Consider the following 69,027-nt stretch of genomic DNA (forward strand, 5'->3'; position numbering starts at 1 on the left):
TAGCAGATCTACGTATCTGCAAGTGGTATTTTCAAAGGACCAAGCGTCAAAGAAAAATCATGTTTTCTAAAAATAGATCTTACATTAACAAGCATGAATTTTTTTTATAAACCACAAGTGTGTAAACACTTGTGAAATGAAAAGTTTCGACAAAATAACAATCTTTGAAAAAGATGACGGGAAGTTGTAAAGACGGATTTACTTTAAAAACGAGGTTTTTACGAGATCAAATTACTTTATATAAAGATCCACAAAATATAATGGGAGTTACACTATAGTTTCGGAAAAACTACAAGTTCATGTACTTATGCGATTTACATACTTGTCGACTAGTTGATGTGTCGGAAATTGTTTGATTGAATAAAGAAGTTGTCTATCACCCGCGTCAACCCAACAAATCGATGATCGACATTTGCGTCCATAAAGCGCTTCGAACGGTGCGGCTTGAATACTTGCATGATAATTATTGTATGAAAATTCAACCAATGGTAGGTGAGTGTCCCAACTTCCACCTAAATCCATTACGCAAGCTCGCAGCATGTCTTCTAATGTCTGAATTTTTCGTTCACTCTGTCCATCAGTTTGCGGGTGAAATGTTGTACTTAGATTCAACTGAGAACCAAATGCTTCCTGAAAGGATTGCCAAATCCTTGACACAAATCTTCCATCTCTATCAGAGATGATTGAGAGAGGCACTCCATGTCGTGCAACGATCTCTCTCATGTATATCTCAGCTAGTTTACTCGTGTTGTCTTTTTCCCTGATTGGCAAGAAATGCGCAGATTTCGTTAAACGGTCTACTATTACCCAAATTGTATCGTGACCTTTGGGAGTCCTTGGCAGTTTCGTTATGAAATCCATTGAAATCTGTTCCCATTTCCATTTGGGTATTTCAGGTTGCTGTAGAAGACCTGAAGGCTTCTGGTATTCGACTTTCACCTTGGCGCAAGTTAAACATTTGCTAACATATACCGCAACATCGCCTTTTATCCTCGGCCACCAATAGAAATCCTTAAGATCTTGGTACATCTTATCCGCTCCTGGATGAATCGAGTACCGTGACTTGTGAGCCTCATCGAAAATAACATTTCTCAATCCACCAAACAGAGGAACCCAAATTCGTCTCATGAAGCATAAGGTTCCTTCCTCGTTTAGAACCAACCGCTTCTCCATCCCACGGAGATACTCGTCCTCAATATTCCTTTCTTTCAGAGCTTCTCTCTGCGCGGCACGAATGCGCAAGGAGAGGTCTGTCTGGACAATCATTTCCAAAGTCCTAACACTTATGGGCTTGATCCTTTCTTTCCGACTTAGGGCATCGACGACCACATTCGCCTTCCCTGGATGATACTTGATCTCACAATCATAGTCGTTCAACAGTTCAACCCAGCGTCTTTGTCTCATGTTAAGCTCCTTTTGGTCGAATATGTGCTGCAGGCTCTTATGATCAGTGTAGATGGTGCATCGCGTGCCATACAAATAATGTCGCCAGATCTTCAACGCAAATACCACCGCGCCTAATTCCAAGTCATGCGTGGTATAATTGTTCTCGTGGACCTTCAACTGGCGAGAAGCATATGCTATAACTTTTTGTCGCTGCATCAACACGTAACCCAAACCTTGACGCGAGGCGTCACAATATACCACGAAGTCATCCATTCCTTCGGGTAGTGATAAGATCGGAGCATTACAAAGCTTGTTCTTCAACAACTAAAACACTTCTTCTTGTTTGACTCCCCAATCAAACTTCTTGTCTTTCTGGGTAAGGGAAGTCAAAGGTTGAGCGATTTTTGAGAAATCCTCAATGAACCTTCGATAATAACCAGCTAAACCTAAGAACTGTCGGATCTCGGTTGGCGTCTTTGGAGTTTCCCAGTTCTTTATTGCTTCGATCTTTGCGGGATCCACATGGATTCCATTTCCATTAACCACATGTCCAAGAAATTGGACTTCGCGTAACCAGAACTCGCACTTCGAGAACTTGGCATACAATTTCTCCTTTTTAAGTAGCTCCAAAATGGCTCTTAAATGCTGTTCGTGCTCATCCTTCGTCTTCGAGTAAATCAGAATGTCATCGATGAACACAATCACGAACTTGTCGAGGTACAGCTTACAAACTCTGTTCATTAAATCCATAGAAACTGCCGGTGCGTTTGTCAACCCAAACGACATTACCAGAAACTCGTAATGTCCATATCGAGTTCTAAAAGCAGTCTTGGGAATACTTTCCTCTTGAATTCTCAACTGATGATATCCTGATCGCAAATCGATCTTTGAGTAGAAGCTTGAACCTTGCAGCTGATTGAATAGGTCATCAATTCTCGGCAGAGGATATCTATTCTTGATTGTCAACTTGTTCAGTTCTCGGTAGTCGATACACATGCGGAAACTACCATCCTTCTTCTTAACAAACAAAACTGGAGCTCCCCAAGGTGAGAAGCTTGGCCTGATAAATCCTTTGTCTAACAGCTCCTGGAGTTGCGTTGACAACTCCTGCATCTCCGAAGGCGTAAGTCGGTAGGGTGCCTTAGCCACAGGCGCTGCGCCTGGGACTAAGTCTATATGGAACTCGACTTGTCTTTGCAGCGGTAATCCTGGCAAGACTTCTGGAAAGACTTGAGGATATTCTTTTACGACTGGAATGTCTTCGATCTTTGGCTCAGCAGCTTCTTTATCCACGATGTGTGCCAAGAAGGTAACACATCCCTTCTGTAAACACTTTCTAGCTTTCAGACAGCTAATGATTCTCAGAGGCATATTGCGCTTTTCTCCACGGACTACGATCGTCTCTCCATCTTCCATTGGGATGCGGATGGTCTTCTCGTGGCAAACAATCTCGGCTTTGTTGCTTGACAACCAATCCATCCCTACTACCACGTCGAAGCTTCCCAACTTGACTGGTAGTAGATCCAAAGTGAACTCGCGTTCTCCCAGCTCAATTACACATCCTCTGATGACTTCATTGGTTTCAACTAGCTTTCCATTAGCCAGTTCAATTGAGTACGGGATATCTAACTTACTAGCAGTTAACCCAAGCATATCCTTAAATTCTAACGATACAAAGATATAGTCGGCACCAGCATCAAACAGAACAGATGCAAAGCATTGGTTTATAGGGAACGTACCAGTGACAACGTTTAGATCCTGGCGCGCTTCCCTTGCGCCAATGTTGAATACCCTCCCACCAGCTTGATTCAGTTTTGGGCATTCCCTCTTAAATTGCCCAACGTCTCCACAATTGAAGCATCCCGGTCCCCGACCATTACCATTTCCATTTCCACCTCGAGTGTTGTTTTGGTTGCGATTTCCACTCCCAGCTTGGTTCACAACATTCCCACGGTTTCCATTTCCGCCATTTCCTCCTTGTTGGCGGTTTCCATTACCATTCCCATAACATTGATTACCACCATGCCCAGCACCAGTTCCGTCCCAACACGTATCCTTCGAGTGGCCGTTCTTCCCACATGACTCGTATTTCCTCAATCTGCATTAGCCAGAATGATGGCGCTGGCACGTATCACACTTGGGCAGAGTGCCCATGTAACCCTTTCCTTTGTTTTCGACACCGGTTGTGGCTCTGGCCGGTATGCTTGACTCACCCTTCTTGCTCACATTGCTGGTACCTTGCTTGAAGTTGGAAAATTTCCGTTTGTTTTCACCAGACGACTCCACATGAGTCTCTTTCTTCTTCGGTTCAGATACTGAAAACTTGTTCAATCTAATAGCTTCCTCAGTAAGTGCCACACTGAGATCGATGGCTTCCGTGATCGTTGCAGGCTTGGACGTGGTAACCATGCTCATGATCTGGGGTGCCAATCCCCAGATGAAGCGCTCGACGCGTTTAAATTGTCACACCCTGACTTTTGCGGAAGCATGATTACGGTGTGACTTACTTGTTATCATTGCATTCAACCACAACAAACAACTACATGATAAACCATAGATTTTCCATCCATTAATTTCGTTTAAAACATAGCAACATTGATTAAATCGTAGACTTCAATTTCAAGTTTTACAAATTGTACAAATTGTTTATGAGTTCATAAGGACTCGTCAAAAGATTTTGAACAATACCAAGGTTTGGAAGACGTGACTCGTCCAGGAATAAGACACGCTAACCAAACCCAAAGACCATGGATGACATCTTTATTCTTAACGCAGCATAAACCTCCAACGCCCGCCAGATCCACTTATAAATTCCCTGAAATACATGCAGTTTGAAAAACATCAACAAAAGTTGAGCGAGTTCATGTGTTCGTTTGTGTGTATGTATAAGCCTTTGAAAAATTGAAAGTCTGTACGTAAGTCCCTGGTATGTAGCAATAAGGAAAAAGAGATCACCAATGCTTTGCAAGGCCATTGATATGTGTGAAGTGATGCAGCAAGACTCAAACCTAGCAGATTTCGCACCGGGCTTCCGGCTGTAAGACATAGTCACCACATGGTCCACTTAGCGGACTCAGGAGTGGGGCTCGCTACACCCAAATAGATCTATCACTCATGCCCCTCGGTCCTACAACGAGGATTGATGGCCTTAATCGCCCTACCCATTCACATGATCTAGTAGTAAACCCTCCTTAAGCTAACCATACCATGTATAAAATGTCTGTAATAATTGTAACATGTATTTCACCCCCGAAGTATAAAACTAAAAACAGTTAAGAGAAAAGGGGGACAGGAACTCACAATATTGCATCTTCTATGCTCGTAACTCGAAGCTTCCTCTAGAACGCACGACTACCTACATGCGTACTATGGTCTGTTAGACGAGTGGGTTGTGCCTTGTCTTAGTATTGACTAGTGCCTTTGAGTTACGTTTTTAAAGTGTTTTTAATATATTGTAATAATACTTCTCAAGTATTGTTATTTGCATTTCCTTCCCAAGGATGGGAGTATCTCCTACTTGTGTATTCATATTATTGCATTGGTATATCTTGCCATGTATTGGCGTCGTATTCCGGTGTATCATTCCAAATAAAAATACGTCAATATACTCCCAATATATATTTCCAAAATACTTATATTTTCAAGTCCTACTTAAGAAAATATATAATAACTTATTTTGTCCCAAAAATAATGTATCGTCCAGAAAATATATATTTTCCCAAAATCATATATATTCTAATATGCTAAGAAAATATATTTTATCTTCTTTCATTTCCAAAATAGTATTTACCAAAAATATATATTAACGGTGTCTACCGGAATATTTCATAAGTTACGTTTTGCGTTCGTTTTCACATTGACAAGTGTGTAACTTAAATATTTATTCCTTGTAATTTTTGGTATAATTTTGGAGTTGTAATTGTCATGGAAATTTGTAAATTATATTATTTTACCCTAAAATAATATAACTATTCCACAAAATAACAAATATTCACGCAAGTGTCTTAGTGTAAAATATATATTCTAAATATATATATTTAACCATTTTCATGTATAAACCAACCTCCGATACTTTGTATTTTGTTACAAAAATTATGGCGAGTTTTATGTTTGAAAAACATAGTCTAAAATATACTAGTAAACACTTGTCTAGAAAATATTTACTAAGTGTTAGGATTTTCGGATAATTTCGCCATAGTCTCTTTTCTAGATGGAGGTGTCCATGCTGAATAGCATATCATTCTCTTTAACATAAATCACGTTAGATCGTTCTCAAACAACCAACCCGACATTTAGACATGCAAAATACTACTTATGTCATTTCAGCTTTAATATACAAAACTGGGCTGTTTTTGGGCATTTTAATAAAATAGTTAACCTTCTCCAAAAATTACCAAATTTTTACAAGATGTCTTGTAAATTTTATTGTGTAAAAATATCGGGGTCCAGTTCATTACCAATATTTTATAGAAATTCATTTACCGGACTGCAAGCAGATTTGTCACTTTCTGACCGCAGTCTACGGAATAATTCGTTTAAAATTCATCGTAAGTCCGATTGATGAAATTCCAGTTGGAGGGTCACCGAGACAGCAGTGACCATCTACAGTATAAAGTCCATGAGCTAATTCTACTCAGGTTTCAAGTTATGGTGAAGAACACAACACACATTTTCTGCAGTAAAAACGCAGCTTGAGCTGCTGTCCAAAAACAGACCCTTAAAAAGGGTAAACGACCTCGAAAAATTACGATTCCAGTGCCATTTGATCTGTTTTTCGAAAATACATAAATTAGGCTTCAGAAAATCAGTTTTTCGATTTATAATGATCTAGTTACAGCCAGTTGAAGTTGGATAAAAATGCTAATCAGCATGCTTTTTAGAGTGTAAACGTTACTAAAACACGTCAACAATTGTTCTAACAACGGGTTTATCGAGAAATCAATGATCAAACAACATGCATGCTTATACCAACTTAATCCAACCAGATTTTATGTAAGTTTATGTCCATTTTCTACTTCATTCTCTTTTATGTTCTTGTGTTAAACATTAACTACAATATTTCGAATAATCAACGTAGAAGTGATTCAAGAGTTAAATCGAAGACTTACAACTAGCACAAAGGCTAGGGATGAACTTGTGAACAAAGAATGATGATGAAAATGGCGTGAGAATGCAAGGTGTGATGTTTCTTCAAGACTCCAAGCTCCAAGCTTCACAAGACTTTTTCTAGCACTTGTTTTGGACTTGAAAATGGATCAAATGAGTGAGTGTTGAAGTGATGGTGGTGGTGGCGGATATATGCAGCCGAGAGGGAGAGAGGGAGTGAGAAAATGGGGGGAGTGAACTTGTTGGTGAAGGTGAAATGATGAGATTAAGCTCTAGCCCAACCTATTTGTAATGATTGTGATATCTTGGCAATTGTAGTAAATAAAAGAGGTCCAATCAAAAATAGAAGGAATATTTGGTAGGGGATTTGTAATGATTAAGGGTGGGTCCCCTTGCTTGAGCTGAAAATTAGAGAGAGGGGGGGGGGGAGGGGTTAATTGTAAGTTTTTATTATAAGTAGGTGATTATTTAGAAGGTTTAGGGTATTTTCTAAAGTAGTAAGTGTATAACATATTTTTATAGTGTGTTGGGATTTTTGGAACCATAATTAGTTACAAATCATATAGTAATGTTTCTGACCAAATTTTTGGTGTCCCGGGTAGTGTCCGGTTGTTCGGTTAAGTATCGTTCCGTTAAAGTGTTAAATTGTACCGCATAGTGTCTTTTATGCATCTTTTTGTAACGAATTTAATTCCAACACTTAGGAAAGTGTTCAGGACCATTTAGTCAATTCTATGTATAATACGAGTATGTTAAAAGCTGAATTTTTGCTGAAAATGCAGAATTCTGCACTTAAAATGAGTTTTAGGCACTTTCCGGCACTCAAACTATCACCTAGTGACACAGTCTTATGGTCCTCACTTCCCTACACCCATACTAGTGTAGTACCTTGTCCCTGGCCCATACTGGGTCTCAAAACACTGTCTGTCTATGTACTTGCACTGTCAGTATATTTCTGAGTTATCCGTTAACTGTGCTAACTGTGCTTTGTGCATCAAGTATGTCACTAAAGTTTGATGTAATGAGTGGAGTGACAGTATGCAATGTGATGCATGTGTATGTAAGTGATGGAAATCAGAAAGCAGTTTACGTCATCAGTGGTAATCAAGCACAATCATTAAGCACGTAATTAAGATTAATTAATTGTACGGATACCTGGTTTAGTAAGGGTTGTCACATAAATTCGGGCGTGACCATGTACGGCACCACATGGGACAAATCGTGAAACCTTTGAACATATTCTGCAATCTTAGAACCTTCCATCCTTAGGTGCCAGAACTCATTCTCTAGCTTCTATATTTCAGCTCGCGAGCAGTACTTCTTCCTTATTAGCTCTTTCAGCTCATTCCAGGTTAACGCATAAGCCGCCGCTTCTCCCAATGTTTGCACTTGCAGATTCCACCACGATTGGGCACCATCCAGAAACAGCCCTGAGATGTAGGTCACTTGTTGCTCGGGAGCACACTTGCTCATCCTTAGGACATAGTCTGTCTTTTCAGCTCACCTGACAAACGCAACAGCACCTCCAGTGCCGTTGAAATTCACGGGCTTATAGTCGAGGAATTGCTTGTAGGTGCACCCTGCACATACGTTAGAATTTACAAATGGTATTAGCGGACGTGCTAGAAATATCCAAATGTATCGTAATATATCTCAAGCAACTTAACATTACCATTGGGTGGATTGTTATTTCCGTTGTTGTTCGAGATATTTCCGCTTGTTTCTGCATGGGAGGCCGCATACTGGGCTATAGCCGCGGAAATTATCCCTTGGAGTTGCGCCTCAGTAGTGGGCATGCGCGCGTCGTGTCGTGGAGGCATCTTCTAAAAGGTGATCATATTGGTCAGGTCATAGTAAGTAAATAATATGCGTACGTAATAACATTCATCAACCACATAACATCCCATGTTATAACATAAAATAAATAATTCAACAAAGCATGTAGTGAGAACGTTGCCATTGAGCTTTCATTAATCACGACCACGATATTGTTTTACATGTTTTATAGTACATCATACATCCAAACGATATTATAGGGTCACATCACCCTAAAAATACAAGTCAAACTACACATATCATATACAAAAAGTGTGGTCTCTCAAAAGTCTTCGTATGCTGGCTCAATTGCGACTTTCTCACCAAAATGATCTACCTGCATCAAACCAAAAATATCTGTGCTGATGGCGGAGGAGGAGGAGGAGGAGGAGGAGGAAAATAAGAGAAAAGCAAGCGACGCATGTGCATCCAGTCCTCCTCAAGTGCACGGCAGACGCGTAGCAAATAGGCAATCTGCTGCTCAGATGTAAGGAAACGAACATCCGAATCAGGGGAAAGCGGATGGGGAGTGTGTAGTACGGCGAAAGGGGTCTGACAGTGACATGGAGGACATGGTGTCCTCTCTAACTCCTGAATGCAATGACTAAGCGCGTCCTGCTGTAGCTGAAGAGAGATGAGTATATCCTCTGTCGTGTACCCCACGTGAAACGGGTGGTACGGGTCCGATAATGGCATAACATTGGGCGAAGCCCACAGAAACGGCTCGCCCGACGGTACGAATGATGGTGCAGTATGAGGGAACTGGGACATGAACGGTACTGATGACGGTACAGGTGGAACAAAAACAGGCGGCTACCTCGATGAACCCTCCCTAGGACGAGGTGGCGGTATGTCCTGGAGGAATGTGATGGGAAGAACAGTGTGATGGACGTCAGAGGTGTGTGGGTGGAACAATGGAATCTCAGTAAGTGCGGAAACAGGTGCTACGGGAGGAGTGACGGGTAGTACAAATGGTGGGTAGTCATTATCCTCGATCCACTCATTACGGGTGTTAGCATAACGAGGATCAATGTGAGAAGCAAACGGTGCATGGTCAGCATGCACAGGGGCTGAAACAGGTACTACAGGTGCAACAATGGGTGCATCAATAACAGGGGCATCAGGAATCGGTGGTAACTCGACGGGCGCAACAATGATAGGTGGTGCTATATCTGGTATATCGACATGACCAGGCTCAGGTAAAGGGTCTGGTAAATGTGCATCAGCTGGGGCCTCAATGGGGTCATAAGCAACGACCGGCTCCGGACCAACAGGAGCAGGCTCATCAGGCAAAAACTCGACCTCTGGCTCTGGGTCAACGTCGAGAAAAACGAGAGGCGCAGCCGACATCGCCATGTCTGAGTCAGAATCAGAGGAATAGAGCTGTACGCCCTGGGCGTGCGGTGAAGCAGACGCTACAGACTCGAATGAGTAAGCACCAAACAGATCAAAAGGAACCTCCTTAATGGGAGCCTCGACTGGAATGACAGGATCAGCAATGGGCACATTAGCAGGAATCTCAGCCAAGGGAACAACAGGGTCGACAGCAGGATCATCAGCAAAAGGGACATCGGCATCCATGAGGGCCTCTCCATCTTGGTCACCCTCCGGGGGACCCTCTAGGAACAAATCGATGTCATCATCGGCGAACTCATCAGGAGGCAGACCCTTGAGAGGAACTGCGGTAAGCGGTAGAGGAGCAGGGACTTGAAGAAGAGGTAGGTCCCCACCGAAAGGGCCATCAGCGATAGGAATATCATCTCCAAAATCGGGAAGAGCAAACGGCTGGAAATCATCCTCATCCGTGCTAGTAGTATCTGATGTGTAGACCTCACTCTCTGACGGGATCTCGTCGTCCGACACGATCGCTATGGGATCCAAGGTATCCGATACTCCAGTATCTGAAGATGATGGCATGGTGTCTGTAACACAACCACATATATGCATATATATCAACATAAAATCAAATAAACATGTAAGTCACATTAATGCAAGCAAGTAATCCTCCTAGTCTCCCCAGACTACCCCTCCCAGCCTCTCAGACTGAACTTCCTAGCCTCTCAGACTAATTCCCTGGTCTCTAAGACCAACCTCCCAGTCTCTAAGACTAAACCTCCCCAATCTCTAAGATTGAATCCCCTCAGTCTCTAAGACTGAACCTCCCTTAGTCTCTAAGAATGAACCTCCCTCAGTCTCTAAGACTGAACTCCCTCAGTCTCTAAAACTGAAATATAAATTTTTGAAAAAGTGTATTTGTGCCTTTTTGTTTGTAAAAATGTTTTTGTGCTCTGGATCTGGACGTTTTAGTGTATGCAATGTAAAAATGTTTTTGTGAGAGCCCTAGTGATCATAGTCTAGACTCGAGAAAGAATCCTAGTTCGCTATGACCCGGGCTCTGATACCAAGCTGTCACACCCTGGCTTTTGCGGAAGCGTGGGTTTATTTGGTGTGACTTCTTAACACCATAGCAACAATCATAACAATGCTATATGAAAATAAAACACATGATGATCATCCATTCATTTAATTTAAAGTTACCACAACACCATTGTTTAAAATATCGACACATAAAACAAGTTACAACATGACATGATTAAAACTTGTTCACATGACACAACAAAAGACTTGAATGAAAACATGGTTTAAGGACATGTAACCCGTCCAGGTAAGGGTTACACCCCCTAAACCTGGATGACATCATTATTCCCTACGCAGCTTGACACGATTGCGCACTTCGCCAGATCCATTAATTTCCTGAAATACATGTAGTTTGAAAAATCAACAAAAGTTGAGCGACTTCATGTAAAAGTGAGTATGTATAAACCTTTCATGTATGAATAAAAGTCCCTGGTATGTAGCAATAAGGAAAAAGAGATCACCAATGGGTTGCAAAGCCACTGGTATGTGTGAAAAGGTGCAGGAAGACTCAAACCTAGCAAATTTGTTACCGGGCTTCGGCTTTAAGACACAGTCACCTCTATGGGCCGCCCCGGCCTCACAGGTGTGGGCTCGCTACACCCAAATAGATCTATCACTCTTGTGTCCCTCGGTCCTAACAACGAGGATTGATGGCCTTATGTGTTGTACCCACCCCTCACAAGATCTAGTAGTAAACCCTCCCTACGCTAACCATACCATGTAAATAAATGTTTGTAAGAATTGTCGCATGTATTTCACCCCCGAAGTATAAAACTGAAAACAGTAAAGAGAAAAGGGGGACATGAACTCACAGAACTGCGTCTCCTTAAATAGTCGCCAATCCAAACTCGGTCTGCTACGTGACGACCTACACGTACTAATGCCTATTAGACGAATGGGCCGTGCCTTGGCTTAGGGTTTCATGTTCTGGGTAGCGTTACTTTGACATTATCCCAAGTTTGTGACTACTAGTTAAAATAATATTAATTACTTTTACTTAACTTTTGTTTTTAGGAAGAATAGTTAGGCAACTATTCCGTACCCACACTTCTCAAGTATTTTATATGTGTATTTCCTTCCCAAGGATGGGGGTATTTATACATGTACACTTGTAATTCCGAAAAATATATTATAAGTCCCACTTAGAAAAATATATTTAAATTATTTGTCTAAAACATCTTAATTCAAAATATGTATATTTTTCTCAAAAATATTATATTTTATTTCATAAATTTCCCAAAATAATAATTTACCAAAAATATACGTGTAAAAGTGTTTTCTGAAATATTACATAAGTTACGTTTTAGAGTGACGTATCGCATTAATAATTGCGTAACTTAAATATTTATTTTGTGAGAGTTTTGATGTTATTTTGGAGTCGTAATTTCATGGTATATATATAAGTTATATTATTTTACCCTAAAAATAATATAACTAGTTTACGAAATAAACAAATAATCACACAAGAGTTTCAGTATAAAATATATATTCTAGATATATATCTATCAAATTTTATTTACGAAAATCAACCTCCGGCACTTAGTATTTTCGTAATAAAAATCATGGCGAAGTTTATTTTGAAAACAAGGTTAAAAATATAATTGTAAATACTTACTAGAAAAATTATTTTCTAAGTGTTGAATTTTTAGAAAAATTTCGCCAGAGTTTCCTTTGTAAATGGAGGCGTCCATGCTTACTAGCATATCTTTTTCTTTTCAAAAATTCATTCAATCAATCATCAACCAACAATATGCAACTTCTACTTACCAGACTTGTCAAGAACAAGCATAACTATAAACTCATGAACTTGAATATTTATGAAAACATGTAGTAACTTACTAGCACACTTAGTAAGTCTTGTTACCTTCCAAAACACGATTAGTTCTTTAAAAACTTTATTTTTAAAGAGTTTAAATGTTCACAACTTCTAATCATATTTTCCAAAAATATTTCTTTGTGAAATTTTCTTATTACACAAGCGTTTCTACACTTGTTCATCCACTAAAAATGTGTTAAGTTTATGTAAGATCCAAGTTGTAACGAAACTCATACTTTTCACTTGGTTCTTTCGAAAAACCACTCATGGATCTTTAGATCTACAAGATTATAAGCTACTTTGATCTTTATTTTTCAAGAAAACATTCATTTATTCAAGTTCATAGTTTAGGTGTGGATGATTCCATCATCCTACAACTTTTTATCTTTCTCATCTTGCTAGATCATGTTTTTAATCATGATCTAGCAAGACCATATGATGATCCATATCAACTACATGAGCAAACAATAACCAACAAGCATAACAACACATGAATATCATGATTTCTTCATCTTTTAACCATACTCTATTACTAGGTTAGTTTATATTCAAGACTTCTTCATAAGATTCATTAAAGTTCTTATCATTTTGATCTTTAAACATCATTAACCACTTAAACAACATGTAAAATGCAAGGATCAAAGTTCTTACCAGTAGCACAAGGCTAGGGGAGTTCAAGAGTAGAAAAGTGGTGGATAAAAGAAGATGAGAGTGGTCCTTGAGCTTCCGAACACACCGAGCTTCGTTGTATGATCTCTAACACCCTTGGATGCCCTTGGAATGATTGAAGAAACTTGAATGATGGTGGTGGTGGTTATGCTTGTGTTCGGTCGAGACAAGGAAGAGGGAGAGAGGAGTTTGAATGTGTTGTGATGGTGGTGATGAGTGTAGTCAAGTCCCTTTGGTCATTCTTATAATCCCCCAACACCTCTTTGTCTAATGGATATTGTGTTTCAAGAGTACACAGCATATCCAATTAAATAATCAAGAAAATCATGGGGTGTGAGACCCATGTAACCGTCCCAGGGGGGGGTGCTTGGTTGAGTTTCAAATATTTAGTTAGTGATTTGGTTGAAGATCAAATGTTTAGTTAGTGTGTTATGGTGTGTTATCAATTATATAGCGTGTTAGGGTGTTCGGGGACCCTAACTACCTTAGAAAAATAAAAACAATGTGTTTGACAATATTTTTGTGTTCCAGGTAAAGTCCGGTTGTTTGGTTGGGTGTTGTCCGTTAAAGGGCTTAATTAATCCATAAGGTGTCTTTTATAATACTTTTAGTGACACTTTTAATTCCCGACACTTTGGAAAGTATCTAGGACCATTTTGTCAAGTTTTTGCATATTACTAGCATAATTAAATGCTGAATTTTTGTTATTAAGTGCAGAATTCTGCATTTAGAGTGTGTTTTAGGCACTTCCCGACACTATAACTATCACCTTGTGACGCAGTTTTATGGTCCTCACTTCCCTACACTCCCTACTAGTGTAGTACCCCGTCTCTGGCTCATACTGGCCTCAGAAACATTGTCTGTCTAGGTGCTGGCATTGTCAGCATGTTTTCTGGGTTATCCGCTCACTGTGCTAACTGTGCTTTGTGCATCAAGTTTGTCACTAAGGTTTGTGTGAAATAAATAGAGTGACAGTATGAAATGTGATGCATATGTATGTATGTAACAGAAAACAGAAAGCAATTTAATCACACTTGTAATCAAGCACAGTCATTAAGCACAAATTAGATATTAATTAATTGTACGGATACCTGTAATTGTGAGGGTTGTCACATTAAACACTAAAATCGATAACAAACCCCATTAACAACGAAGTAGAGTATAAGGAATTATCAAAGACACAACACGCTACTTTTCTAAAGGTTAGACATTTAATTCATACCAAGCTTCATCTACAACCCAAGCAACAGAAAAGGTTTAGCCAAGAACGGCCATAATAACTTGTCCTACAAGCAATGATCATAGGATGGATCATGGTGGATCAAATGTAAGATCCAACAACAAAAGGAAGGTTGTTGATTACAAGTTCTCTCTCTCTCTCGCTCTCTCTCTCTCTCTCTCTCAAACTAAGCTATTACACGTGTTTTCTTGAAGTGATACCAAACTCCTATGTGACCTCTCAAGTGCAGAGAGTATGTGTGTGAAACATGAAAGAGGAGTGGATGAACTGGGATGTGAAAATGGGCAGCCGAAGGCCTCTATTTACAGGCTGAGTTGATGCAGGGGAGCACGGGCGTGCCTAGGGTAGCACAGTCATGCTTTGTACTTGGCCCCGACTGTCACACCCCAACCGATGGCGGAATCATCAGGGCATGGCACTGAGCGAAACAGATTGTCCAGAAGTTTCCACAACAACTATCATTACTATTTAGTTTAATTAACACGTCCCATACCGTATCCCAAATAGTAAACAAATTATTACAGATAACAACTAGTCAAATATTCTGTTCCGACAACTCAGATTTAAATATAAAAATTGTTCAAATGCCTCTAGAGACTCGATCTGCAAGATCTACAGATAACTATGCTCTAGACGCTTATTCTAAGCTCGCCTTCCTAGCAGATAAGCATCCTAATTGCCTGTTACATACGTTAAAATAAAGTCAATACATAAAATGTAAAGGTGAGCATACAAGTTTGATATAGCATATAGAGTTCAAAATAGTTTACGCATAACCAGCACGTACACAGAGGAAAACGAAGCATGTTAATTATCGACATGGATCTATCGATACCAATGACTGCGGGTTGACTGTCCGACACAGTTCGCAATACATGATTACCACTGTAATCCATGCAAATAATTGTCCTTAACAACCGCCGTGTTAACGGGTGCTGAGTCCAAACTATAGTACTACGTCGTTAAGGCAGGTAGACAGCATTCCACGTGTAAACATAACAACAAGCATTCATTTAGTCACGTAATACATGCAGAACGGTTAGCGTTTAAATAATTGAGTAGTGTATTCGATTGTGATTTAGATAAGTAACGTATGTAACACCCAAAAGTGCTAAAGCAAAAAGGGTATACTCACAGCGATTGATTGATGGATTGAAAGGAGCGCTTGAGAGTAAGGTTAGCCTGAATAGTTCGATAGAATAACGATGAGTAACGCGTTAAATGGCAACAAGTGATGATGGGTCGAACAGCCTGGTCGATCGAACTGTAGGTTCGATCGAACGGGTTGTTCGTTCGGTTGGACAGTCCGTTCGGACAGTCTATTCGATCGGCCGGTAGGCTCGATCGGTTGGACAGCCCGTTCAGACAGCCTGTTCGATTGGCCGGCAGGCTCGATCGGTTGGACTGTTCGAGTGGATTGTTTCTTCCTTTGAGTAGGATGTGTTTGTGTATGATGGCTTGTCCTTTTGAAGTTTTCGTTGTAGTATTTGAGAACACTGAAGTGTTCTTACCTTTCAGGTCGATCAATCGAACAGTCTGTTCGATCGGCCGGCCTAACCGATCGGTTAGACACTTCAGTAGTAAGTCCTCAGCAGGATGTCACCTGATCGAACAACATGTTCGATCGGGTGGCACTCCAATACATCGAACGAGTCGAAAATCGATTAAATGTTGAAGCATAGTATCTCATGATCCTAAGAGTAATTCAACCCAAACCGTAGTTCGATCGAACAGCACTTCGTTCAATACTAGACTTCATGAAATTGTCAAAGTGTGGGGCCATGTGCTAGCCGATCGGCTGGCCTGGTCGATCGGCTAACATGTCCGATCGGTTGGGCTGTTCGTTCGAACAGCCTAATCGATCGGTCAACATTCTGACCTGGTCAGCCTGTTCGTCTAACACTTGACTGTTCTGATTGTTTAACGTTATATCGAGGTATTTTGACAACGAGCTGAACCATGGCACTTTCATTCTTACTTGCTTCCCCTACTCGGACAGGAATCACCCAATGTCTGGCCGGTGAATGGTTCGGAACTGTAGTTTAACGTTTAACCCGAAATCGGTGAACCCCGTAGATAGATTCCGAATCTTGAACCACACAACCATTAGAAAGATTAGTGAGTTGGCTCAAGCTCCGTTTCTACCGGTTTGAAGGCATTGAGTGTAAAAGAGTTGAAAGAAAGATGGAAATCTTTCTTTCAATCCTTTACATCATGTAAATGTTCAGATCTGTGATAGATCTTAGTTTGTTTATGTGTAAATCGGCTAGATCCAAGTGATTCTTGGTGGATTGAGGCCAAAACATGAAGTTCTTGAAGAACACCATGATGACATCATCCTAGAACACTTAGATCTTAATGATTTCACAGTTAGAAATCAAGATTTGAAAGATAGAAAGGTGTAGGAGTGTGCATAGATCAAAAACGTACAAGATTTAGGATGAAATCTTACTGGGAATGAGAGAAATCTGAGAAATAGTGAAGAACACGAGCTGGTCGGTCAGAGGGTTTCCAAAAGTGGAAAGAATGAAAATGACAGGCCTATTTATAGGCTTCCAAAAGGGAAAGAGCTGGCCGATTGGCCAGGCATCCCGATCGGACAGCCTGCTCGATCGGACAGTCCGTCCGATCGGCTGGGCTGTTCGATCGGCTAGGAGGCTGATCGATCCACAGCCTGCTTTGAGTGTTCGGTGCGACGATTTCTGATATTTCGATTTCGATTGAAGACGATACGAATACGATAGAGTTTCCTATTCAAATTACTTTTAATCCCAACCACTATATCTACATACAAGCATCTATATTTCACACTATCCTTTTGCTACCATTCATCATAATTCGATTTTGATTGAGTTCGATTGAGTTTCGAGTTCGATTCGATTGATCACCACACATAACATAAAGTAAACATGCACAGGTAACACGTAAGGCACACACACACGTAATATAGCACCAAATTCGCATAATTCGAGTTTCGAGTTCGACTGGCGATTCGATTAGCTTGATTATTGATTGATTGACTTTATCACATTGTTACTTCCTACTATTCACAGTCGTAAAGCGTTTCACGTCGATTAAACCTTCGATTCGTTCGATTACTTTGATTAAGAACACTTACTCCACATAATACAAATAATAAAACACAAATTAGACTAGATACAGTCAAAGAAGTCAAACTTGACTTTGACTTTGACTTTGACATTCGGTAACACGGGGTGTTACAGCCTCCCCTTGTTTAGGGAATAGGCTGAAAGCTGGACAGCACCGTGAATGATCTTACCAATTTTTCGCTTCAGATCTTCATTTAAATAACTGCGGTACTTAGCCTTCATGTCGCTTTCGAGTTCCCAAGTAAACTCCGCGCCTCGTTTTCCTTCCCATCGGACTTTCACGATAGGGATGCGCGAGCGTCTGAGTTGCGTGGTTTGGCGATCCATGATTTCGACAGGCTTTTCCAAGAAATGCAGCGTCTCGTTAACTTGAAGGTCGTCGAGTGGTACAATCAGATCATGATCAGCTAGGCATTTTCGGAGGTTTGACACATGGAAAGTTGGGTGGACGTTACTAAGTTCCTCCGGTAGTTCGAGTCTGTAGGCGACTTTGCCGATCCTTTCCAGAATCTTAAAAGGTCCAACATATCGAGGTGCTAGTTTCCCTTTCTTGCCGAATCTGACCACACCCTTCCAAGGTGATACCTTTAGGAGTACGTAGTCGCCAACGTCAAATTCAAGGGGCTTGCGTCTTCTATCGGCGTAACTTTTCTGTCTATCCCTAGCTTTCGACAAATTGTCTCGAATCTGGAGGATTTTGTCAGTCGTCTCTTGTAGTAGCTCGGGACCAATTAGTTGCGAATGACCGATCTCGTGCCACACAATAGGTGAACGACATCTTCTTCCATATAAGGCCTCGAATGGTGCCATTTGTATGCTGGCATGATAGCTGTTGTTGTATGAGAATTCGACTAACGGTAGGTATTTGTTCCAACTACCACCAAAGTCTATGACACACGCATGGAGCATGTCTTCAAGAGTACGAATCGTTCTTTCAGTCTGTCCGTCGGTTTGAGGATGGAATGCGGTACTTAGGTTTAGCGACGTACCGAGAGCTGCTTGAAACGTTTCCCACAATCGCGAAGTAAACCGAGCATCACGGTCTGAAACGATATTACGAGGCGTACCATGATTACAAATGATCTCGTCGGTGTAGATTCGGGCTAGTCGTTCTACCTTGTAGTCTTCCCGTATTGGTAAGAAGTGGGCTGATTTGGTCAGACGATCAACTATAACCCAAATGTTGTCGTGACCTGATGGCGTGGGCGAAAGTTTGGTTATGAAATCCATAGCTATACTCTCCCACTTCCATATAGGGATTGGAGGTTGTTCGAGTAACCCAGAAGGTCGTTGATGTTCAGCCTTAACTCTCGCACAAGGGGAAAGAGCTGGCCGATCAACCAGGAATCCCGATCGGACAGCCTGCTCGATCGGACAGTCCGTCCGATCGGCTGGGATGTTCGATCGGCTCGGAGCCTGATCGATCCACTGCCTGCTTTGAGTGTTCGGTGCGACGATTTTTGATATTTCGATTTCGATTGAAGACGATACGAATACGATAGAGTTTCCTATTCAAATAAATTTTAATCCCAACCACTATATCTACATACACGCATCTATATTTCACACTATCCTTTCGCTACCATTCATCATAATTCGATTTCAATTGAGTTCGATTGAGTTTCGAGTTTCGATTCGATTGATCACCACACATAACATAAAGTAAACATGCACAGGTAACACGTAAGGCACACACACACGTAATATAACACCAAATTCGCATAATTCGAGTTTCGAGTTCGACTGATGCTTCGATTAGCTTGATTATTGATTGATTGACTTTATCGCATTGTTACTTCCTACTATTCACAGTCGTAAAGCGTTTCGAGTCGATTAAACCTTCGATTCGTTTGATTACTTTGATTAACAACACTTACTCCACATAATACAAATAATAAAACACAAATTAGACTAGATACAGTCAAAGAAGTCAAACTTGACTTTGACTTTGACTTTGACATTCGGTAACACGGGGTGTTACAGCCTCCCCTTGTTTAAGGAATTTCGTCCCGAAATTAGGCTGAAAGCTGCACAGCACCGTGAATGATCTTACCAATTTCTCGCTTCAGATCTTCATTTAAATAACTGCGGTACTTAGCCTTCATGTCGCTTTCAAGTTCCCAAGTAAACTCCGCGCCACGTTTGCCTTCCCATTGGACTTTCACGATAGGGATGCGTGAGCGTCTGAGTTGCTTGGTTTGGCGATCCATGATTTCGACAGACTTTTCCACGAAATGTAGCGTCTCGTTAACTTGAAGGTCGTCGAGAGGTACAATCAGATCATGATCAGCTAGGCATTTTCGGAGGTTTGACACATGGAAAGTTGGGTGGACGTTACTAAGTTCCTACGGTAGTTCGAGTCTGTAGGCGACTTTGCCGATCCATTCCAGACTCTTAAAAGGTCCAACATATCGAGGCGCTAGTTTCCCTTTCTTGCCGAATCTGACCACACCCTTCCAAGGTGATACCTTTAGGAGTACGTAGTCGCCAACGTCAAATTCAAGGGGCTTGCGTCTTCTATCGGTGTAACTTATCTGTCTATCCCTGGCTTTCGACAAATTGTCTCGAATCTGGAGGATTTTGTCAGTCGTCTCTTGTAGTAGCTTGGGACCAGTTAGTTGCGAATGACCGATCTCGTGCCACACAATAGGTGAACGACATCTTCTTCCATATAAGGCCTCGAATGGTGCCATTTGTATGCTGGCATGATAGCTGTTGTTGTACGAGAATTCGACTAAGGGTAGGTATTTGTTCCAACTACCACCAAAGTCTATAACATACGCACGGAGCATGTCTTCAAGAGTACGGATCGTTCTTTCAGTCTGTCCGTCAGTTTGAGGATGGAATGCGGTACTTAGGTTTAGCGACGTACCGAGAGCTGCTTGAAACGTTTCCCACAATCGCGAAGTAAACCGAGCATCACGGTCTGAAATGATGTCACGAGGCATACCATGATTACAAATGATCTTGTCGGTGTAGATTCGGGCTAGTCGTTCTACCTTGTAGTCTTCCCGTATTGGTAAGAAGTGGGCTGATTTGGTCAGACGATCAACTATAACCCAAATGCTCTCGTGACCTGATGGCGTGGGCGGAAGTTTGGTTATGAAATCCATAGCTATACTCTCCCACTTCCATATAGGGATTGGAGGTTGTTCGAGTAAGCCAGAAGGTTGTTGATGTTCAGCCTTAACTCTCGCACAAGTCAGGCAACTTCCAACATAAAGAGCGATATCCCGTTTCATGTCCGACCACCAGTACTTGTAGCGAAGATCCTGGTACATTTTATCGGCACTGGGATGAATAGAATATCGGGATTTGTGAGCTTTGTCCATTATAATCTTTCGCAAATCGGTCCGCTTAGGGATCCAAATTCGGTCCAGATAATAGAAAATCCCATTTGCTTTGCTTACAAGCTGAGCTCCATCGTAATAGATCCTCTCTTTCTTCAAAGTGCGTTCGTTAAAACAAGCATGCTAGGCTTCGAGGATGAGGGTTTCGAGATCATGCTGGGCTTGGGTATTGCGAATACTGAGCAAATAACTCCGTCTGCTGAGTGCGTCGGCAACAACATTTGCCTTGCCTGCGTGATAATGAATCTCACAGTCGTAATCGTTAAGAAGTTCTACCCATCGGCGTTGACGCATGTTAAGTTCTTTCTGATTAAAGATGTGTTGTAAACTCCTGTGATCGGTGAAGATCGTACACTTGGTACCATACAGGTAGTGTCGCCAAATCTTCAATGCAAAAACAACTGCGCCTAGCTCGAGATCATGGGTTGTATAGTTCTTCTTGTGGATTTTGAGTTGACGAGATGCGTAAGCTATAACCTTGTCCCGTTGCATGAGAACACAACCAAGACCAAGGTTGGAAGCATCACAATAGACAATGAAATCGTTGTTTCCGTTGGGCAATGTGAGAACAGGAGCATTGCAAAGCATATGCTTGAGGGATTGAAAAGCAGACTCTTGTTTAGTTCCCCAAACAAAAGGCTTGTCTTTATGAGTAAGGGCGGTAAGTGGCACAACGATTTTAGAGAATCCTTCGATAAATCGTCGATAATAGCCCGCTAGTCCGAGAAAAGAACGAACTTCAGACGGGTTTTTAGGCGTAATCCAACTCTTAACTGCTTCAATCTTCGCGGGATCGACATGAATACCTTGACTATTAACGATGTGACCCAGAAACTGAACCTCCTCCAGCCAGAATTCGCACCTGGAGAACTTGGCATAGAGTTGATTCCCCTGGAGTAGCTCGAGAACCAAACGTAGATGTTGCGCGTGTTCGGCTTTCGACTTGGAATAGATCAAGACATCGTCGATGAACACGATGACGAAACAGTCTAGAAATGGCTTACACACGCGATTCATCAGATCCATGAAAACCGCGGGTGCATTGGTTAAACCAAAAGGCATAACAACGAATTCATAATGGCCGTATCGAGTTCGAAAAGCGGTTTTGGGGAAGTCTTCCTCTTGAATGCGCAATTGATGATAGTCTGAACGTAGATCGATCTTCGAGAAACCCTTAGCACCTTGCAACTGATCAAATAAGTCATCGATTCGAGAAACCCTTAGCACCTTGCAATTGATGCTCCCGATAGTCGTTGCACATCCTGAACGATCCATCCTTCTTTTAAACGAAAAGGACTGGCGCGCCCCAAGGAGAGGTGCTCAGGCGAATAAAGCCTTTTTCAAGTAACTCCTGGAGTTGGTTCGAGATTTCCCGCATTTCGGATGGCGCGAGTCGATAAGGGGCTTTGGCAACAGGGTTAGCTCCAGGAATAAGGTCGATACAAAAGTCGATATCACGACTTGGCGGTAGTCCAGGAAGATCATCAGGAATACCTGAGGAAATTCTCGGACCACTGGTACGTCTTTGACTTCGGCCTTCTTTTTCTTTTCCTCCTCCGCTACTACAATGTTGGCCAAGAAAGCTCTGGATTCCTTGCGGAGATACGTGCTAGCTTGGATGCATGACATGAGCTTGAGACCTTTCGAAGCTGTTTCACCGTACACACATAATAGATCTCCATTCGCGAGCGAGAATCGAATCATTTTATCAAAGCACACAACTTCAGCATGGTTTTTACGAAGAAAGTCCATGCCTACTATGATATCAAAGCTTCCGAGCTGCATTGGGATAAGGTCGAATGGGAAGATGTGATAGTTGAGCTCGAGAGTACAATCACGAAGAACAGAATTAACGGCGACAGTTCTTCCGGAAGCGACTTCGGCTTTGAATGGCGAAGGGAGATAAGAGCGCTTACGACTAAGGAGCTTCTCGAATTCGAATGACACAAAGCAGTTATCGGCTCCAGTATCAAACAAACACGATGCATAAATACCATTCACAAGGAACGTACCATTAACCACGTTGTTGTCAGCCTGGCCTGACAAGCATTGATGTTGAAGGTTCTGGCACGGGCTGCTTGATGCTGCTGCTGAGGCTGCTGCTGCTGCTGTTGGGGCTCTTGTTTCACCACCCTGTTCGGGCACATGTTTGAAAAATGGTTAGGATCTCCACATGCAAAGCAGACTCGAGCATTACCTGCGGGTGCTTGAGCTGCCGGTTGGCCTTGAGGGGCTGGGAGTAGAGCTTGATGAGCGGTGGCAGGAGCTGCGGTGTTACGGGGACCATAGCGACAGTTCGCAGTGAAATGACCGTAGAGATTGCAGTGAGCGCAGAAACGACAGGCGAATCTCACCGGATGATGATATGAGCATGTTGGGCAGAGCGGGTGGGGACCTGTGTAAGCATGCTTTGCTGGCGGTGCATGGGTCACTGGAGCTGGTCGGTGATGCGACTGCTGCTGAGCCGGTACGGCTTGCAGAGGGGCAGCAGTTGTTATGACAACACAGTTCTTGTTGCTGGAGCTGCTGTTGTTGTGCTTCTTCTTGCAGCGTGATGACTTGGATGGTTGAGCAGTGGAGTTGGCGGTTGCTGCAGTGGTAGCTTGATGCAGAGACTTGGATGGCTTATCCCAGAAACCAGACTTTACCCGCTTGTCATTGATCTCGGCGGCAAGCAAGTAAGTCTCCTCGATTGATGACGTCTTGGCGGCATGAACAAAGTCGGCAACACAATCAGGTAGAGCTCGAATGTACTTCTTGATGGCCATATAAAATCTAAAGTCACTTGTTTTCGTTGCAGAGAAAAAGGACACTTCAAGAGGGAGTGCACCAATCGCGAGGCAAGTGGAGCTCAAAATCCGTTCAACAACAATGATTACTACCGGAAGGCCATCTACCATCAAGTTGCTCAACAACCAACTCAACATCAGGCACAAACTGCACATGGAAGGAATGTGATTGAAGATTCTTCAAAGAGAGCTTGTGTGGTGAATCAAAATGAAAAGAAGCCATCAACAGGATTCAACTAGGACAAATATATACCAGCTGATGGTAAAGCATGTGTGATTGATCAAGATGATGAAAAATTGCCTAAAGGGTTTAGCTGGGAGAATTTCAATTGGGATGATTATGATCCTAACAAAACTCCAGTTCACACAGCTTTTGTTGCTCGAGTTGAAGAAGATAGTGATGATGACACTGAATACTATGCTAAAAGATGAGAGATCATTTGAAAATGATGGCTGAAAGCGACAGTGAAGATGAGAAAGCTAAGCAGAAAAAGAAAAAGATCAAAACACCGGTCAGTAGTGATGATGAAGATGTTCCGGTGGTCAGAAGAAAAGTAAAGGAAGTTCCAGCTTTCAAGATTAATGAAGAAGCTGTTGCAAAAGAGAGTCCAGTGATTTGTGAAAACTGTGAAGCAATGAAGAAACAAAACAGTTCATTGATTCACAACATGAACAGATTGAAGGAGTCTTATGATGTACTGAACAAAGCCATGAACATGTACAATGACACAAGTGAAGAGCAGGAAACAGCAATGAAAACACTTCAATTGGGTATGTATTAATGACTTTAATAATTAGGATTTTATATTGAAGATGAATTTATTCACCCATTCTTTATATGTTCCTTTACTCAAAATATTCATGTCTTTACGGTTTATATAAAACATGTTAATTGCCTGTAAGGGGGGTTAGAAGGGTGGACTGGGTAATTCTATATCTCGTTCAGTGTATAGATCCTGCGAGAACCTAGTGCAAGTTTAGTACTACTCCATGGATTGGCCAGGAATGACTGGCCCGACTGAGAGTAAGAAAATGCTTTCACCCCTTATTCATAAACTACTATTAAAACTTTAAACCAACCCCGCGAGGACTGTATCCCTGCTGACTCAGACCGACGGGTTGAGGGTGATCGCCGCCTCGTAAGGGGTCCACCACATTTTGCATTAATAACATACTTAATTATCTTTCAATATTCCGGCCTAGTGGGATTGTATCCTTGCTGACTCAAACCACTAGGTTGAGGGTAACGTCGCCTCCAAAAGAGGGGCCTACTACTATAACTAAGAAAATCTCTTAAAATACCCATAGTGCGGATATCATCAAAAGGGTACATGAAAGATAAGTTGGATCCAAGTGATTCTTTCTTGTCTATCATTTTCATTTTTATTTTCTATTTTTATCTTTTTATTAGTTTAAAAATCTTTTCTAAAAATTTGGTTCACTTGTAATTCCGAAAAATATATTTTATATGTGTATTTCCTTCTCAAGGATGTATTTCCTGACGATAAGCCGGCACTAAAAGCTCTTGTGTCATTGACGACCTCGGTATCTTGCCATCACTATACTACGTTCACGATGGGTGCAGTTTCCCTAACGTGCGTAGAGTGATAGTAAAATATCGTATTTTATAAATTTAAAACTTGAAATCAGCGAGTTAAAATAGAGCTAAAAATATAACTAAAAATATACTCACACCAACACATGTCAGCCACAACTTTTGGTCATCAGAACAAAAGGTAAGTTCAGAAAACCTTGATTTGGAACAAAAACTGAACAAACTTTAATCAAGATTTTGTGATTCTTCAAAATAAAACCTCATCAGAAAGCACAAAATCTGATGATCTGCAAAAGTTGCTCAATAAGGCAAAAACTGAAAATCAATCACTGATTAATCAAATTCTAATAAAGATGCAAAAATTGAATTTTATGAACAAGAAAGGAAAAATCTTTACAAAAAAAGTCAAGATAATTGTCACACCCCCAAAATCCACCCGCGGAGTACCACCGCTTGGAGGCGTGACATGACCAGGATCAAGCCACCAATCATATTGAACATAGTATTTAATAATAGAAGAAATCAATTCAACCCATCACAATATAACTGGTGTTTAACAAAACATAATTTGAGTAGCGGAAGCATAAGTATGTAAACCCAAAGTGAATCATAAGTTCAAATGTTTAAACGTTAAACATGGCATCCACGACCCATGTCCCACAACGACCTGCTCCTCCCTGTGCAAGCTCCATAAGTACCTAAGGTCCTGCAAGGCATGCAGCAGAGAGTCAACAACTAGTTGAGCGAGTTCACAGTTGATAGTTCAGTAATCGTAATAGTATGAGTAGCTTTATTTTCGTTCATTAAATCATGTATCGTATTAGTTTGCATCGCGGCCCTCTAGGCATGTATGCGAAGATTAGGGGAAGTTTTCCCAAGTATTCTAGACTAGGTATATTTGTATCGCGGCCACCCGGCATGTGTGCGAAGTTTAGTGTATAGTTCGCAGCCTTCCTAGGCATGTGTGCGAAGATTAGTCATATTATCGCAGCCAACCCCGGCGTGTGTGCGAAGATCAGTTCTATAAGTATCACTAGTCTAGTCGTATCTTATCAGTAACTCTTCCTCACCCGAGGACCATATAACTAAGTTCCATAAGCTAGGTAAGTACAAGTAAATAATCCAAACCCATTCCCACCCTGGGAACCCATGCCTTGGCTGTGTGAACTCACCTTGGTTTTGCTCGGCAGATACACAGAAAAGTCAATCAAGCTATAGGGTGCTCAACCACGTCCTACCATGGTTACCATACAAGTCAGGTTCATATTCAAGTAGTGCACTCATATTCTACATGTATTGTACACAAGTAACTATCATAGCATGCACGTATAACTAAGGCAGCTCATCAACAGAACAGTCACGTAAACAAGTCCAAGTATGCGGCCCAAAAGGTTGGGCTCGTAACAATGTGCAAAGTCCCAAACGGTGTGCATGTGTTAATGGTCTCGAGTCGAGACTAGAGATCTCAAGTCGAGACAGGGCGGTCTCGAGTTGTGCTGGCCTCAAGGTCTCGAGTCGCAACCAAGAAGGTCTCGGGTCATCATGTACTAGTCGAGACTACACGGTCTCGAGTCGCAACCGGACCCGCAACCGTGGTCTCGGGTTGTGCTGCTTGTGTCGGTGCTGTGGTCTCGAGTCGAGACTATGAGTTCTCGACTCGCAACCCGTGTCGAGACTATGCATGTGTAACAGATTTCCTTATTTGCAGCTCATGATTTCCGTAACAATTGCTAACAGTTTTGGCAGTTTCACAATTAGATCAAATCACAATTATTCAACATTCAAGTATGTTCATATCACCGCAAATCATCATCAATCCAAGAACAGTAATTCAATATCATAAGGGACATATAATCGGATCATATGATTAATGAATTTAAAGACTATCATGCAACCCTAAGTCATGTGTACGATAGACCAACCAATACCACAAATCATAACATCACAGCCGGTTATCATGCATACACCCTAATCGGATTAGATCATCATAAGAAAATACCCAATCATTTATCAACAATCATGTACCATTTACAAATCATCACATGAGACATGTATAACCACATATCATAACACAACAATTAACAAATACTAACCGGTTGAGAGGAATAGAATGATCCGAACACAAGGATCCTCGAGAGTTGAGATGTTGCCGTCGGGTTCCAAGGGAAAACGAGAGAGAGAAAGAGAGCTCCTAGGGTTTGTGTGTGTGTAAAGTGTTTTTGCAAGTAATCAGAAACTACACCCCCTATGGTTCATGTATGCGTACAAGGGGTGAGTAGGCCGAACCCATCATTGGGCCGCCCTTGAGGTCTCGGGTCAGGTAAGTGGTTGCGAGTGGAGTTGGGCCGAGTGAAAGATGTGCGGTCCAAATTTCGTAACACGCAACATAATAAAAACTCATAATATTCAACACAATCATACATATCAACTAGTCACGCAACGTTCATACAAGTTAACACGTAATACAAGAGACGGCTCTAAAATACGAGTTGTCACAATAATGAGATCATTGTGAAAGGTTTTCAGCAAGCAAAAGAATTTATACAATTTATTGAGTCAACACCAATGAACAGAGGAGAAGGGTTGGGATATGTTAAAACAAATGTAAGAATCCTACCACCTTTGTAAAAGCATCTGAACACAATTCTGGTAAGATAATATCAGATTCTGATGCAGATTCATGCAGATCTAGCAATTCTGATAAACTATTTTTGTCACCCAGAATCTACTTGAAAACGGATGAAACGTTGAAAATAATTGAAAAACCGAAATTTCATCCTTAATTTCATAAAGGTAAAAACATTTCATCACAAGCATCTTTGTCTAAACAATTAGACAAAACAGATTGTATGTGTGTTGAAATACTGAAGCTAATTCCACACCATCTCTCCAAAGAAAATCACCCTGCTCATGGCTCAGCATTAAGCACAGATTCTGATGAGAATTTCTCCTCTGATGAAGAGATCTCAAGCACATTTTCACCAGAAAAAGTACCCAAACAAGTTTGGGTACCAAAAACTCTCTAACCTCATCATTTCATGACTATCATGTGCAACAGATCTGGTACTGCGATTCAGGAAGCTCCAAGCACATGACTGGGGACAGGAACTCACTCAGTAACTATCAAGAGAAACTGGGTAAATATGTAAATTTGGGAAATGGGGTAAAGGGAAGAAATATGGGATATTATACCATACAATATGGATCATTGTGTGACACCTGTGTCACCACGAACACCAAACAAATGCCAAACCTATGAAACATTGTGTTTCATACCTGGGATTTGTATAAATATGTGTATCCTTTGCACATATCAATTCTTGTTCAATTCCGAGCTTTAAATCGCTTTCTAGAAAGTTATATGCGCACTGGTGCGTAAACGTAATCAGTTTAGCGCAACAAACACTCCGGAATAGTGAAATAGGCTTAACATACCTTAAATGACCTTTACATAACTTAGAAATAAGTTTTGGAAGGTTTGGTATGGCAAAAACAAGTTTATTCAATCGCAGGGACTATTTGCGTCAAACTGCGAAACTATACCGATTCGTAAGGTAACGAATAGTCCGGAACATGATCATAAGTTAAACATACCATATATAACCTAATCATAGCTTAGAAACAAGCTTTGAGTGGTTCGGTGTGCGAAAACATGCTTATATGATCTTTCAGGGACTAAAAGTGTCAAAAACGGCGTAAGTTTGCATTTTCGCGCATATCTTACGTTCTGACCACATCTGGACATCCAAAATTTTTGTACACACTAAAATATTTTTATTTTAGTGATCGCCATGCAAAAAATTCCATTCGTCGCTTAATTTGGATCGATTTTGCGTTCGTTACGACTTCCGTCGTAATTAACCGAACAACGCGATTGTACGACCAAACGAACCGACATCCGAGATATTTTTGAGCATGTTTTGAGTCCCCTATGCTTTAACTTCATTTTAGAGCCTTGAAATGAGGTTAACGAGGTTTAAATGCATCGAAAAAGGCTTTAAACACGTGCAGGGACCATTTCTGTCATTTTTGAAACTTTGCTGAACCTGATACATGGTAGCGTAGCGCGAGCACCTCCTGCCTATGCCGTCGCGCTACGCGAGCATCACATCTGGGCAGAAAGTCTGTTTTCAGCAACAGTTTGTAAATTCAGGGGCCAATCTTGCAATTTCTTTGTGTGGTAACCAAGTTACCACCTCTCCAAGGCTTTGCACCTGCTCCTAACACATGTATGGTTGTGATTCAATGCTTAATGACCAAGCAAACCACTTGTCATGATCTTGTGGATCACCAACAACTATAAATAGCTTGGCCAACTTCCTCATTCTTTGCTCATTTCCTTCTCTTCACCTCTCTAATCTGATTTGGGAGCTTTCTAATCTGCTTGGAACTTTATTCTTTGTAGAAAAGATAGCTAGGACCCTTTGTGCCACTTGATTCGTTGATTTCCCGAGCTTTGTTAGGACACTTAATCAAGGATACTTGCAATCTCAAGTGAGTACATAGTCCCCTCTTTTACTGTTTTCAAATGTTTTGGGGTGAAACATATATGCCTATCTGTTATTTTCCTGATTTTAAACTATATGATTACACATGTTTAGTACACATTCTTTTGACAAATTAAACAATTACCTATGGTTTAAATACTGATTTTCCAAAACTTATAAAACTAATTGTTGGATTGTACCTATTTTATACATTCACCCAGCCGATTGGTAGTATGATATAGCACTATAGGACTAGACACCCCATTCCTGTTGTATGGAATGTCAGAAACCAAATTTAAACCAAATAGAAATTGCCTTCGTGGTATTTCTATAGTCTCCAAAGTGTAGTTTGATACACTAAGGCTTTGTTGAATACCAAATCACACTCTCTTTGTATATGTTGATATACTACAAAAGTACAGTTTGATGTGCTCTCAAATGTGATATACCAAAGTATATTTTGATATACTAAGTACAAAATCCAACATATGTTTTAACATACTTAGTTATTTTTAACTAAAGTATATTTTGATATACTATCCAAAGCATAGTTTGATATGCTACTATTTTCCAAAGTATAGTTTGATATACTACCTACTTTGTTATTTTAAACTAAAGTATATTTTGATATACTATCCAAAGCATAGTTAGATATGCTACTATTTTCCAAAGTATAGTTTGATATACTACCTACTTTGTTATTTTAAACTAAAGTATATCTTGATATACTATCTAAAGCATAGTTGATATGCTACTTTTAAACCAAAGCATAGTTGATATGCTATTTTCAAACCAAAGTATAATTTGATATACTACCAATACTTTTATTCTTAAACCAAAGTATACTTGAGATATACTACCAAAACTATTATTTTAATTACTAAAGTATATTTTGATATACTATCCATTTAACTATTTCAAAACTAAAGTATACTTTGATATACTATTTATACAAACTTTTCAAAACCAAAGTATATTTTTGTCTATACTATAAACCCGTTTTCCAAAACGACACGTTTTCAGAAACAAAACTTTTACATTAGATTCATGGCTATTTTGAAAACATAAAACCTTTTCTCGTATTATCTAAAGCCATGAATCTAATACACAAAAACCTATGTTACTCACAGGCATTTTTATGCTGACGTACCATATTTTCATATATGTTTCAGGTACTGCTATGTGATGATTGTGGATGCACGCTACATATAGGATGGACTTGTGCCTTAGTGATTTAAAACTGAGAAACTATTATTTGTATTATTCTAAATTGTACCAAAACATTGAATTCAATAATTCAATAAAACAAAACTATTTAATCCATGGTTGTGAAACAATGATTCTGTTACAACACTCCCCGACGTTTCCGCCACGTTTTGTTGTTTTACGTGGTCGGGGTGTGACAGAAAAGTTGGTATCAGAGCCAATGGTTATAGGGAATTAGGTTATTAGTAATGCTTTGACCTAGACTATAACCTTCCTAGGACCCTAACACAAGTTATCTTGTGTTTAGTCTTAAAACAATACACTTCACCTATCCTTAGGTGATAACCACAACGATAATGCAATAACGAATCCGCTTCGAAAATTTATCATCTATCCTTGGATGATTGATTACTAGGTTTTGAACCCTTTGTTATAAGGTTTTGAACCCTTCCAGTTTGATTCATCTTTAGCTTTGTGCCTTTTGAGTTTTCAAAATCCCGTCAAAGTTTGGGTCTAAATAATGTGAACACGTGCAAACTGGAAGAGTGAATGCCTGTACCCTGAGTTTTCTGTCTGAGGCTAGAGTGTTCGTACAAATCCGCAGTATCGGACCAGTCACTTTTACCTGGGAACTCTTGGGGTGAGTGTTCACTTATAGGCGAGCATGTCTTCAGTGATACATTATGTTGACCCATTTACTTTGATTTGTCACAGTGTCGTTTGTTTGTTTTAAGTAACGAACAAATGGTCACAATCCTTATGCCTTGTCGATATTCTTAAACATCCAGTTTTGAATATCCAATGACATCTCACTCATTTTTCCCTCATGTTTCTTTGCCCTTTTAGAATATGCCTCCTCGACGTGATCAAGCTCAGGATGCCGCTTTGGCAGCCTTAATCGCTCAGCAATTCGCTGTTGTACTCCCGAACCTTATCGCCCAGATAAATCAGGCAAACAATAACAATAACAATGTTCAGTGCACCTTTAAGACATTCAACTCAGCTAAGCCACTCACATTTACTGGGTCTGAAGGGGCCACGGGACTCCTACAGTGGTTCGAGAGTCTCGAAAGCACGTTTCGTCATGTACAATGCCCAAACGAGCGAAAAGTTGAGTTTGCGTCGAGTGTATTCCAGAAAAGAGCACTCACATGGTGGAATGGCATAATGAGGGATCGAGGTGCCGATGTAGCAATGGCACAAACCTGGGAAGAGCTTCGGGCTCTAATGATGAAGGAATTCTGTCCTCGTCATGAGCTTAGGGCTTTGGAACGGGAATTTGATGATCTCAAACAAGACAGCGGTGAACATCGAGCCTACACTGATCGTTACGAGGAATTGAGTCTGTTATGTCCTACCATGGTTACGCCCTTGGATAAGGCGATTGAAAGATACATCGATGGTCTTCCTGACCCAGTTCAGGATATTGTTACTGGTAGCAACCCTACTACCGTCAGACAAGCCATTGAACTATCTGCCACCCTGACTGAATCTCAAATCAGGAAGGGTAAGCTTTTCCGAAAAGGCGATCCGAGACCATCTGACAAGTCAGCACAAGATAAACCAAAGGATAAACAGACCGAGTCCTCTAAGAAGTCGAAGAAGCGTAAGGCTTCACAAAACTTCGCAGTGGTCGCTCAGAATGATCAGGTTGCACCAAATCAGCCAGCACAGCCTCGTGCTAGGAGGAACTATATTGGTACTGCACCCTTGTGCAACAAATGCAACCGTCATCATGTGAATCAAACACCGTGTCTCAAGTGTACCCACTGTGGGCGATTGGGACATTTGGTCGAAACCTGCCGTCATGTTATCCAAAACCAGAATGCTGTAAATCCTGCTGCTGTTCAAGCACAGTTTCCACCTGGATCGTGCTATAACTGTGGTGATCTTACTCACTACCGGAACAATTGCCCGAGACTTGTTAATGCAAATCCAGCGCGTGGACGAGCATTTAACATAAACGAGGCAAATGCAAATGACAATGCAGCAGTGAACAATTAGTCTTTTGTATTTCCTTTGTTTGTTATCTTTTGACATTTGAGACAATTCAGTTATTATAAATAAAATGGTTGTTCCAATTTTATTTCCAAAACTGATCCGATGGTGTGTGTGTTGACATACCCCTACGATATTCACGCCAAGGAACTGTGTTCCTAACAAAGCAAACTACTCGTGTGGTTCCTTCATTCTATGATCATTTGTGATCTCCCCAAAAATCCTAAGTACTAATTTCTTTTAAGAAACAAAGTACAGGTGCAATTCTTAATCAGATACTTGAAGTACCATTTCAAATCTTTGATTTGATAAAGGTGCTATCGTAAGTCCTTGATTGGATTCTTTATGTGTCCTAATACGAATGTTATATCACGACAGAAACAAATTCCAAATCCTTATAAGATCTTCCTATCTTCATAGTTAGATTCTTGAGGATATTTTAAAGTACTAATTGAAGTCCGTGATTGGATTTCTAGTGTACTTCAAATTCACAAACGAGCTAATAACTAAATTAACGAATACACAATTTTTGGTGATTTTGTGTTTATGTGTAACTCCAAAGCTTGTTATCTAAGTCCTGGTGGAATCTTCCGTATTTTCATATGTTAGATTCTCAGAAGGATACTCAAAGTACTGTCTTAAATCCTTAAGGGGCTTCTATGCAAATAGTAAGAACCTTGGATTCCAAAGTGCTGATTCAAAACGATTATTTGGTTCCGAGTTATAAAGATCCCTTAAGTGGTAGATTTAAAGAGATCATACAACGGTCTAGTTAAGGAAGATCATGTGTTGATCTGGTTAAAAGGATCGTTCATTGATCTAGTTAAAAAAGATCCTTTGGTGGTCTAGTCAAGTCATTTCATGGTTATTCGATTGATTTTACCCTACACATTATGAGATGAACTGTGCGGACTGTGCAAGGAATTACATAATTATGGATGCATACGTAATTATGGAATTCAGTGCACAGAAACCACAACAAGTTTTGTCATGTGTTGGGACCTATAGTGATAAGAATAACGAGACGGGAACAATGTAAAAAGGGCATGGTGGATACGCCGCTGGTACTTCCTATATATAAGTGTTCCTTATTACATTGCGAAAGTAGTGTTATTTAAATTGCTAGAAGTCCTGGACCTTGACCAGTGTCAATCTTATTTTGCATTCTCCGACTCTGATTTCGAGCACACACAAGTTTCCTATAATAGTCTTCATAGGAAACCTCCTCCTATCCGTTACTCGAAACTTCATGTTTTTGTTATTGCAACAACGACATTTTGGCAGTTAACAGATTCGCTAAGAATCCAAACGTGACCTAGAGTTCTACTTGGGAAACGAAGGATTCATTTGAAAGCGAAACGATCACAGTTGTCTTCACAAGTTTCCTCTAGAATTAAATTTCGGGACGAAATTTCCTAAAGTAGGGGAGACTGTGACACCTGTGTCACCACGAACACCAAACAAATGCCAAACCTATGAAACATTGTGTTTCATACCTGGGATTTGTATAAATATGTGTATCCTTTGCACATATCAATTCTTGTTCAATTCCGAGCTTTAAATCGCTTTCTAGAAAGTTATATGCGCACTGGTGCGTAAACGTAATCAGTTTAGCGCGACAAACACTTCGGAATAGTGAAATAGGCTTAACATACCTTAAATGACCTTTACATAACTTAGAAATAAGTTTTGGAAGGTTTGGTATGGCAAAAACAAGTTTATTCAATCGCAGGGACTATTTGCGTCAAACTGCGAAACTATACCGATTCGTAAGGTAACGAATAGTCCGGAACTTGATCATAAGTTAAACATACCATATATAACCTAATCATAGCTTAGAAACAAGCTTTGAGTGGTTCGGTGTGCGAAAACATGCTTATATGATCTTTCAGGGACTAAAAGTGTCAAAAACGGCGTAAGTTTGCATTTTCGCGCATATCTTACGTTCTGACCACATCTGGACATCCAAAATTTTTGTACACACTAAAATATTATTATTTTAGTGATCGCCATGCAAAAAATTCCATTCGTCGCTTAATTTGGATCGATTTTGCGTTCGTTACGACTTCCGTCGTAATTAACCGAACAACGCGATTGTACGACCAAACGAACCGACGTCCGAGATATTTTTGAGCATGTTTTGAGTCCCCTATGCTTTAACTTCATTTTAGAGCCTTGAAATGAGGTTAACGAGGTTTAAATGCATCGAAAAAGGCTTTAAACACGTGCAGGGACCATTTCTGTCATTTTTGAAACTTTGCTGAACCTGATACATGGTAGCGTAGCGCGAGCACCTCCTGCCTATGCCGTCGCACTACGCGAGCATCACATCTGGGCAGAAAGTCTGTTTTCAGCAACAGTTTGTAAATTCAGGGGCCAATCTTGCAATTTCTTTGTGTGGTAACCAAGTTACCACCTCTCCAAGGCTTTGCACCTGCTCCTAACACATGTATGGTTGTGATTCAATGCTTAATGACCAAGCAAACCACTTGTCATGATCTTGTTGATCACCAACAACTATAAATAGCTTGGCCAACTTCCTCATTCTTTGCTCATTTCCTTCTCTTCACCTCTCTAATCTGATTTGGGAGCTTTCTAATCTGCTTGGAACTTTATTCTTTGTAGAAAAGATAGCTAGGACCCTTTGTGCCACTTGATTCCTTGATTTCCCTAGCTTTGTTAGGACACTTAATCAAGGATACTTGCAATCTCAAGTGAGTACATAGTCCCCTCTTTTACTGTTTTCAAATGTTTTGGGGTGAAACATATATGCCTATCTGTTATTTTCCTGATTTTAAACTATATGATTACACATGTTTAGTACACATGCTTTTGACAAATTAAACAATTACCTATGGTTTAAATACTGATTTTCCAAAACTTATAAAACTAATTGTTGGATTGTACCTATTTTATACATTCACCCAGCCGATTGGTAGTATGATATAGCGCTATAGGACTAGACACCCCATTCCTGTTGTATGGAATGTCAGAAACCAAATCTAAACCAAATAGAAATTGCCTTCGTGGTATTTCTATAGTCTCCAAAGTGTAGTTTGATACACTAAGGCTTTGTTGAATACCAAATCACACTCTCTTTGTATATGTTGATATACTACAAAAGTACAGTTTGATGTGCTCTCAAATGTGATATACCAAAGTATATTTTGATATACTAAGTACAAAATCCAACATATGTTTTAACATACTTAGTTATTTTAAACTAAAGTATATTTTGATATACTATCCAAAGCATAGTTTGATATGCTACTATTTTCCAAAGTATAGTTTGATATACTACCTACTTTGTTATTTTAAACTAAAGTATATTTTGATATACTATCCAAAGCATAGTTTGATATGCTACTATTTTCCAAAGTATAGTTTGATATACTACCTACTTTGTTATTTTAAACTAAAGTATATCTTGATATACTATCTAAAGCATAGTTGATATGCTACTTTTAAACCAAAGCATAGTTGATATGCTATTTTCAAACCAAAGTATAATTTGATATACTACCAATACTTTTATTCTTAAACCAAAGTATACTTGAGATATACTACCAAAACTATTATTTTAATTACTAAAGTATATTTTGATATACTATCCATTTAACTATTTCAAAACTAAAGTATACTTTGATATACTATTTATACAAACTTTTCAAAACCAAAGTATATTTTTGTCTATACTATAAACCCGTTTTCCAAAACGACACGTTTTCAGAAACAAAACTTTTACATTAGATTCATGGCTATTTTGAAAACATAAAACCTTTTCTCGTATTATCTAAAGCCATGAATCTAATACACAAAAACCTATGTTACTCACAGGCATTTTTATGCTGACGTACCATATTTTCATATATGTTTCAGGTACTGCTATGTGATGATTGTGGATGCACGCTACATATAGGATGGACTTGTGCCTTAGTGACTTAAAACTGAGAAACTATTATTTGTATTATTCTAAATTGTACCAAAACATTGAATTCAATAATTCAATAAAACAAAACTATTTAATCCATGGTTGTGAAACAATGATTCTGTTACAACACTCCCCGACGTTTCCGCCACGTTTTGTTGTTTTACGTGGTCGGGGTGTGACACATTGACCATTGAAAAGGTTGCCTATGTAGAAGGTTTAAAGTATAACCTACTTAGTTGTGGGCAATTTTGTGATAGAGGCTTCCAGGTAACTTTCTTACCTGAAAAATGTCTACTAGTTGGTTTAGATGACAAATAAATTTATTTAAGTGGGAAAAGGATTAGAAACTCCATCTATTACTTTGATTTCAGAGAAGAAATTGAGCATCCTCAGTTATGCTTATTTTCTACCGAAAATAAAGGAAATAGTTGGTTATGACAGAAAAGGCTTGCTCACTTGAATTTCAAAACTTTAAACTAACTAGCAAACAAAAATCTGGTTAAAGGTCTACCATAAATATCATCCAAAAAGGATAGGATATGTGAAGCATGTGAGCTTGGCAAATCAAAAAGAGGCTCACATAAAATAGTTTCAGAATCTTCAATTTCTGAAAATTTGGAACTTTTCCACATGGACCTTTGTGGACTTGTACAAATAGCTAGTTTTTCTTGAAAGAAATACATTCTGGTCATTGTAGATGAATATTCTAGGTACACGTGGGTTGAATTCTAAAGAAAAGAGTGAAACCCCAGATCTGGTCATTAATTTCATCAAAAATACTAAAAATCTGTTAAAATTACCTGTGCGAAGGATCAGATCTGATAATGGAATAGAATTAAAAAAATACAAAACTTGAGACTTTCCTTGTAAGCAAAGGAATATCTCATGATTTTTCTGTTCCAAGAACTACACAACAAAATGGAGCTGTAGAAAGAAGGAATAGGACTCTGGTAGAAACAGCAAGAAAAATGCTTACCTATGCCAGATTGCCCACTTATTTTTGGGCTGAAGCTATCTCGAGTGCATGCTTTACACAAAACAGGTCTATCATTAACAAAAGACATCAGAAAACTCCATATAACATTATCAACCAAAGGATCCCAAGCATCAAATTTTTACACACCTTTGGTTGTAATTGTTTTGTCTTTAATGATTTTGATAGTGTGGAAAAGTTTGACTGAAAAGCAAAAAAATGAATTTTCCTTGGTTACTCATTGTCCCCCAAAGCTTATAGAATATTTCTTTTAAACACAAGGATAAAGCTTATATGTGTCTTTTGATGACTCATCAGAAACCAAGATTTCTGATGAAATTTTACAAGATATAAGCTTGTCAAAACAACCTGAAAATTCTGAAGATCTTCTTAACAAGTTAACTGAAGAACTTTTAGAACATGACCATATGCTAAACATATTAAACAAAAATATGTCATGTACTAACCATGCATATGGTCTGGAACCTCCATCAGAAAATGTATAAAATGATCAGAATTCTGGAATCTCATCAGAAAATGAAATTGAACAACATAATTCTGATCCTTTTAACAACACTGAGGTCATAGATCAGAGAGAAGCTTCAAATCCATCAGGAAGTACAAGTTCACATAACAACTTGAGATGGATCAGGGGACACTCACTTGCTGAAATCATTGGTGACCAGAAAGAAGATGTTAAGACAAGATCTGCCATATCTCATGAATGTCTTTATGCTGGATTTCTAAGCATAATTGAGCCAAAGTCTGTCAAGGAAGCACTGAATGACTCACATTGGGTCTAAGCAATGCAAGAAGAGGTTGACCAATTTGAAAAGAGTCATGTGTGGGATCTTGTACCCAAACCAACTAAAAAATATCTGTCATTGGTTCCAAATGGGTATTCAGAAACAAGTCTGATGAACAAGGCATTATAACAAGGAATAAGGCTAGGCTGGTGGTCAAAGGTTATTGTCAACAAGAAGGCATAGTGTAACACCTCGTAAAAACGTGTCCAATTATGTAAAGACACGTGTCCTAAACTCTAAACATGTAAAAGTTTGAGTTTAAAGGACTAAAGTTGTCAAACGATGAAAATATGTATGCGAAGGGACTAAAAGTGTCAACATGCCAAATTTGTGCCTCTGATTGACCACACACGATGAATATATTCTTAAACGAGTAATTATTTGGATACAAGAAGCCGTTTGTGAAAGTAAACGAAAGTTTACAAGATACAGGGGTTAAACGTGTCAACATGTTAATTCTTACCTCTGAGTGGCCTTTTAACGAGCCCGGGGCTTCATAATGTTCGATTATACTCTCAAGAATATATGATATCAAATTCACGAGGTTTCGATATCGTTAGGTGATATTTATGCAAATTCCCAAGAATAAGAGTTAAAAGCATCAACGAGCAGAAACATGTGATTTCGGTGATCGTTTATCGAACCCGGACCTAACGGTGTTTGGTTATACTCCCAAGATTCTCTACAAACTAACTACAAGGGTTAAAGGTGCCTAAAATGAAGTTAATTTGAGTAAATAAATGCCAGGGGCTGAAACTACCAAGTTTCAAACATTTTTAACCTGAACAAAGGAGTGTCGCGGGGCACGTAGACTTGCCCCTGTATCCTACGCGGCCCGCGAGAGAGTCCCCAGCGCAGAAAAAGACTGCCAGCTGCAAGTTTCTGCATATTAACTGACTTACACACCTGAAACTCGATAACTGGAGCTTGTTGATGGTTTTAATTTACCACTAGGACACCTGTGATGATCCTAAACACTCCATAACACTTGTGATGATCTTGAATCATGATCTTCAACTATAAATAGGCTCTTATGTTGCACCATTTTACTTGCTCACTTCAATTTCACTCTTCCCACTCTTACTTGGAGATTCCTAATCAAAGGAGACTCCATCTAAGTTGAAAACCGAAAAGTCAAAGTTACCGCAAACTGGCTTTGACTTTCGGTTTAGACCTAAACGGTCCAGCCATTGTTCGAGGCGAATATGGCTACGTGATCGTAATTAGGTGTGCGTTAATCCCTAAAAAGGGCACATCCTAATTACCACGTTTACTTAGTTAGTTGTCGGGTCAAAGTAATTAATTAAAAAGTCAAACTAGTCAAATTTTTAAATAAAAACAAAATCTGATAATATAGAAGGTATAAACCATATTTTATCACTTTAATAACTTGGTAAATATTATTAGAACATGTCTAAGTATGTTCAACCCGACAATTCTGAGTTTAGGGTCGGTTCGCAACCAAAAGTTGCAAAAGCTTGACTTATGCTTTGACTTTCAGTTCTGACCCGGTTGAGCTTAATCCTTCTATGTTTTAAGCTTCCATTAGGACCATATTTTGTTGTAGTATAATCCTCAGAGGTTATATTACCTGGTCATTAATATTCTGAATTATATGCTAGTTTCCGTTATTATGCTTATTATTGACCATTATGTTTGATCTAAAAATGAGATTTTTGAATATGTGAGCATACAAATAGGTTAAGAACTGATATATAAACATGTCTAAATTGATTTGACATTGTTTTCTGGTCTCAAACTGATGTAATGCTAAATATCGCAAATTGAGCTTTTATAAATATTAAACTACGCTTTTATGCATAATGCATGTTTAAACATAGTTTTTGACCCAAAACTCATTACCTACTGTTATGATACCATTTTTAGGAATTTTTGGGATGTTGGGTCATATTAGATACTGATCATAACATAGAGTTCTTGTATAAATTCCTTAATTGACGATAATGCCCTTTTGAATAATAAAATGTGATTTACGTATGATTAACATGCCAAACCTTTTTCTACTGATTTAATATGAAAAATAAAATATTTTAAACATTCAAGGCTGATCAAAATCTGAGAATCACATAAACATCTCAAATATCGTCAATTATCGATTTTTACGCTAATTAGGTGCATAGTATGGTTTAAAATCATATTTAGCACCCAAGACTTGTTACCTACTGAAATTATAAATAATTTTTGATATTTTTTTTACAATAGGTATAAGTCATGAACTCAGACTTCCATTTATGTCCTTAAAAGCATATGTGAAATGACCAAAATACCCTTTTAGGGCATAGTTTGGCCAAAAATGGTAAACCTCACATATGAATGATATCCTACTGTTTTAACACAATAAAATAAATATTTTTACTGAATGCTTTAGACCAGAATATCAGTTTACTATAAAACCTCTTTTATAAATCTTAAAATGACCAAAATGTCCTTACGGGACTTAAATTGGTTTTAAATACTTTTTGGGCATATATGTTAACATCCTACTGATGTATTAACATATTTTAAGCATAATAACATATGAGACTTGTTTATGGTTCATTTGGTTACCTGTTATGCAATTATGCGTTCGGTTCGGTTTATGTAACTAGTTTATATAAATTAGCCGAAATGGGTTTAACCTTATCAATAAATCTTCAAAATCCAGAATGTGTTTAGTTTACCCATATTATACAAGTATCCAAACTTGTTGGGTCTAAATCACATTCCATTCCGGTCTCCGCTTAATCTAGCGTTTAGAATCGTAAAGTATCTTTCAAACTAACCGGTCTAAGTCTTTGACTTAAATAAAGACTCGTTATTCCGGTCTCCGCTTAATCTAGCGTTTAGAACCGTAAAGTATCTTTAAAACTAACCGGTCTAAGTCTTTGACTTAAATAAAGACTCTTAGTATCCTAATAGGTTAATAAACCTTCCATACAGATTGAGTAGCTTCTGTAGAATGTATTTACATAAGGCTTTAGGAAACATATGGCTTAGTAACATCTTTACACATCTAGCTCAGGTAAATACTTTTAACTTATTTTCCCTTATACGGGCTTGGGATACGGTATAATAATACCGCTTGGTCGGGTATGAAATCATTTAATCGGATTGTGATTAATAAATTTGCATAACCCGTTTTAATCTGTTTTGTTTGATAACATAAACATTGGGGGTTAATACGACCGTGTCCTGGATATCCTCGGTTTATTTCATTTAAAAATGGCCACGACCTATGCACGGGGTGTGGGCATACACCTGACAGATGCAAATGCTAAATAACCCACATGTTGGGGATAACTCCTTTGTGGGTTTTATAGCGGTGAGTCGGTTAATCATGACCGGCTTCCAAACCGGCCCCATATGTATGACAAACATGTAAAACTGTATACAAGATTTTATTAAAGATTGTCCCAAGTTATAAATGGTTTCGTGCCTTGTGCGCCTAAATCAATTTTCATAAACTCTTTTCAAATGGGTCAGTTAATTGTATTTACCAGTGAAAACTGACGTATTTTCCAAAGACTAAGTGACAGGTACCTCTCGAAATTAGGCTGGAGCTACTTGGTGTCAAATAAGAGGATCTTGCAAATCCTTAGATGCCTGAAGTCTGTTATTTCAGTTCCTTGTATTTGTTTTTATGATCTGCCTGTGGATCTCTATTACAACCAGTCTGTATATTCTTTTAGTTCGGACACTCGGGCATTATGGTTTGTAATAGAATTATCTCCCAAGCCTTCCGCTGTGCTATAATATTGTGTTAATTGACTATGATGATATCAACTACGTCACGATACTCCCCACCGGGCCCACCGGTAATATGTGAAAATATCTGGGTGTGACAGGTTGGTATCAAAGCCAACAATGAGTGAATTAAACACTAGTCTTTTGTGTTTAATCTCAATGACACAATTGTACATTTCTTAGACTTACGAGTCTAGGCAAATGACCTAGGATTTATTCTTAACTTTCCATTGTCGTTTATATATTGTTTTACTTGTTTTGACAGGTTTACTAATCAAAATCCCGCCAAGACTTAGAAGCCGTGGAGGAAATGGAAAAGGTCCTATGAGGATAGGACCATCTAGTCACGCTGGACCCTCACACAGACGCACTCCATCCGCATCCTTTAGCACCTCTGATTCAAATGATGATTGGAGGCAATCTTTACAACCCGCAAGGCGATCCGTCTCGCTAAGTAAATCAACCTCATATCACCCTTCTTTTGGGCCTCCTATTCAAGACGAGCCCAAACATTCTCACCATTCTCAACATTCTCACCGTTCTCACCACTCACATTACTCGCTACATTCTCATTCATTTCACCATTCTGATTCTCACCATTCTTATTCTCCGGGCCAATTTAACCCAAATGATTATATTAATGAACCACTAGGTTACAACCCATTGGGTGCCGAAGATCATTTTTCGCAGGACATGGATATGGATAGTGATCCAGATCCAGCAATGCCACCAACTGGGACGCCTACGCATCCCATCAGTATCTCCAGCAGTTCTTCTTATGCAGGATCGCCATACCAAGGCCCTGATTCATGGGCCGAAAGGTGGAACACTTACAAGTGGGAATTCACCCCTTCTTTTCATAACTCTCCACCGTAACCTCCAATGGAGGAACCACATTTTCAGGTGGTAACTCCACCGCCATTGCCAGTTGAGGAACCACCTCAACAACCACCACAACCACCTCCCGAGCCACCAAGGCGGAGGAGGAATGCACAGATGTCTGTGCGAGGGGGACTGAGATTCAGTTCCCCACAAGCTTCAAGCACTTACCCTCCAATCCCTGAAGATCCACAAATAGGTGGACCTTCTCATGCGGTGCCGGAAAATTATCCCCCGCCATTTACCTATGCACCACCGTCACCGCCTATGGGTTATGAAAACCCAATACGTACTTACCCAGGTTCCTCTGGGTATAACTCGTTTGAATATCAAGCTCCTACAGATTATGAATATCAAGCCCCTGCCCATGATCCATATCTTGAGGCAGCTCACTTTAATGCTCTTTATCCCTCACCGTTTCCACCAGCATACCCAACTGGGTATCCCGTGCAAGGGTATCAATACCCTCCTTATCAACAACACCTCAGCCTCCTCCTCCATTTTCGTAAACGCAAGAAATTTTACAAAGATTGGACGAGGTTGAACAAAAAACCAAGGAACGGGAAAAGAAGGCCCATAAATTCCTTAAGGGTTTTGCAAACTTCATAAAGGGAAAGAAGAAGTAGAAGTTTTTATCTTATTTTGTATTGTAATTTCAATTAAGTCCCTGCGTGGACTTGTTTCTTTTCTTTAGTCCCTGCGTGGACAATTTGTTTATTTTCAAGACCCGTTTAGGGCACTTCCTGTATTCGTTTAGTATTCTAATGGAATTTCTTTTGAAATTTTTATATGTGTACTTTATTACATCACCATGCAAATATCATTTCCATTTTAAATTGATCTGCCAAAGAAATTTCAAAAGCAGTTCTTAAAGGTATAACCTAGCCAAAATATTAATGGCTATGATGGTATAACCTTTTTAAGACAACAATTCCTTGTTAACATCTAAAAACATGTTAACATTCCTGGCAGTGTGACTTGAGAGACCACACTAGCTTCCAAAAGTACTTGGATTTTTCCAAGCCACCCACATGGCCCATATGATCAATGTGAATCATGGCTATTAACATCAGATATGATGTCTAAATTAAAATATCCAGTTGAGGTGTTCTGCCTACGGGCCAATTTATAATTATGACAAAGATAGTTATATTTTATAACTTCTTGTCCAAAAGGCGATGAACTATGTTCGACCCTTAAAATCACTGATCTAAAAGATCATTGATAATACTTAACTTATCCTAGTGACAAGGCCTTGTGTGCCATTTAAATGTCCTTCGAGACGAGCCTTTGTGCCATATGAAAATGTCTTTATGACATTGACAGTTGTGACTTATGTCCCCTGTTTGATAAATATAACGGATTATATCCTACTTGATTGCCAACAATGGTTCATTTGTAGCCTAGGCAAATCATAATCAAACAAATTTTGACCTATTATCCAAAATGGTCTATATGGTTTATTAATACCATGGCCATCTAATCATTAAATACGATGATTCATTATGTAATCTAAATAAATCATTATTGTTTGATTCTAGTATTCAAATCATGGCTGGCTCCAATGAAGCTAATAGTCATCCAGTGGAAGGAAACAATAATGATACTAGGATAAATGTTACTGGTGTTGAATTACAAGCTATGATAAACACAGCAGTTGCTCAAGCGTGAACAATATGTTTAAAGAACCGAGTAATGTTCGGTCCAAAACTCATACAAAGTCCCTATCGCATTCGCATACATTGAAAAAGGATGATTCTCAACACTCACCCAATCAAAAGAGTGAACCTCAGAGGCAAATTGTCCTTGATCAGGCTCCCAGGTACAACAAGGGTTGTACTTACAAATATTTCGTCTCATGTAAACCAATAGATTTCACTGGTGAAAAGGGAGCTATCGATTGTATGAAGTGGTTAGACGAGATGGAAACTGTGATTGATATCAGTGGGTGTGCCAAGGAGGACATCGTTAAATTTGTATCTCATTCCTTCAAAGGCGATGCCCTGACATGGTGGAAAGCCTTGGTGCAATCCATAGGAAAGGTCCCTCTGAATAACCTTTCTTGGAATAAATTTGATGAACTTGTGAAGGACACTTATTGTCTGCAGCATAAGGTGGAAAGGGTGGAGACTAACTTCCTCAGGTTGTGAAAGATTTAGATTGCAGGTCTTATATGACTAATTTTAACTAGATGTCTCGACTCGTCCCGTATCTGGTCACCCCAGAACCTAAACGCATTGCGCATTTTATAGGTGGTTTAGCCCCTGAGATTAAGGGAAATATTAAGGCTTCTAAGCCTGGTACATATAGATCGGCTGTAGATCTATCATTGTCACTTACTCTAGATTTTATAAGGAGTAGGTTAAAGAAGACCACCGAGGAAGGGAAGAGGAAGAGGGAGGATAACCAGTCCCACCAGTCGAATAAAAAGAAGAAAGGAAACTCTGGTTTCAAGAAAGAGCAGTCGGGTGACAAGCCCAGGTGTAAAACTTATGATAAGAGGCACTTTGGGAAGTGCAATCAGGATCCACAAGATAAGCGTTGTGGGATCTGCAAAAAGAAAGGGCACAAAACCGTGGAGTGCCGAAACATAAAGGATGCAACCTGCTACGGTTGGAATGAAAAAGGGCACATCAAGACTAAGTGCCCTAAAAATGCCAAGAAGCCTGATGAGGCGAAGAAAATCAATGCAAGGGTTTTTCAGATGAACGCAAGGGAGGCGGTGAATGATGACAATGTCATAATAGGTACCTTCCTCATTAATGATATTTATGCTAGAGTTTTATTTGATTCAGGTGCTGATAAGTCATTTGTAGACCATAAGTTTAGTAATTACTAAATCTGCCTATTAAAACTCTAGACATTAATTATGAGGTAGAGCTCGGAGATGGTACCTTAGAAACCGCTTCAACTCTTCTTGATGGATGCTTTATATCCATTAAGAATCATTCTATCCCGCTATCTCTTTTGCCAATGAAATTGGCTGGGTTTGATGTAGTTTTAGGCATGGATTGGTTATCGCATAACCAAGCCCAAATTGCATGCGATAAGAAACTAGTTAACATCAAAACCCCATCTGGTGAGTTAGTCACTATTCATGGAGATACACAATATGGTTTTCCCGACAACGTGTCTATACTCAAAGCATCAAAGTGTCTGAAGAGCGGATGTGTCATCTACATGGCACAAGTGACAGTAGATGATCCGAAACCTAAGATTGAAGATATTCCAATCATTTCTGAATACCCTGATGTCTTTCCTGATGAACTACCTGGATTACCTCCTGAGAGGCAAGTCGAATTTAGGATAGACATTCTGCCAGGAGCAGCACTGATTGCAAGAGCTCCTTATTATCTCGCACCTACAGAAATGAAAGAACTCAGAACCCAATTGGATGATTTATTGGAAAAGGGTTTTATACAACCCAGCTCATCTCCTTGGGGAGCACCCATACTATTTGTAAAGAAGAAGGATGGTTCAATGCGTCTATGCATTGATTATCGCGAGCTAAACAAGGTAACAATCAAGAATCGTTATCCATTGCCCAGGATCGACGACTTGTTCGACCAACTCCAAGGGGCAAGCTTCTTCTCGAAGATCGATTTAAGATATGGGTATCATCAACTTAAGGTTAGAACTGAAGATGTACCTAAAACAGCGTTTAGAACGAGGTATGGCCACTATAAGTTCTTAGTGATGCCTTTCGGGCTCACTAACACACCTACAGCATTCATGGACCTCATGAATCGAGTCTGCAAGCCGTACCTAGACAAGTTTGTCATTGTCTGTATAGACGATATACTTATATATTCTTGTATTCAAGTTGATCACGAGAAACACCTTCGCTGTATCTTAGGATTGCTATGACAGGAGAAGCTACATGCTAAATTCTCCAAGTGCGAGTTCTGGCTTCGGGAAGTTCAATTCCTTGGACATGTTGCGAGTGAGCGTGGTATCCAAGTTGATCCAGCTAAAATAGAAGCAATCATGAACTAGGAAGCACCTAAGACCCCTACAAAGATTAGCAACTCTCTAGGATTAGCTGGATATTACAGAAGATTCATTGAGAACTTCTCAAGAATAGCTGCACCGTTAACTACTCTGACACACAAGAATGTGAAGTTTGATTGGGGTCTTAAACAACAAGAGTCTTTTGAGATTCTTAACCAGAAATTGAGCAATGCTCTTGTGTTGACATTGCCCGAAGCAATAGAAGAATTTGTCGTGTACTGTGATGCTTCACAAACTGATATGGGTTATGTACTTATGCAGAGAGGCAAGGTGATTGCCTATGCATCGCGACAACTAAAGGTGCACGAAACGAATTACACCACCCACGATTTGGAGTTGGGTGCCGTTGTATTTGAACTTAAGTTGTGGAGACATTACTTATATGGAACTAAATGTGTGATGTATTCGGATCACAAAAGTCTCCAACACTTATTTAATCAAAAGGATCTCAATATGAGGCAACGCCGTTGGATGGAGACTCTAAATGACTAGATTGTGAAATTCGCTACCATCCTTGTAAAGCGAATGTAGTCGCAGATGGATTGAGTAGAAAAGAAAGGATTAAACCTATACGGATTAATGCCAAGAGTATTGAACTCAAGAACAACTTGAATGAAAGACTGTTAACCGCTCAGAAAGAAGTTGTCTTAGAAGCAAACTTTCCAAATGAGAAATTAGGTGTAACTGCTGATCAGTTGTCACCTGGCAAGGATGGAATCCTCAGATTGAATAGTAGGATCTGGGTTCCTATTCATGGAGGACTTAGAGATATAATCCTCCAGGAGGCTCATAACTCCAGATACTCAGTTCACCCTGGAGGTAACAAAATGTATCAAGATTTGAAAGCCAACTATTGGTGGATAGGTTTGAAGAAGTCCTTTGCCACACATGTAGCTAAATGTCTGACATGCGCTCAGATTAAAGCTGAACATCAAAAGTCGTCGGGTTTGCTACAACAACCAGAACTTCCCACATGGAAGTGGGAGATGGTAACCATGGCTTTTATAACCAAGTTACCTAAAACTGAGCATGGAAATGATACTATATGGGTCATAGTTGACAAACTGACTTAGTCAGCACATTTCTTACTCATCAAGGAGACTCATAGCTCCGACAAGCTAGCTCAGTTGTATGTGGATGAGATTGTATCTCTCCACGGAGTGCCAGTATCTATTATATCCAATAGAGATACTAGATACACCTCTCATTTTTGGAAAAGTTTACAACAATCATTAGGCACTCGTTTGAATTTTAGTACTGCTTACCATCCTTAAACAGATGGACAAAGTGAGCGTACAATTCAAACTTTGGAAGACATGCTTCGTGCATGTGTTATTGATTTGGGTGGTAGTTGGGATGACCACCTACCATTAATTGAGTTCTCCTATAATAATAGTTATCATACTAGCATACAGGTTGCGCCTTTTGAGGCATTATATGGAAGGAAATGCAGAACTCCTGTTTGTTGGGCTGAAGTAGGGGAGACTCAGTTATCAGGACCTGATATAGTCCTTGAAACAACGGACAAGATTGTCCAAATTCGTGATCACCTAAAAGCTGCCAGAGATAGGCAGAAAAGTTATGCAGATAAAAGGCGAAAACCTCTAAAGTTTGAGGTAGGCGACAAAGTCTTACTAAAGGTATCACCCTGGAAAGGTGTGATGCGCTTTGGTAAGAAGGACAAGCTAAGCCCAAGGTATATCGGACCATTCGAGATCATCGAATGTCTCGGCAGTGTAGCTTATAAGCTAAACTTGCCTGAGGAGCTTAGTGGAATTCACAATGTGTTCCACATCTGTAACTTAAAGAAATGTCTAGCTGATGAATCGCTAGCAATGTCTCACAAAGAGGTACAGATTGATAAAAGCCTGAGGTTTGTTGAAAGACCTATATTGATCGAGGATTGATAGGTTAAAAAACTCCGAAGGAAACACGTGCCTATAGTGAAAGTTAAATGGGATGCCCGTAGAGGCCCTAAATATACGTGGGAGGTTGAGTCCACCATGTGACAAAAGTACCCTCAATAAGTTTCGGTAAATCTCGGGGTTGAGATTTCTTTTAAGGGGGTGAGGATGTAATACCTCGTAAAAACGTGTCCAATTATGTAAAGACACGTGTCCTAAACTCTAAACATGCAAAAGTTTGAGTTTAAAGGACTAAAGTTGTCAAACGATGAAAATATGTATGCGAATGGACCAAAAGTGTCAACATGCCAAACTTGTGCCTCTGATTGTTCACGCAAGATGAATATATTATTAAACAAGTAATTATTTGGATACAAGAAGGCGTTTGTGAAAGTAAACGAAAGTTTACAAGATACAGGGGTTAAATGTGTCCACATGTTAATTCTTACCTCTGAGTGGCCTTTTAACGAGCTCGGGGCTTCATAATGTTCGATTATACTCTCAAGAATATATGATATCAAATTCGTGAGGTTTCGATATCGTTAGGTGATATTTATGCAAATTTCCAAGAATAAGAGTTAAAAGCACCAACGAGCAGAAACATGTGATTTCGGTGATCGTTTATCGAACCCGGACCTAACGGTGTTTGGTTATACTCCCAAGATCCTCTACAAACTAACTACAAGGGTTAAAAGTGCCTAAAATGAAGTTAATTTGAGTAAATAAAGGCCAGGGACTAAAACTGCCAAGTTTCAATCATTTTTAACCTGAACAAAGGAGTGTCGCGAGGCGCGTAGACTTGCCCCTGTATCCTACGCGGCCCGCGAGAGAGTCCCCAGCGCAGAAAAAGAATGAAACCCCAGATCTGATCTAGGTACACGTGGGTTGAATTCTAAAGAAAAGAGTGAAACCCCAGATCTGATCATTAATTTCATCAAAAATACTAAAAATCTGTTGAAATTACCTGTGAGAAGGATCAAATCTGATAATGGAATAGAATTAAAAAATACAAAACTTGAGACTTTCCTTGTAAGCAAAGGAATACCTCATGATTTTTCTGCTCCAAGAACTCCACAACAAAATGGAGCTGTAGAAAGAAGGAATATGACTCTGGTAGAAGCAGCAAGAACAATGCTTACCTATGCCAGATTGCCCACTTATTTTTGGGCTGAAGCTATCTCAAATGCATGCTTTACACAAAATAGGATCCCAAGCATCAAATTTTTACACACCTTTGGTTGTAATTGTTTTGTCTTTAATGATTTTGATAGTGTGGAAAAGTTTGACTGAAAAGCAAAAAAATGAATTTTCCTTGGTTACTCATTATTCCCCAAAGCTTATAGAATATTTCTTTTAAACACAAGGATAAAGCTTATATGTGTCTTTTGATGACTCATCAGAAACCAAGATTTCTGATGAAATTTTACAAGATATAAGCTTGTCAAAACAACCTGAAAATTCTGAAGATCTTCTTAACAAGTTAACTGAAGAACTTTTAGAACATGACCATATGCTAAACATATTAAACAAAAATATGTCATGTACTAACCCTGCATATGGTCTGGAACCTCCATCAGAAAATGTACAAAATGATCAGAATTCTGGAATCTCACCAGAAAATGAAATTGAACAACAGAATTCTGATCCTTTTAACAACATTGAGGTCATAGATCAGAGAGAAGCTTCAAATCCATCAGGAAGTACAAGTACACATAACAAATTGAGATGGATCAGGGGACACTCACTTGCTGAAATCATTGGTGACCAGAAAGAAGGTGTTAAGACAAGATCTGCCACAGCTCATGAATGTCTTTATGCTGGATTTCTAAGCATAATTAAGCCAAAGTCTGTCAAGGAAGCACTGAATAACTCACATTGGGTCCAAGCAATGCATGAAGAGGTTGACCAATTTGAAAAGAGTCATGTGTGGGATCTTGTACCCAAACCAACTAAAAAATATATGTCATTGGTTCCAAATGGGTATTTAGAAACAAGTCTGATGAACAAGGCATTATAACAAGGAATAAGGCTAGGCTGGTGGTCAAAGGTTATTGTCAACAAGAAGGCATAATGTAACACCTCGTAAAAACGTGTTTAATTATGTAAAGACACGTGTCCTAAACTCTAAACATGTAAAAGTTTGAGTTTAAAGGACTAAAGTTGTCAAACGATGAAAATATGTATGCGAAGGGACTAAAAGTGTCAACATGCCAAATTTGTGCCTCTGATTGACCACACACGATGAATATATTCTTAAACGAGTAATTATTTGGATACAAGAAGCCGTTTGTGAAAGTAAACGAAAGTTTACAAGATACAGGGGTTAAACGTGTCAACATGTTAATTCTTACCTCTGAGTGGCCTTTTAACGAGCCCGGGGCTTCATAATGTTCGATTATACTCTCAAGAATATATGATATCAAATTCACGAGGTTTCGATATCGTTAGGTGATATCTATGAAAATTCCCAAGAATAAGGGTTAAAAGCATCAACGAGCAGAAACATGTGATTTCGGTGATCGTTTATCGAACCCGGACCTAATGGTGTTTGGTTATACTCCCAAGATTTTCTACAAACTAACTACAAGGGTTAAAGGTGCCTAAAATGAAGTTAATTTGAGTAAATAAAGGCCAGGGGCTGAAACTGCCAAGTTTCAAACATTTTTAACCTGAACAAAGGAGTGTCACGGGGCGCGTAGAATTGCCCATGTATCCTACGCGGCCCGCGAGAGAGTCCCCAGCGCAGAAAAAGACTGCCAGCTGCAAGTTTCTACATATTAACCAACTTACACACCTGAAACTCGATACCTGGAGCTTGTTGATGGTTTTAATTTACCACTAGGACACCTGTGATGATCCTAAACACTCCATAACACCTGTGATGATCTTGAATCACGATCTTCAACTATAAATAGGCTCTTATGTTGCACTATTTTACTTGCTCACTTCAATTTCACTCTTCCCACTCTTGCTTGGAGATTCCTGATCAAAGGAGACTCCATCTAAGTTGAAAAGATTAAGCTAGGACCCTTTGTAAGTGTCCTTAGCCCCCCTTTAGTTCAGTTTTGTTATTTAAAAACCGAAAAGTCAAAGTTACAAAAAATGGCTTTGACTTTCGGTTTAGACCTAAACGGTCCAGCCATTGTTCGAGGCGAATATGGCTACGTGATCGTAATTAGGTGTGTGTTAATCCATAAAAAGGGCACATCCTAATTACCACGTTTACTTAGTTAGTTGTCGGGTCAAAGTAATTAATTAAAAAGTCAAACTAGTCAAATTTTTAAATAAAAACATAATCTGATAATATAGAAGGTATAAACCATATTTTATCACTTTAATAACTTGGTAAATATTATTAGAACATGTCTAAGCATGTTCAACCCGACAATTCTGAGTTTAGGGTCGGTTCGCAACCGAAAGTTGCAAAAGCTTGACTTTTGCTTTGACTTTCAGTTCTGACCCGGTTGAGCTTAATACTTCTATGTTTTAAGCTTCCATTAGGACCATATTTTGTTGTAGTATAATCCTCAGAGGTTATATTACCTGGTCATTAGTATTTTAAATTATAAGCTAGTTTCCGTTATTATGCTTATTATTGACCATTATGCCCTTTTGATCTAAAAATGAGATTTTTGAATATGTGAGCATATAAATAGGTTAAGTACTGATATAAACATATCTAAATTAGTTTGACATTGTTTTCTGGTCTCAAACTGATGTAATACTAAATATCGCAAATTGAGCTTTTATAAATATTAAACTACGCTTTTATGCATAATGCATGTTTAAACATAGATTTTGACCAAAAACTCATTACCTATTGTTATGATATCATTTTTAGGATTTTTTGGAATGTTGGGTTAGATTAGATACTGACCATGAGATAGAGTTCTTGTATAAATTCCTTAATTGACGATAATGCCCTTTTGGATAATAAAATGTGATTTACGTATGATTAACATGCCAAACCTTTTTCTATTGATTTAATATAAAAAATAAAATATTTTAAACATTCAAGGCTGATCAAAATCTTAGAATCACATAAACATCTCAAATATCGTCAATTATCGATTTTTTACGCTAATTAGGTGCATAGTATGGTTTAAAACCATATTTAGCACCCAAGACTTGTTACCTACTGAAATCATAAATAATTTTTGATATTTTTTTATAGTAGGTATAAGTCATGAACTCAGACTTCCAATTATATCCTTAAAAACATATGTGAAAGGACCAAAATACCCTTCTGTGGCATAGTTTGGCCAAAAATGGTAAACCTCACATATGAATGATATCCTACTGCTTTAACACCATAAAATAAATATTTTTACTGAATGCTTTAGACCAGAATATCAGTTTACTATAAAACCTCTTTTATAAATCTTAAAATGACCAAAATGCCCTTACGGGAGGTTTTAAATACTTTTGGGCATATATGTTAACATCCTACTGATGTATTAACATATTTTAAGCATAATAACATATGAGACTTGTACATGGTTCATTTGGTTACCCGTTATGCAATTATGCGTTCGGTTCGGTTTATGTAACTAGTTTACATAAATCAGCCGAAATGGGTTTAACCATATCATTAAATCTTCAAAATCTAGAATGTGTTTAATTTACCCATATTATACAAGTATCCAAACTTGTCGGGTCTAAATCACATTCCATTCCGGTCTCCGCTTAATCTAGCGTTTCAAACTAACCGGTCTAAGTCTTTGACTTAAATAAAGACCTGTTAGTATCCTAATAGGTTAATAAACCTTCCATACCGATTGAGTAGCTTCGATAGAAGGTATTTACATAAGGCTTTAGGAAACATACGACTGAGTAACATCTTTACACATCTAGCTCAGGTAAATACTTTTAACTTATTTTCTCTTATACGGGTTTGGGATACGGTATAATAATACCGCTTGGTCGGGTATGAAATCATTTAATCGGATTGTGATTAATAAATTTGCATAACCAGTCTTAATCTGTTTTGTTTGATAACATAAACATTGGGGGTTAATACGACCGTGTCCTGGATATCCTCGGCTCATTTCATTTGAAAATGGCCACGACCTATGCACGGGGTGTAGGCATACACCTGACAGATGCAAATGCTAAATAACCCACATGTTGGGGATAACTCCTTTGTGGGTTTTATGGTGGTGAGTCGGTTAATCATGACCGGTTTCCAAACCGGCCCCATATGTTTGACAAACATGTAAAACTGTATACAAGATTTTATTAAAGATTGTCCCAAGTTATAAATGGTTTCGTGCCTTGGGCGCCTAAATCAATTTTCATAAAATCTTTTCAAATGAGTTGGTTAATTGTATTTACCAGTGAAAACTGACGTATTTTCCAAAGACTAAGTGACAGGTACCTCTCGAAATTAGGCTGGAGCTACTTGGTGTCAAATAAGAGGATCTTGCAAATCCTTAGATGCCTGAAGTCTGTTATTTTAATTCCTTGTATTTGTTTTTATGATCCGCCTATGGATCTCTATTACAACCAATCTGTATATTCTTTTATTTCGGACACTCGGACATTATGGTTTGTAATAGTAATTGTCTACCAAGCCTTCCGCTGTGCTGTAATATTGTGTTAATTGACTATGATGATACAACTACGTCACGATACTCCCCACCGGGCCCACTGATAATACGTGGAAATATCGGGCTGAGACGCATAGACTATGATGAAACCTTTGCACCAGTGGCTAGGCTTGAAGTTGTAAGAATATTTCTGGCCTATGCTGCCTCAAATAACATAAAAGTTTATTAGATGGATGTCAAGTCTGCATTTCTGAATGGTGAAATTAAAGAAGAAGTGTGTGAAAAAGAAGGCTTTGTTGATCCTCTATTTCCAAATCATGTTTACAAACTAAACAAAGCCTTGTATGGGTTGAAGCAATCTCCAAGAGCATGGTATGAAACATTATCAAACTTCTTAATCAATTCTAGCTTCACCAAAGGTACAATTGATACAACCCTCTTTCTCAAATCACACAAGGGGCCCGCAGTTTTGGTCCAAATCTATGTTGATGATATAATATTTGGATCCACAAATGATAAATTCTGCAAAAAGTTTGAAAAACTTATGACCAATCACTTTGAAATGAGCATGATGGGTGAATTAACATTTTTTCTTGGTTTGAAAGTTAAACAACAAAGTGATGGCATATTCTTGAGTCAATCAAAATATGTCAGAACTATTTTGAAAAAATATTCACTAGAAAACTGCTCATCTTCAAAGACTCCCTTGGCCACAAGAAACAAACTAGATTCTGATGCTGAAGCAAAACCTGTAGATATAATAACTTATAGGGGAATGATAGGATTATTGCTATACCTAACAGCCAGTAGACCAGACATAATGTTTTCCACTTGTTTTCTGGCAAGGTATCAATGTTATGCTAAAGAGTCCCACATGAAAGCTGTCAAAAGAGTATTAAAATATCTAAAAGGAACATCAAATCTTGGCCTATGGTATCCTAAAAACACAAATTTAGAATTAATTACATACACAGATGTAGATCATTGAAGATGCAAGCTTGACAGAAAAAGCACATTTGGTGCCTATCAAATGCTGGGAGAAAAATTAGTATGTTGGGCAAGTAAAAAAGCAAAACTATGTTGCCACATCCATAGCAGAATCAGAATTTATAGCAGCAGCAACCTGTTGTTCACAAGTTCTGTGGATGCAAACTCAACTAAAAGACTATGGAGTGAAGCTGACAAGAATTCAAATCTTGTGTGACTCTATGAGTGGCATTGCAAAAACATCAAATCCAGTGCATCACTCAAGAACAAAACACATTAATGTCGGATACCACTTCATAAAGGATCATGTTGAAAAAGGTAACATAGAAATGTATTCTATCCCAACAAAAAAAAAATTTGCTGATATCTTCACTAAACCATTAGATGAAAAATAGACACAAATTTTTAATCAGGAAATTGGGAATGGTTAATATGCAATTTGAACAAAAAGAAACTGTGTCACAAAATGAAGAAATATCTGATATACAAACATCTGATCAGATTTCTGGTGATAAATCTTATAATCTATCAGAAATTTCACAAGTCACCAGAAAATCTAGTAAATCACCAGACGTTAACCAAGTCAACAGAATTTCTGATGAAACTTAATATATCATATTTTTCTTCATCTTTTCACATGCATGAACATAGTCTATATGTAATCATAATTTCTCATTGTTTTTGTAAATTTTATTTGTTCACATCTGTATTCCTTAGTTTTTCTTTCATTTTCTTTAGAGTGGATTTCAAGGATTGTCCTTTATCTTTATACCCATTTTCAGGCGTTGTTCTTTATGTTCAAAATTGACGAATTTTGTCCTTTATGTTTTCATATCATACACATTTTGTCCTTTAGGCCTAACCTAGTTAGTTTTTTCAGTTAAATTTGGTCATCTGCTTTGCACATGAGGGCATTTTTGTCAATTCAAAGGTAAGTTCAAAGACAGATTTATATCTCAAAGCTTCTGCAACCTTTGAATTGACAAAAATGCCCTCATGTGAAAAGCACATGACCAAATTTAACTGAAAAAACTAATTGGGTTAGGCCTAAAGGACAAAACGTGTATGATATGAAAACATAAGGGACAAAACTCATCAATTTTGAATATAAAGGACATCGCCTGAAAATGGGTATAAAGATAAAGGACAATCCTTGAAATTCACTCTTTTCTTTATTTTATAAATACAAATTTTATCTCTTTAGACTAGGGTAAATGCAAATTTTTTCTCTTTAGACTAGGGAAGACAACGTCATGGATAGAAGATTTCTGGGAACTCGTTAATGGTAGTTAGGTCTCTCTCCTTCATTCATTATACCTCATCAACATTAAGGAGATAGAAATGACATCTGGGTAGATAATGATGATAATTATCAGAATATGGCCGCCTAAACCATTAATGCAGGAGATTTTATCTCATTTGTTCTCGTTGTTGTCTCACAGAAAATTAAATAACAAAGAAAATAGAGATAGTAAAATCTAAAGTAGGTAGACGACATTTAAGGCAAACTTAACTTTCACTATAAATGACTACCACTTCAAGCTAAGTTAGTCACATTCATCCAACTTAAACCTTAGAAAACTTTTCATCCTTTTCATACCTTTTTCACCAAAAATGGCAAAGATACATCCTGACTGCTTTCCACTTCCACACCACCCATATCATAACTTAAGAATCAGGACCAACTTTGAGGGTCCAGCATGGGAAGGATGCAAGGTCATCCTGAACATGCTCATGCAAAGCCCACTGGCCTATGCTCTATCAGCACATATAATGGTCTATCCAGAAATCTTGCAGATGTTATAGAGAAATGTAAGAATAATCCTGCATAAGGGGAGGAGATTAACTTCCATTGGAAGTTATGTGCTTGGTGAACCAATCGTTGTGACTAAGGACATCATCAGACATGTTCTAAATCTAAATGATGATAACAATGCCCTCATCTTTACAAGATCATAGATTGATGAGACCCTCACTCAAATGGGGTACAATCTGGATAATCCAAACAGGCCAATCTCCAAAACTGGCTTCATAAAGCCATGGCAGTACTTGCTAACTCAGATGGGGGTATGTTTTTCCAAGAAAATCATAAACCATCATGAAATCTCCTACAGGTTGATGGAACATGTACATGCACTTGTACGGGATGTTTCTGATAATTTCTCTCATTATCTAACGGAAGATATTACAAGCAACCTGTGGTCTGGTAGGCCTTTCTTAGTGTATCCTCGTTTTCTGATGAGGATAATCACTAGCTAACTGGGTTGGAGGTATTCCTGCATGGTACCCCAGAGCAGAAGTGTTATTACAACAAAGTATCAGACACACAATGCTCATACCAAATGACCATAACACTAGTTTGGAGACCCCTCTTTTGGCTATTCCATCAGATCATATATGGAGAAGAGGAGATAGAACTTGATTAGGTTGTTTTTTTTTTGTTTTTTTTTTTTGTTTTGTTTGTTTTTGTTGTTTTGTTTGTTTGTTTGTAAAAAGTTAATATATTTTGTTTTTACAACTTTGTTTTCTGTTAACTGGTTGGGGAGAAGGAAAAAAAATTGGGTAAAAAACATACGGTAAAACAAAGAAGTTAATACCACAAAACAACTTGTGTTCATCAGAAACAAAACATTTTTCACAAAACTTTAAGTTTCTGATAAAAAATAGTTGAAATCTGGTAAAATCTGGTAACATAACTTCAAAATCTGATAAAAATACTTTTGCTCAAAAGATGTTGAAAAATCAGAAAAATTCTAGACAGTTAAAACTTCAAAAGGAATGATAACGATGAAAAGAGACAACAACCGTGTGAAAATTTTAGAAAATCATACACCATCATTCATCATTTAAAGATTTTTTTTCACAAAATTCCTTGAAGAAAGAACAACTGACTTGGAATCTACCAGAAAACCATATGTATGTCATATTTCTGATCCTTTACTCATTCCCTCTCATCTTAAAAAAAGTACTAAAACACTCTATCAAGGGGGAACTTCTCATTCTGTTGACTTGTCAACGGAAAACATCCTCAACAAGACTTGTTCAAATTCATCAGAAATAAATTTTGACTTTCAAAAAGGGGGAAGAATATAAAACCTCTGTAAGGCAGATTATTGGACCATTTTTTACAAATGGGTCCCACAAAATGAAAAGGTGTCATGTGGCTGTTAGTATTCTCCAATCAAGTTCATTTATTTTCTAATCAAAGGAATGATTGAGAAAAATACAAGTTGAGAAGACATGATCAAAACCCACGTTTGTACGGATAATACCCATTAATTTTACCTTGATACCCACAATCCAACGGTTACTTTCTGAACCAACTTCACATCACACGATCTAACGGTAATAAAGGTAATTAATGTCCTATTAACCGCCATTACAACCCACCATCCATGTCCCCTCAACTCCCATAACAACTAACCACCTCAAAATCTCTGCTAAACCTTCAACTATAAAAACCCAACCTTAGCAGAATTCTTCATCACTCACCTTCTTTCTCCCAAAAACCTTAAACCCTAAAAACCCTTTGTTTTCAAAAGACAAAATTCCTCACAATCAATCCTTCATTTTCAAAATTCAACAATGGCCGAAGTCAATCTCAACATTCCGATTGTTGAACACGATGTACCCTTCATTAAAGACCATCAATTTTTTCCAATGAAGGAGAACAATTTACTGATGAATACAGAGCATTATGTATATGATGAAAAATGGCAAATTTTGGTGGAATTCATGTTGAGATGTCCAATCTCAAGAGCAATGACCAAAACAAGAGATATACCGGAGAAGATGTTGCAGCTATTCATCATCACCTTCAGAGAAGATGGGGAAAATCAAGCCACTGCTCATGTACGTGGCAATGTCTCTGTGACATTAACCCCTGCAAGAGTCAGACAATGGCTTGAGCTTCTTGTCTATGACAACTACATTGAAACCCTAGAAAAGGAGGAGCTGATCAATTTCTTTGTGGAGCTAGGATATAAGAAGAAGAAGAAGAAGATCACCAGAATTGGTGATTTTAGAAGGAATGAAATGCAAGCCTTCTGGCAGGTCATGATGGAGACATTGAACGAATGTCTCACTTCAAAGATTAGAGGAGCCGATCAAGTTAACCAATCAGTCTTGTCAATCATGTATGGACTCGTAACTAGGTTCAAACTTGATTATGGGACTGAAATCTACAATCTGATAAAATGATCAATCCTCACAAGAAATGGGAGAATATCTTCTCACTTACCTTATCCGAGATTCATTTCAATTTTCATTTCTGAGACCTTTTGAAAAAGGAATGTGGAAATTCCTATCTTAGAAGCAGTTTGGAGTTCAACAACAATGAAACCATGGAGTGCAAATCAATGGTGGGAATCAGATAGGGATGTCCGTATGTTACCAGAAAGTATGTTGAATCTAATTGCAGTAGATTCTCTATACAGACTGAAACATGAGGAGATCCTGAACAGACCAGACACACCTAAAGAAACACCCACTATTGAAGTTTATGACTGCTCTTCTTCACCCGAAGAAGTTAAAAAATCATGGTCATCAGAATCAGGAGCAGCTGAAGGAAACCTCAATCTGTTGATCAGAAATTCACTAGAGAACAAAGAAGCACCAGAATTTGAGGAAAGCCATTAGAATCCTGATGCTGGATTCCACTTTGAAGATGAACCCCATCAAGACACAGAAATCCTACACTATGAAGAGTCACATGTTGCAGGGACAGGTTCACCACTAAACACAATTTTAATTGATACTTCTGTAAATAAGTCAAATTCTAAAGAATCGCATACTGCATGCTATAAAGTTGAACGTAGAAAAACTATTGTTAATGAGGAAGTATCTAGTTCACTCCACCTCAACTCTGAATCAGATGATGAGGAGGAGATTGAGATCCCAACAAATAGAGATCAGGAAACTGATCAAGGAAATCCGGGTGAAGATAATTTGTTTATCTCAACAACTTATGGAGAATCATTCACTTGAATGATTCAAGGAAATAAGGAAATCCAGGGTGAAAATTTGTGTTTCACATCTGGTGGTGAATATTCTTGCATACCCAAGGATGCACCAGATGGTAAATCCAAGGGTGCACCAGAAATTTACAAAACAGCTGCAAATGTGTTTACAGCTGGTGAGTTGAAGGAACATTTGTTGTTCTAAATATCCCTGAACCACCATCTCTGGCACAAGAACAACTTTAGAAAGCCTTGGATGATATAGTCAATGTCTTCAAGAAAAATCCAGTTGGGGAGAAGCTTGATCAATTGCTGTCACAAGTAAAGTGTCAAAGAGCTGAACTGAAGACCCTGTCAGAATCAGTGGAACTCATCAAAACACAATCCAAGAGGAACACTGAAGCTCTAAAAGCTCTGCAAACACAGCAAGAAAAGACACCAGAAACCAGCATCTCTGCATCAGATATTCAAAGAATCTTCACAGAAATGGAGAAGCTTAAAACACAAGTCAAAGATGTTGTGGAGTCAAGAACATCAAGCAGCTCCAACAAGGTTTTAGAGGAGATCACAATTCTAAGGGCCTGCAACAATAGCATCACAGATGCCCTTGAGGATCTGATCAAAGAATGGGTTGCACTACAGGAAAAGAATCAACCAGAATTTGCAAAAGTGCAGGAAAATAAAGCCAATAATGCCAAACTTGTGGGAGAAGTGCAATCTATCATGAAGAGAATGCACTTCAACATTGCTAGACTAGTCAATGTTAACCCCAAGGAGATCATGAAACCCATTCCCAAAGAAGCTTCTCATCTAGAGATCCCTAAAACCATCAGGCTGCAATCAATTGTCCCTCCTATCACCCAAGCTGGAACCACTTCAATGGGTCCACCTCGACCAGTTTCAAAGGAAGAGACGATGAAAAGGTTTGCACACTCACCTATAATTATCTCTGATTTAAATGTTAAAATCCCTCAGTCTGCTCCAAGACAAACTTCATCAGGGGATACTGTCTTTAGTAAAGACATAACGCTGCAAGCAATGAAAAGATGGGAAGACACAGCTTCATCTTCAAAACAGCCACAGATTGTAAAGAGAAAAACTTCTGAAGATGGAATAGTCTTAGTTCAAGAAATTGACAGAGATGCTATGATATTCCCTGAATACAACCTGAAGGACAGAGAAAGATGAGCTGAAAATACCAGAAAGTCCATACAACAGGGGCATAAGGGAGGAAAGAGTTGAAAAGAGGTGCAAGAAGCATCCACTACACTCATCCCAATCCAATAAAAAGTGTTCTGAAAGTGGATGAACAAAAGATGGGTACAGATGGCATGGGAGGACACTATGTACAAAATAGATACATTCTTCTCAAACAAGATGGAACAGAATAAAAAATAACAGATGGAGACCTGGTTGATCACCTGCATCCTCTGGATATTCCGTTTATGAAGAATCATTATGAAAAAGAAAGAGGCAACAATCAGTTTGTCAGAAGAGCACTAAAAACATATCAAAAGCAGGAATAAAGCTATTTGAAAGAATGTCTTTTACTGATTTTAATTTATGTATCAACTATGACTATGTACATAAGAAGAAGGTCCACCTCCCTCCACCTGACACTTCAATTCCTTTAGAGCTGCAAGATCATGCCAGAACAGGAGATATCTTTGAACTACCCAGGATTAAATGAAGACATAATCTCTATGTAGTGTTCAGAGATATTGAAGATAACAAGCCTCTCTTCAGAAGTGTTGACATTTGCAAGTACTCCAACCAAACACTAAGATTCATCAAGGAGTGCATGAACAAAAAGCAGGAGCAACTTCAGAAGAAAGGGAAAAATAAAGAAAAGGAGAGACAAGAGATTAAACAGATGATTGATGAATGGATGCAAGCAAGGATATGGTACAAGGGAATGTATGACATTTGCAAGACATGCATCCATTAGAAGAAACAGCTGAAGAATGGAGATGTACACAAACTTGCAAATTAGTTTAAAGAATGTTAAATTTTCATGATTGTTCAGTTTTGTAATCTGTCTTTAAAGTACTTTGTAATTTGCAAATTCTGTTTCCACTGTTTGGAAATTTTTCTTAAGTATATTCATCTGTCATAAGGTAGTTTATTTTTCTTAAAATACTTAGGAGGAAATTGTTAGGAAACTTTAAATGTAAGTATTGAAGAAAAAGATGATCAACCTGATCATAAGCTAAACTTACAGTCAAGAAGTATCGCTAAAAAGGTGTCTACATGATAAGGTGAAAAGAAGAAATGAAAGATGCATCTTCAACTAAACATCAAGAAAAGACCAAGACAAGAAGACAATCAGGCAAGACCATTCTGATAGAGTCTGATGATAAATCTAGTATTTATCATCAGAATCTGGTAAGTCTAATCATCAGATTTCCAATAATCAAGTTCATAAGAATTCTGGTAAGCTGGTCACCAGAAATTCTGGTGGACCAACTTGTCTTAGAGATAAGCCCTGACACAATCCAAAAAGTAGCAAGTTGGCAAAACTGATTCAATGAATATGCCAAAAAGTCACTTTGTGCAGAGCAAGTGATGAATAAACAAATGTTTATTCAGATCTAGACTCTCTATAAATAGAGATGTCAACCCAAGAGGTTAAATGAGTTCAGCTTAGCGTTCAATACACACACCACAAACTCCATTACCCTTCACACAGAATTCTTTAAGTATTCATTTTGTAATATCCAATAACTTTGTTTCACAAAGTCATTAATACACTTGAAAAATTATTTAAGTTGTTTCTTGAAAGTTTGATTTCTAGTTCCGCACAATATTTCCTATTTGTTGAAATCACTTGCCATATTAAGTATTTGGGTATCTCTATCTGGGATCAACAATCATGAATCCTACAAGCCAAGGCCACGCATCACGTACAACGAAGCGGCATAGCACGACTTCAACCTTGTCTATCGACCAGCGGTAGCAGCTGAACACTCTAAATTCACCCAGAGCATCGCTTTGCATCCTCTGGAGAAGGCAAAACTTCCACAAACTGTGGGTAAGTTCAATGGCCTAACTGATCCGGATGACCATATTCAGCTTTTTACAAGTGTTGATGTAGTGGATGGATGGACCATGCCCATGTGGTGCAATCCTTTTGTTCAAACACTTATGGGGCCGGCTCGCACGTGGTTCGACAGCCTCCCCACAGGAAGAATCAAATCATGGGTTGATTTCCAAGAATAGTTCCTTGCCAACTTCAGCCAGCAAAGGCGTTACAAGCGCGATACATCTGAAGTCATGAATATTTTGCGATGCGATGGCGAAGGTTTGGAAGACCTTATCACTCACTTAAACAAGGAGTGTTTAGAGATCGGTGACATGAGTGAAGATCGGATGCGCACCTACTTCAAAAAGGCAATCCATTTTGATAGTCTAATCCGGACTATCACAGGCAGAGACGGCATGCCTAAGTAATGAGACAAACTAATGGCAGCAGCCAAGGTGGTCGCACAGACAGAGGAATCATTAACTGGTGGCAAGTCCAGTTATTATCCAGATGACCACTACTCAAGAGTCAACGCGCATGAGTCAAGCAGGCGTAACGAGAAGAACAAAAACCCTGGCTAGAAGTCAAACTGGCCCAGCGGTTATGAGGAAAGGCCTAGCTACAAGTAGGACGTGTGCGCCACAATTGACAGAATTGGCTACTGCAAGGCGGTAAAGAATGAGAACAGGGAAAAACACTAGACTCTGTTGAATAAGACACCTAAAGAGGTTCTTATGACAGAGAACCACGATTTCAAAGCTCCCAAACCCATGTTAAACAAGAAGGGTCAAGACCCTAATCTGTATTGTGATTTCCATAAAGACACAGGTCATCAAACAGACGACTGTATCAGTCTGCGCCAAGAGATAGAAAAGGCCCTCAAGAGTGGCAAGCTAGGGCACTTAGTGAAAAACGTGCGAAAAAAGGGACACGCCAAATACAGAGGAATGATGATGGGGGTCAAAAGAAAATCCGTCGGTTGGAGATACACATGGTCAACGGACCAAGAAGAAGCGCGAAGAGAACCATCGTGGCAAGAGTAGCAAGTAATTTTCGTAGTGGTGCACGGGGGCCTCACGCCACACGCCCCGTCATCATCACCGGCATTATCGGCCACTTTGAGACGGAATATGTCTTCATCGACCCTGGAAGCACAACTGACATAATCTATGAGCAATATTTCGATCAATTTGATCCTGAAGACAAGGCGCGCCTAGAATAAGCGAATTACCCGTTGTCCGGTTTTTGTAACGAAATGGTATTCCCTCTAGGCCAGATCAGCTTCCCAGTCACGCTGTCTGATGGGAAACATTCAAGAACAACCAATGTGAACTTCATGGTTATGCCGGTCAGGTCAAGGCACGCTGTCTTGATCGGTAGAGAAACTCAAGGTCAAATGAGCATGGTAACATCCACCCCACACTCAGCAATCGGTTTCCCGACAGAAACAGGGGTGGCAATTATCTACTTAAAGAAAGAGGTTATGGCAGCTGATGTAGCTCGAATGGTAAAGGCCAACAAGGTTAAACCTCCAACGGAACCAGAGAAGTGGGTCTTGAATCGCAAGTACCCATATCAAACGGTGATTATCGGCCACGCGATATCCCCAAACATTAGATCGTTTTTAAAGAAACTTCTCTTTAGAAACATGGATATATTCGCATGGACGCCATCAGACATGACCGGCATCCCATGCGACATCACTGAGCATTGCTTAAATATTTTCCCATCGGTTGAGCCAAAGGTACAATGAAAGCGCAACCTTAGATCCAAAAAGACCAAGGCGATGAACGAGCAAGTCTGCGAGTTGTTAAAGGCCAGTATGCTGCGCGAGGTGCGCTATCAGACCTGGATCGCAAACCCAGTTATGCTTGAGAAGTCTATAGGAGGGTGGGGCATGTGTGTCGATTATAAAGATCTCAATAAAGCATGCCCAAAAGATTGTTATTCCCTGCCTAAAAGAGACAAGAAAATAGACTCTCTCGCACCTTTCTGTTGGAAGTGTTTCTTGGATTGCTACATGGGCTACCATCAAGTCCAAATGGCCCTAGAAGACGAAGATAAAACCGCTTTTCACACAGAAATCAATATCTTTTGCTATACCAAGATGCCTTTCAGGCTTCTCAATGCCGGTGCAACATACCAACGCCTAATGGACAAAACTTTCAGCGATGATGTTGGGAAACATATTGAGGTCTACGTCGACGACGTGGTGATTAAAAGCCCCGAGGAGGATCAGATGCTGAAAGACATCGAGAAAACTTTCAACTCCATGCAGAGCGTAAACATGAAGCTCAACCCAAGCAAATGTTCTTTTGGGATGGAAGAAGGCAAGTTTCTGGGATTTATGGTTACCAAGGGAGGATTCAAAGTCAACCTAGAAAAGGTTCAAGCTATAGAAAGGATGCCATCTCCGAGCACCATCAAGGAGATGCAGCAGCAAGTCGGCCATCTGGCCGCGCTCAATCGATTCTTGTCAAATAACGCCGCAAAATCTTTACCTTTCATCAGCAATCTGCACAACTGCGTAAAAAAGAATGAATTCAAATGGGCACCAGAAGCCGAGTCTGCTTTTCAACAAATGAAGGAGTGTCTAACACAGCTTCCGACACTAATAGCCCCACTTGAAAAGGAACCCCTTATACTGTACTTGTCTGCTTCAGAAAAGGCAGTTGGCTTAGTCTTACTAGTGAAAAGGGAAGGAGTGCAAACTCTGATTTATTATGTGAGCAGAATGCTGACTGATCCGGAAACGCTACTCGATAATGGAAAAGTTAGTTCTCGCGCTGGTACATGCTTCAAGAAGGTGGCGTAGATATTTTACCGGCCATGTAATCACTGTCCTTTCCAATTTCCATATTGGTAACATTCTTCAAAAGCCAGAGATCTTGGGCAGATTGGCAAAGTGGGCAATCGAGTTAGGGGGCCACAACATAGTCCATAGGCTGCTCCCAGCAATTAAGGGTCAAGTCTTAGCACACTTTGCCACAGAGGTCCCTGCGGACAAGATACAAAAATGCGAGGTAGTTGAGAAGCCCTCACAAGAAACATCGGAAGGACTTTGGTTGTTGTTCACCAATGGAGCATCGAATGAGGATGGTGCGGGTGGAGGGTTGCGCTTGGTCAGTCCCGAAAAACACGAGTTCACCTATGCCATCAGGTTAGATTTCAGAATAAGGCATTGTTTTACCAAATGGACGGAGGCATCCTATACAGAAGGTCATACTTAGATCCACTGTTGCACTGTGTGGACCCGCAAGATGGAAATTACCTGGCCAGAGAGATTCACGAAGGAATTTGTGAGATTCACGCGGGGCCGCGCATGGTCGTGGAAAAAATTATGAATGATGGATATTATTGGCTAGGCATGCATGTAGATATGATGATTGAGCTGCGCAAATGTGATGCCTGTCAAAGGCATGCGCCAAAAACCCTCAAGCCAAAGAACGACTTAATCCCAGTTTCAACGGCATAGCCCTTCCAACAATGGGGCATTGACATGGTGGGACCCTTCCTAGAGGCACCAGGCACAGTTAAATTCATCATCGTGGCTGTTGATTACTTCATAAAATCGGTGGAAGCAAAGGCCTTAGCTTCAACTTCAACAATGATTGTGCGCAAGTTCATATCGGAGAACACTGTGACAACCGGTATACTACGGCTCGTCGGCTCCTAATCACGTGCAAAACAAACATTAGAACGATAATAAATAGTGCTTAAGACGTAAATAAACTTAATTAGGCCCTTAGTAAGCTTAGGAATACCTAACCGACATTACAGTGCGCGTCTGACGATCTACGGAGAAACTGCTGGATACGAAATGATAACGAACTGAAACCAAACAAAATACTGACAACGCCGACAAACACACAAATTTTACTATATATTTAGCTTCGTGATTAAATTTTAATAATTGCAGTCGAAACTGGATCGAAAAACGGATTAAAAACGGCAACGACGCAATTTTTTGCGATTTTTACCGTGAGCGACGAACGAACGCGTCAAACGCGACTACTGGCAATTTTTAGAAAAATGGTTTTGAAAACGGGTTTGTAAATGGATCTCTGTAAGTAACGGGCCACTTAAAACACGGGATTGGGCTTGTGGGCCTTGGGCCCAAGCCCACTTAAAACAAAACAAAACTTAACCTAGCTATAAAAGAGCTCAAACCCTAAGTTCTCATTTGTTTCATCAGCTGTTTCAAGTTTCTTTCCCTCTCAAAACCTACAACAACTCAAACATACATACATAACATAAGCCAAACACCCTCTCGGTCACCTCTCCCTCTCGATGATTCTGGCCGACGTCGTGGTTCACCACCGGTGCTCCGGCGAGCCTCCTGGTCGGGTGCTCCGACACCCCCACACCCCTCACCTTCATGTGATTGTTAACCACAGTCCTCATATTGTGATGACAGACGGCCGGCCACCACCGGAGGGTGGTGGTTTACGACAGCGATAAAGTCAGAGAGACGAAGAGAGAGAGCAGGAACGATGTAGGTCCCTCGGAGGTCGAGGTTAAACCTTATCCTTGTTATGTTTAACACTCTAGCAAGTGCGGAATCCAAGCTAGAATGCAAACCGATAGTTTAGATGAGAACAAAAGCTACAAAGAGAAAGAGTAGACACACAAGATATCAAAGTTTTCCCTTGTATTTCAGTGGACACGGTTACAGCCCTTGACCAAACTGAAAATGCTCTCTACAAGACTTGGTTCACTCACATACACTGTCTAACTACTTTCGGATCTTCCTGTGAAATGAACCATACATGGGTATATATACCCATAACAGATTGATTGTGTCGAAGGATCAGAATGTCTGTCGAAAGATCATCTATCGACCAGAAACCTTCTGAAGGATCCACATATACCTCGAAGGATGGTATATCCTTCGAGGTCCATTTGAATCCATCGAAGGTTATCTTTCGAGGTCATCGAAGGATATAATCAATCCTTCGATGACATCCTTCGAAGCAAACAAACTTACAAACTGAGTGTTGACTGTTTGACCAAGTCAAACTAGGAGGATGGTTGACTTGGTCAAACTTACATTCAAACACTTATACAAACTAACAAATGACGTAAACAAGACTAACAAAAGACATCGTTTTATAACATTACAAAGTACAGACAAAGTACAGACACAAGTGCACCAACAAAATCCCCCTTGGCTGTAGCTTTGTCTCGATCTTCGTGTCTTTAAGTCTCGGACGTCCTTTCAACTGTCAAGTGATGCGATGACCATGCACTTCCCGCATTAACCAGTAGATTGAAGCAGTACAAGGCCATCTTCTGAAACTTCATTGCTTGTTCCCGAT

General features: G+C 39.3%; 1 protein-coding gene across 1 annotated transcript; it reads left to right on the forward strand.

Annotated features, from left to right (window-relative positions):
• The first annotated feature begins 43,281 nt into the window (after window positions 1-43,281).
• Window positions 43,282-44,949, forward strand: LOC110919332 (cyclin-K-like). Its single transcript, XM_022163602.1, has 2 exons — window positions 43,282-43,733; window positions 44,820-44,949. Exons 1-2 carry the CDS (start codon window positions 43,282-43,284, stop codon window positions 44,947-44,949), a joined length of 582 nt encoding a protein of 193 aa, XP_022019294.1.
• The last annotated feature ends 24,078 nt before the right edge of the window (window positions 44,950-69,027 follow it).

The sequence above is a fragment of the Helianthus annuus genome, chromosome 16, assembly GCF_002127325.2.
Source record: "Helianthus annuus cultivar XRQ/B chromosome 16, HanXRQr2.0-SUNRISE, whole genome shotgun sequence".
Lineage (NCBI taxonomy): Eukaryota > Viridiplantae > Streptophyta > Magnoliopsida > Asterales > Asteraceae > Helianthus > Helianthus annuus.

Coding starts and splice junctions, on each gene's coding strand:
- LOC110919332 (XM_022163602.1), top strand. CDS start 43,282: ATGGAGGAACCACATTTTCAGGTGGTAACTCCACCGCCATTGCCAGTT. Junction 43,734..44,819: donor ACTGGGTATCCCGTGCAAGG/GTATCAATACCC, acceptor GTTTGATTCTAG/TATTCAAATCATGGCTGGCT.